The sequence below is a fragment of the Ptychodera flava genome, chromosome 13 (genome assembly GCF_041260155.1).
Source record: "Ptychodera flava strain L36383 chromosome 13, AS_Pfla_20210202, whole genome shotgun sequence".
Classification (NCBI taxonomy): domain Eukaryota; kingdom Metazoa; phylum Hemichordata; class Enteropneusta; family Ptychoderidae; genus Ptychodera; species Ptychodera flava.
The window spans coordinates 22,942,558-23,014,646 of NC_091940.1; the positions used below are offsets into that span (position 1 = coordinate 22,942,558).

Below are 72,089 nucleotides of genomic sequence, written 5' to 3' on the forward strand. Positions count from 1 at the left end.
GCGTTTCGAAGATTAGCATATATACTTACTATCTATTCGTTACATAAGAGAATTCCTTATGACGCTTGTGTCACCAGGTGTTGAATGCGTATATATTGGTGTAAAGGTCTTTGTCTTCAGTCTCGGTCGAAACTCCACGATGTCCACACGAGTTTTTTTTTTTATGTGTATATTCTCTAAATCTTGTAATGCAGTTTTATTGATCTTGTAAGTCCGTTGCCTTTTGACAATGCGTTGTAAGGGGCGAATTGTTTAAATAAAAGTGGTGAGTTTTTCGAGGGTACACAATACGCTCGTGGGGTGTGACGACCACCGCATACCGCATATTTACAACTGTTGGGAATACGTCGTCTCAATAGAGGTAAACAATTATCGCTGTTGTGTATCATTTAATTATCATTTCTCGAAGTTCAGTATAGATTGTCTGTGTTGACCTTGTGAGCAGAGGGAGCCCCCAACGACTGTGTTGAATTCGAAGGAGATGGAGCCCCCAGCGGCCGTGTTTACACTTTGCAGGAAAGGTCGGCAAGGAACGGAGTAAACTTTCAGAGGGACTAATCACCTAACAACGGTACCCGGCAACGATACTGTAATTCCTTCAACGAGAGCCAGGAAAGACTCAGCGATTTCGCCCATAAATCATATTTATGTAGGAAAAAGTCTCAAATTTTTCTTCCATATAGTTTCCAGTTAAAAACCTGCCATGTCGCTCGGCTCAGCTAAAACGATATTTACATACATGGGAAAATAGGTTGAGATTCTTGACAACGACATTGAATATTACAGTCGTGACTGCTTTCTGGATAGAAAGAGAGAAATTTTCATTTTTTAATGTTGCCTTTGCTTTACCACAATATGCAAATTTAAAATGGCGATTTGAAGCCGCTAATGTAGAATTTTCCATTGCTTATTTGTAGTTTTGAACAAATACCATATGCCACCTTACATTTTACTGCAGCTGCAATGTCGAACCTCAAATTTCACTACGCCATGAATAATACGAAACCAGTTCATGGGGGCGTGCTTCACATTGCCCCCTCAAGGTGTCACTACATAATTTTCACGTCACTATATACCCCACTCGCTGTTATACTGATGAAATCCTATTAGTTCTGTGGTAGCTGTCGAGCGCCGCTATAGATTTTCATCCCATGCAACAGATGGTACGGACATTTTGAAATAGCGATTAATGCTTTATCGACGGATTTTCTTTTCAAATTTGACCTTCGACCACCGAACAGCTGAAGCGCAAGACCTGAAGATCTGAGAGAAAGTAAGTCGAGCTGAATGATTCGTTTTTCAGAACATGAGTCACCTTTGCATGACTGACACGTAACTATTGTACCAGAGCGATCCTGGTATGATGTCGTAAAACGCCGAGAGCCATATTGTTGACGTTTATACACGTCGCTGGGTTTTTTTATCAGCTTTCCTGTCTGTGAGTATAACATTACAAATTTCTAACACTGAGCTCATTTTAGAATTGCACGGTGCGGGATATAGTACTGTTTCTGCTTCCGCGCTTTTTAAAATACATTTTCAAACAGTAAAGCGCCGGCGGTTGTAGGAATGAAATGGTGACAGCGATATTTGTAGTTCAATCTGTAGTTTTGCTATTTGCTGGGCTCAAAGTCAACGTTACACGGCAACGCCCTACATTGGAAATAAATATGGATCACCGAAATCGCATCTTTTAATGAATTTCTCTCGCATTTCTATCATTTGTATCAGATTTGAATAGTCATTATAAGCCTAGTAGATAAAAATGTAATTATCTATTATGTAAACTTCTCGTCGTTAAAATCATAATTCATTGTCTTGCGAGTGTATTGAAAAATACGTCGTCATTTTAGTTAATATGACAATGATTATGATAAATTACACATTCATGGTATATCAAACTCGATTCGTCCATCTCTGTGTTGTACACCTCTGTCGTTTTCACACAGCGACTCACGCGCTCTATCTGAACAACAAACCAGCACAGATGGCGATCGAATTTGTTCAGTGTAGATTTCAGCGACCTTTCACATTATTTACATTTGCGAGCGCTGTATGACACAGTTATTTATTCACTGCATTAAAAAAACCTAACCCATTTTGCACATAATTATAACCAGTTGACTCACAATATTCAAGGGTCAAAGTGGCTCGTTGATTATTTTCAAAAACCTCATAAGTTTGAATTTTCCTTATTTAGGCTGGTAGTCGAGTTCAGTAGCCACTTATACTTGTCAATCAAAACTTTCAAGTGTATTTACCTTTAAGTTAACATGACATGACGCTGAACGAACCCTAGATTGCCTCGACTGTGTATCTCGTAAAGAACGCGACTGATATAATATAGCAACATGTTTATGGAAATAGACATGTACAGTTTTCCGACGGTGCTCGGTTAAGACACTGTTCTTGGTCCCTTCCCCAAACCACTGTTAAAATACAATGGGGCCAAAATTGACAGTATTTTTTCCGGATAAAAAATTGTCTGTTAGTAAGGTAGAATGCACCTCGGGGACAGATATCCGGACTCTCACAACATTTACAATGTTGTTTTGGTCTAATATGTATTTGGGCTCATTTTGAAGGTGATTATGGAGTAAATAAATTTTCATCGGCTTGGTTTTGTGAAAATCGGGAATTTATTTTTCCCCATAGAGATAACACAGAGATGAAGGCCATTTTGAATTTCAAATATCGGTAAATATTGGGTCATTTGTTTCTCTAGTACCAACATTTGCAAGGTGACCCCGAAGTTTTAGTCTTGATTTTGAAAGAGAATCGTTGAAAGCTTGCATATTTTCATATTTCATATTCTGGTGTACCCTGCTAGATTATCATCAGTTATCTCATGACGGGTGAAAAAGGTGAAACCAACAACATAATGAAATTTAACGTCACAATGAAAACGCTCAGGCTATAACCAGTATCCAACCATGCAGTATTGTTTACTTTGGATGGGTGTCACGACAAAGTTTTCACTAAGATATTATATCTGACAGGGCAGAATTTGAAAGTACGGGGGGAGAACACGTGGGAGGCTGAGAGGGAAAGTGTCAGAGGCAATTGTACACTCTCTTGTGTGAAAAAAATTTTGAGAAATTAATGTGTGCAATGGTGCAGTCTGGTGCAATGTAAGAGGTGTTTTCAATTTGTATTTTTACTAAGTAAAACTGTTAGAACACCCCAAGGGGGAGAGCGACGTGGAGTGCCCCCCTCCTCTCGCATCGAAAATTTTGAGAAATTGATGTGTGAAATGGTGCAATGTGAGAGGTGTTTCAATTCATTTGCACCAAAATTTGCGTAACCCCCTTCTTTCTCTCCACATTTTGAGCAACCCCTTGTAGCTTTCAATTTTTTTGAGTGCCCCCCCCCTCACATTCCTCCGGCCCCCACCAATAATGACGGCTCCCTAAGCTTACGCACAATCTCAATCGCCTAGCCGAGTACCCCAGGATACTGTGTTAACCCACAAAATGGTAGCAATATGTTGATACCTACTATTACTTGCACTTTAATATATCACCATACAGATTTTCCTTTGGTCATTGCAGTTGTATTGTGAATGTTGTCGGCCGGTGAATTGACAACTTCTGCACCAGAGCGACGAAGAGCGGAAGACGTAGGTAGACTGACTCAAGGAAGATGGCGCCCCCAGCCGACGAAACAGAGGAACGGACACTTGTGGATGAGCTCAGAGAGAGACTTGTTGACGTAAAAGACGAAGAAGATTATGCTAAAAAGGGGAATAAGTACGAAACAACAAGTTTCAATAAAACTGTATTCGACTAATACTGAGACGTTATAGTTTAGATATGTTTAAAAGATATTTGTTCACAGTTTTTTGAAAGACTTGTCCGTTTTAGTAGGCCTTATCAATAATTTTATCGAATCCTGTAAATTTTCCCGACATCGATATCGCCTAAGATCTGTGTTTAGAGAAAAGAGTCATAGCAAGCAAAATATCCGTATTTTTAACTAAACAAGGATGTTTCTCAGCTTTTTGCCGTTGGAAGGAGCTGTTACACTACAAAAAGTAAAGTTGTTTGTGTGCCGTTCGGTCATGTACTCGTCAAATGATCAATGTTTTAAAACCAACATGCCTGTAAAATACGCATTTTGGCATAAGACTGCCCGGTAACTCATTACATATGCAGTTTTGACCATATCATGATAGCGGTGTTTTCGACATGGTCAAACACACTGTATCGATTCAACAAGTGAATAAACAACCTGTCGTGCATGTCTAACATCTAAGGATGCCGCATGTACAATTATGTGGTATTTAGAAGACGCCTTCACAGTCAAAATTTTAATATGAAAGAGACTGCTTGATGCTTCCGCAATTCTTTTCATGATTTCTTCTGTCATGTTTCGTCGAAGCCCTCTCATGATTTCTTCTACCATTTGTTTTCGAAGCCTCAGACGGTACCTGGTCGCCAAGAACTGGAACCTGAAAGACGCCGAGGCCATGATGAAGGCCACGATACTGTGGAGGAAAGAAAAGAAACCATGGAAACAGAATTGTAGTGAGTGCCTGGAACAGCTAGGTTACCACTCCTGGGTAAGAAATTCTAAACAGCAATAACAAACACCGCACAATAGTGCCAAACTGAATTAGGAATCTCTGTATGGCATCGAAAGAAGTTTATTTCAATGTTAAACTTGAAGAAACGCTGTGAAAATCATGATAAAACACGACTGTTTTATTTTTATATCACTAATATATGCATCCGTGCCTCATGTGGAGTTGCACATTATTATTCATAGATTTCAACTTCAGTCAAAGCTTTTTGTGATAGAACAAACAGTTATAAGAACAAGAATATCATTGGCTCGTATCATTCTCTCTCTCTCCTCTCTCTCTCTCTCTACTCTCTCTCTCTCTCTCTCTCTCTCTCTCTCAGCGGCAAGTCGGTTTTGACAAGCTGGGCAGACCTGTCATCTACGCCTGTTTCACCCAATCACCGGTGCGGAAATACACCGTGGAAGACAGTCTCAACCACATCATGTATCTTATGGAGAACGCCCTTGTTACCATGGCGCCCAACGTCTACCAATGGGTATGGGTCATTGATTGCACAGGTGAGTCATCTAGATATTTAACCAACATAGTCTGTTCGAACTTAGTTAGCCGTAACGCGTAGTGTATTTTCTGTCTTTTCTTCTGTTTGTGAAACCATTACATGTTCTGCTCTTCTCTCGAAATCGCGCGGAAATGTCCAGTGTTCAACTATGTCTACGCAGTACGTTTACCTGGAAAACCTCCGATGTTATTGCTTATTACTGAATTCTGTTCCGAACTCGAGTTTATTTGTCAATGACAACATCGCATATTTTGTACAATGTGGCTTAGTTTACATAGAGTAGACTTGGAGCCAACGATCTTTCATTTTCGCTGATTTACTGGTCAACAAGCACTCATATTGTTGAGTTTGCACAAACAGTAAGCTGCACCATACACTGAACACTCCAAGCGTCAATGTCCTGGTCAAACGCACTGTCATCCATGCACGTATTTTTCCCATGTACGCTTCATATTAGATCCGTCATAACTCTACCGTGGTGAGACGTACTTGACGTTTGATTCAATAACACAGGGAGTCGAGTTAATCATGCACTATGAATAAGTATCACGGCGGAAGACATTAATCAGTTTGGTTAAACATTCAAGTGGTTCGTATGTACAGTAGGGCGTTAGCAGATTAAATTGACACGTATCTCTTTTCTTTAAATGTACTAAACTTCAGAATGTCACGTACATGTAACTCTGTTTTAAGAGGCCATTTTGGTCGCTTTCCTGTGATACGAAAACCTCAAAGTCAACCGTGACCATGATCTTAAATGACGCAACGTTGATCACGCATGATTTTAGTGTCAAGTAAAACCTATCTGTAATGTATGCTCGTATCGTCAGTCGATTACTCTAAGTGAGAAATTGTTACTTCGTCTTTTTTGAATGTCAGTAGGGTTGTGAATTCAGGGGTTGAATCAGTTGTATTTTATCGACAAATTTCTCAGCGCGCTCCGATGTTCCTGATGTTCTCTGGTGGATGTGAGAAATTGTTACTTCGTCTTTTTTGAATGTCAGTAGGCTTGTGAATTCAGGGGTTGAATCAGTTGTATTTTATCGACAACTTTCTCAGCGCGCTCCGATGTTCCTGATGTTCTGAACAATACAGCTGATATCTCAATGCCAAAAACCCAGCCACTGTGTCCCTTTCATACAAACAACGGATCACCATGAGTTTCATATATTACGTGATGCAATATTTTTCCTATTTTCTCTTGAAGGCATGCCAACGTCGGCCTATACGAATCCAAAAGCTGGGTACACAGCATTTCAGACACTTTCCAACCACTATCCAGAGAGACTTGGGAAGATGATCATCTTCAACTACGACACAATCTTTGAAGGGATCTTCAAGACGCTGCGCTTCTTTCTCAACTCGAACACCATCGACAAGGTCCTCTTGCACCGGAACCCCGAGAAGATCGACTCCCTCTTTCGCGAGATGTTCGACGAGGAGCTGGTGCACTGGATACACGAGGAGAGCAATCTGAACAAGGAAGAGCCGCTGACCGATCTACAACAGTGCTTCTGGAAAATGCCGAACAATCCGGCCGATCACGACCCCCGGGGGTGTCGCACCTACATTCACAAGTACTTAGACACGTATTACAAGGACGCCACAGCAGTGGAGAGCCTGGTCTTGACTATTGTGCCGAAGACCAGGAAGCACAAACCTCATCCGAATATCTTGGACGATTTGAAGGAAAGGGCGGACGAAGCTGCTTTTGAGAAGGCTGAGCGAGAGCGAGTGTCCGAAATGGAAGAGGAGAAGCCGGATTGCGTCATACTGTGATCCGCGAAGCCATGTAAATACGCAAACGATATTGCATGGACGGGTAACAACGAGTGAGTTTAAGTTCGGTAGTAAACTCTAGTTGAATGCACTTCTAAATCAAAATAACCTCAGAAGGACAACTTTTATAACTTAAAAAACTTATATGTACTCAACATTTGTACTTATTCAACGAAAAATACATTCGTAAATTTGAACAAGAAGTGCTCAAGGTCAATTGGAAAGCCATTCAGTATAGGATACAGGCTCTATCATATCAGAATTATTCTGCGTTTTGGGCTTCCATAGATATAATTTTTACTCCGATCAGTTGTATTTATGCAGAGAAATCAGACATTTATATCATTACATTAGACTGAGTTCAGGGACAGCATTCCACTTTCAACCTTTTCAGTTCGCGCCTCGAAAATGAAAGACAAACTTTTTCCCAATCTTTCCTCAAGCAAATTTTTGACGATTCTCTTTCAAAATCAAGAACAAAGATAAGGGTTTACCATGCAAATTTTGGTTCTAGAGAAACATATTATCTAATATTTACCAATATTTGGAATTCAAAATGGCCGCCATCCCCGTGTAATCTCTATGGGGGGAAATACAATTCCCGATTTTCACAAAACTAAGGTGGTGAAAACTTTATTTATTCCATAAGCTTCAAAATGAGCCCTCAAAAGTGACAGGCCAAAATAATATTGTAGATATCTGAGAGTCCAAATATCTGTTTTCGAGGTGTATTCTCCATTATTGAAGGAGATGCGGCAGGACCGGAAGATTACTAATGCTCCAGGTTGGACCGCATTGTTTGGCAAAACAAAACCGATTACCTATGGTCTTCACCTGACTTTTTTGTGTAAAAGAAAGTTGAAAGCCTCAGAGAAGAAAAAATGCTCGCAAATTTTCAATATTAGGATCTCAGAAACCAGTGCACTGGTTACACAGTACGCCGCATTTTGATTTGTTCGATCCTGGCCATTGAAATAAATTCTAATTAATTAAGTTAAATTATCGTGTTCAACGGTTGTCTAATTATCTGTGCAACAAAAGGTCAGGGATTATAGCTTAGACAAACCCAACCCAGCTTGATTCAAATGCCATTTATCTTTTTCGATAAGTCTCTTTCGTTAAATATGACAAGAAAATGATGCAAATCGTATTTTATGTTTGTAGATAACTGTAATAATCAAACAAAGATCTTCGAATTCCCGGTTCATCAAGGATGGCCCTCTGCACTCTGGTGTTTTAAATTGTACTCTCACTTCCTTGGAATAACACCATTGAAACAAATATTCATGTATACCTCAGATATCAAGTAGAGCGAACAGCGCTGTATAAAATCGTCTTTACATGTAAGTGCAAATTTCAAAATACAGAATAATTTGGTGCTGTCACCTCCCTTTTGTTACATACTACGCACTTCCGTGAAATAATAAACTTTCACTACAGATTCCGTTGGTGAATACAAATTCAGAGAGAGAGAGAGAGAGAGAGAGAGAGAGAGAGAGAGAGAGAGAGAGAGAGAGAGCTTGCCCGGGTAAGTCTTTGCAGTCTCAAAGAAAATCTTGACATGCTTCTACTTACTAGTAAAAAACAACACAAAAATGACTTGCTTTGCATAAAGATTGCACTATTTTATTTTCCACTTTGCCATCATCAGCGATATCAAGGAGTCTGTCTAGTCCCGACGCCAGACATTTGACAGTATACACATAAGGGATGTATTTACAAGTCCAACATGCATTTCGAATTGAATTTAGGTGTTACGAACAGAACAAAGAGAAATTTCAACAGACGCTTTATGTAAAGGGAGATTTAAACATAAGCTTACTTGAAACATAGACCATGCTTGAAAAGAATAACTTTAGCACGTGCAAGCTACACCTAGACTGTAAGGTGGGAGCTGATCAAGGATCGATTTATGGCTCGAAGATTACACACTCAAGTATCGCTTTGGGTTCTTCAGAAAACGGTTCATTTTCTCGGAGACTTCATCCAGTTTGTCCCGGTCTGTCCTTTCGAGAAGATCTTCACCTACGATGAAGAAGTGTGGACAGCTGCCTTCTTCGACGTTTCTCTGCACTCGTTTGAATAAACCAGTGAAACACTGAACGATGTTACTTGGACGCCAGTATTCGGGATCTGGGTTTTTCTCTAACTCCCACAGAAAAGCTGTCTGAACAACACAAAAATGTAAAAAGCAACACATATTAGCTCTTCGATTCATTTAAGAGGGTCCGATCGCTACAATCTAGTATCCAAAAATCAATTTTAGGCCAACGACCAATTTTAGGTCAAAGAGTATTCTCCATTCATGACTTTTTATGGTTTTCTTTGAGTCTTCAATTAAATCTACACAGATGAATACATTCATTTATGAAATAGAGTGGCAAATGACTTGACCTTCAAATGATAGGAGTTGCTACCATCCCCGCCGGGACACAGATACTCTTCTCTTAGCTTCTTCAGAATGCGTTGACACTTTTTCCTACAACCTCCATCCTCATCGACATCAGTGAGTAATGCCCTCTCCATTGAAGCAGTTGACATGTGCCTGCATGGAAAAACCAACCAGATGAAAGGTTTCAGTGATTGTGTGTTCCTTCAAGCAGTAGGCATTTGTGCTCACATCATTACGTTGCGATTTTCATCTAAATTTTCTTGAAATATTCAGCGTCTCCAGGGAATATATTTGATTAGTAAGTTGTCATTTTTAAAGTGACTTACTCTAAGGGAGTCTGAAAGGACTCACTTATTAATTTACACTGGTTGAATTACAAAACACAATAGGTGCGGGGAGTGGTGAAGCAGGTTCTTTGATGGCAGTCACGAGTCTCAGACACCAGCAGTAGAAGTAAAGCATATAAAACACTTGAGGTTTTATTGCGTAGAAAAACGACAAACAACACTGGTACTCAGAACTCACAAAAGTAGAGCTCGAATTAAAAACTACAGTGCCCGTCAGGCGGGAAAAATGTAGCCAAAACAACATGAGAAAATTGCTAAAGATTACAGCGTCACTCTGATTGGTCCTAAAGTGACTACGTAATGTAACCTGATTGGTCCATTTAACTCAACTGTGATTGGTCCGCTCCAGGATCCGCATTCTGCATCAAGCTCGACGTGTATTGTCAATGCACATATTACATATAATATATAAAGAGTCACTCAGTCACGATAATAGGAGCACATATGATCAAAAAGTCAATTTATCATATTCATGGTCGGAGGGTAAGGTGGGAGGTACGAACTCTTTTCGAAACATCTTTCAGACAGAGAAAATATACCATTAACTCTCCAGGTACTTTTATTTCCCATGAGAATATACATGTGTGAGAAATCAAAATCCACCGATTTCCCCTCTGAAACAATACGTTGACGCTCACTCCATCACATGACTACTAAAAGTGTGACTTACCAATAGTAATCTTTCTTGGATACGAATGACAGGAAATCTCTTGCACTTCTGCGGCCTTCTTTTTTGGCGGCCACGAAGCGCCACCATGCGGCCAAGGAATACATGACGGCAGACCAGCTTCACTTTCTAAGCACACAGCTGCAGGTACGAGATCGACGTCGACCTCTCGGTTCCTCGTTTTAATTTTTATGGTGATAGCTGGACCATGCATTGGTGGGTCTGCAAACCTGACGGTACCTGACAACGAAATTTACAAACTTCATGTGCTTAACGATCTATAAACATTTCTTCGCACAAATAAGATTACATTATCCACAGTCTCCCTGTGCATCATCGCTATATGTACCCTGACAGAGAATCGTTTAAGGTAGAACGCACCTCGGGGACAGACATTCGGACTCTCAAAACTTTACAATTCTCTTCTGATATACCACATGTGGGGGTTCATTTTAAAGCTCTTGGTGAAAGAAAACTTTTCACCGGCTTAATTTTGCGAAATTCGAAAATTTTTATTTTTCTCCATAGAGTTAACACAGGGATGGCGGCCATTTTGAATTTCTAATATCGGTAAATCTTGGGTAATTTGTTTCTCTTGTACCAAAATTTGCACGGTGACCCCCTATTTTTATTCTTGATTTTGAAAGAGAATGATTGAAAGCTTCCTTGAGGAAAGTTGGAGCAAAAGGTTTAGTCTTTCACTTTCGAGGTGCATATTACCTTAAAGGAATGCAGTCGTCGGAACTGCGGTCAAAGGTCGTATAGGACAGGACCCATAAGTAGTAAAATAAAGGTGGTCAACTGTGATAAATAAGAATTTTTACACCCATTTATTCATTTATCTACATGAAGCGAAGGAAAAATAAACCATCCATGTAACTAAAGTATGACCCTGACCTATATATGAACTCACTCACGCGCAACAGCTGGCAGCTTGCGCAGCAGTGCATTGTCCTGAACTAAGCGGGAAATTCCCTTCTGAGTCAGATCCTGGACTTGCGCAATACAGTAGCTGGGACATGTAGAAACTTGTTCTGTCTGACCTAAATACACAACATGTATAAACATGTACGGGAAATTCCGTGTGAGTCATCACCATCAAACTAGCCTATATAAAGGACCCCCGTTGTCAGTCAGTCGCGGAGTCTAGCTGATGTTGAACACGAAGTTCCTATCGGTACGAACTAACTTTCATATCCATTCAATCCATAATATCGTAGATATCGCTCCAGCGGCGGACTAAATCCTTCTTGTTTTTGTATTTCTAGCGCCTGATGAAATATGTTCTGAATAAGTTCTGACCCCGGGGCCTCTGTTGTTGCGCCTTTTTCTTGTATTTGTGTAAGCAGCTGTTTATATTGAACATAATAATGTTTATATTTCTCTCGTCTCTTTGCTACACCCGTTTTTCCTTGTATTACATCAATAACGACGCCAGGTATAGGAGTTAAGGCTAACAGTACCGGAACTGTTGGAATTGCTGCTATTACAGCAGAGCTTACAAGAATTCCCTTAGTAATATTGAGAGCCATATCAATTCGACCCATCAATTTGTAACTTCGTCGATATGCAGCGCTAGTTCTTTCGATATAGTCGGCCAATTGTTCAACGCTTTCAACAACTGAGATGTGCATTTTTACTGTATATGTAAGGGATGATAAAAAATAATTGTAGTAATATAGAAATACAATATGGCAGAAGGAGGAGAAGATATACCACTCCAGGATATTAATGATGCAAATGTAAATGATGATGACGCTACTGCTGAAACAACTTTTTCCTATGATGATGATACCTTTGCAGAAGCCGGTCCTTCCCAGGCTGGCTCACGCGATAGCCCGCAGGTGGATCCTTCGACTAGACATAGAGTAGAACTTACAAAGCAAGAGGCTGAACGACTCTTAAACAAATATAGGATTACTAATCCGGATGCACGAAACGAATTTATTTTAAATCTAATATTGAAGGTGGTGAACTGTATTATAAAGAAATCAGAGTTACAACAGATAAAAGAAGTAGATTTTTAGAGAAATCTACGTTAAAAAGAGGGCAGGAGGTCTGAATTTATAAATAAAGTATACGGATGGAGTGGAGTCGAAAGCGCAGAGCTGAATATGTGTGTCGTGTGAAAAGCGATAAAATACCGCTGAGAAGATGACCCAGAAGACATGGGTGTATACAAAGATAAACTGACAGAGTTACGGCAAGATGCTTCTGGTAATGCAGATAAAATACAAGCTTTTGAAAATAAAATCGAACAATGGAACAATCTAAACCCAGAATATAGAGCTATTAATGATGAATTAAAGATTGCGAATATGCGTATTAGCGAGCTTAACAACGAAAAAGTTAAAATAAGGCTAGAGAAAAGAGAAGTTGAAAAACAGTTAAAGGATCCTGAAACGAGCACCCAAGGAAAAGGAAAAGCCGAAAAACTACTAGCTGAACTCATAACAAGAGAAGCTAAAGTTGACAATCGAATTGAATACGAACATGGTAAGATCAGTGAGGCACGTGAAAGTCTCGCTACTACTAGGTCTCTTCGTGATGTAATTTCCGATCCAGAATTGTCACTCAGGCTGAAGCTAACAGAGTTATTTAAACGAAATGGTATTACAATCGCTGCAATACTGACTGCCCTTGGAATGACAATATCAACAATTGCCCTGGCTGTGACTAGAGGAGGAGGAGGAGGGGGAGCAGGGGAGGAGGAGCAAACGCAGGAGGTTCAGGTCCGCCCAAAGTATATACAAAAGCGAAAGAAATTGTAAAGCAATTTGGCGAATGGTTAAAAACATTGGCCGCAAAAAGTGCTGCTGCAATACCAGGTTTAATCGGCTCCCTTGTCAGTTTTCTATTAAAAACAGCAGGATCGGTTGTCGGATTTGTTGGAGAACAGCTATGGATATTTTTAACTGGATTAACATTAGTCATTATAAATAAAATTATGTATTAATATATGACACCCCTACGGCATCGACATGTTTGGTGAAAAGAATATTGCAAAGTTTCTTTCTAAAAATAAAGACCTGTTTGGTTTCTCTGTCGAATTGGAATGGTGCAAACTTCGGCGGGTAAATCGCCATATCTTCGAGCAAATCCAGGTGTCCGACTCAAAGATGATAATCTGTATCATAACATATTAGCTTTCGTGAAGGAATGTCAAAAGACTAACTTCTTTAAGCGACTAGAATTCATAAACGTCTTTCAGGAGATTGACAATGATGAAATGGAAGTCCAACATCTACAAGAATATTGGGTTCTTCGATTGATTCGCGACACAGGCAATCGATTTATCTTTCAGGCAGACGGAAATATTTACGTAAAGATGTGATTTTTCCTTCTAAGTTACTATATACACGAAGTGAAACGTAAGATGTGATTTATTTCTTTTTTTCTTCTACTATATACATTACACGAAAAATGGGGTACGATAGAACATTATCACCGACTTTCACCAACCGAATACCGAATGGAACAAAGTCAGAAAGAACTCATCACGTGATTGCTCATAATCCAAGTGAGGCAGATCCAGGCCAGACACTTATCATACGATGTCCGAAGTTAGAAAGCGGAGTACTCTTAGTTCCAGATACTTTCGACCTGGTTTTTGATCTCGAAGTAATGGAGATGAATATAACCGAGTAGTACAAAATGTTGCAAAAAATTTGGTGGAGCGTATGAAACTCACATTGAGGGTCAGACACTTTCCGATTTGAGTAAATATAACTTTATTGAATGCTATCGTGATCTCTTCAAACATAAAAGGAGAGAACGAACATGACACTGTACGGAATTCAGAACGAAAATCTAAGAAAATTAAGAAGCGGTTCGACCGATGCAGATCAAAACGTCGTGGGCGATAAGTTACTTTTCGACACATATAAAACAAAATATGCTATTCGTCTCACTCATCCCCTCGTGACAGGCCATGGAGTTGCATATCCAAAAGCGTTAGGGAGTCATATTGAATGGGAAATTACGTTGGCACCCGCCCCCCAATTACTTGTCAGTAATCAGGTTGTTACAACCAATTATAAATTAAAAAACATTCAAATGGAATACGAAACAATTTCTGACCTCGATCTCGCGAGGTCAACTGCTGGTTATTACAACGGTGGAAAAAGTTACCTTTACGAGCATATACTTATTTTAGAACAATCCCATTCAAAGAATCGGACACGGTTATCAATGAAAATATAAATGTACCACGACGTAGCATTAGAGGTATCGCTATACTCTTCACTAAAAATCAGAATCAGACAGAACTGAACAGTGAACTTTTCTTTAACCCATCCATTGAATCTGTGTCTGTATCAATCGAAGGCATTGCAAATAAAGTGTACGCTCAGAAGATGATACCAAGACAATTTTGGCGAGAGGTGCGACGGTATTTTGCTGAAGATAAAGATTGGTGTGAAATTGATATAGATGAGGCCGATTATTTGAAGAATAAATTCTGTCTGTTTATCGATCTGCGTAGCTTTAAAGATATTGAGTTTCATGGAAATGGTTTAAAAGTAATGAACACAAAGGACGGAATACAGCTTGAGATCCTGAAGAAAGATGCCTCGTGGGGTGGCGATGACGCTCACAATGATAATATATTTGCCCACATTTATGTTATCAGTGATGCCCTGGTCTCTATTGAAAATAGTAGATTAATGTCTTTACAATTTTAAACCATGACCCGTCATTCCTATCGGCCATGTTTCTGCCAGCCATTCGCCCGTGTCTGGATTGTATAACTGCACACGTTTGATATCATTTGGCGCCATCATGATTTTACTACGCTTTTCACTACGGATTCTCCAGCCTTTTTCCGTACAAACTGTACAAACTGTGCCGGCTCGGGCTCCTTCCCAGTTTCAAATAGATCTTTATAATCTTCAAAGTTCAAATGTTTTCTAACACAAACATCTTTCACCCTTTATTTTTTTTCGTCTCGGAAACGGGAGTTCGAAAAGCATACACTTTCGAGCGTATGCCAACAAAATCAAGAATAGGTTCACCATTCAACTCATCTTTAAATTTACCTATCACTTTTTTATTAATCTTCGGAAAGTTGGGCCCACTCATCCCACTAGTATCATATATAGACTTCTCACCATTCTTTTCAACATCTTCTCGGACTATATCATTGAAAGTTACGTCCGGGTCCGGTATCGGTACACTGTAAACAAAACTGTCAGTATCCATGTAGGCTAATCGTATTCCAGGGAACTGGGTCCGAAAGTAATTGTAATGCGTCTCATACATTAGCAGCTTAGAAAGTTCCAGTACTGCGGCGCCGATGAAAACTGGTTTTACATATCTATGCTCATCCGTTTTCAGTTCCAGTAGGGCACTGTCGCAGGAATCGCCATCCTCTTCGGAAGTTATGAAAGTTATATGTTTCATCTTTGGATTATACTTCTGAATCTTTTTACGTCCACTATCCGTGCCGTTCCAGTCCGAAACAAATTTAAAGTCTCTGTACTTTCGAACATCTTCTATTGTCTTACCGAACATTGCATTATTCATCAGCTTATAGAAATTCTTTTCAAAATCTGTCCTCCCCTTTGTCCTCATTTTAGTGTTAAAGTCAATATATTTCGCGAGACATGCCCTCTCATCGAAAGCAAGCACCCGATAAATCTTTTTCAATCTCATTCCCATCCGAAGATAGAATTCCAGCAACTTGTAGTGTAAGACGTATCTCTCTCTATCCATCACACTTGTAATCAGTCGACCGCCCTGCCTCGGAAATTCATAGTGATGCGGCGCTAATGGCAAATCGCTGTGTTCTAGATGTAATTCGGGGGGATATTCTAAGTCTACTTCTAGAAAACTTGGTGGAAAGGTGGCGCCAGGTCCCCACGCCCCTGCTCCGCCATTCTAGCAGACCATTCTACCCACTCTTCCATCGTCATCCAATGAAGTCCGCCCGTAGGCATTGCCTGACTCATTGCCCAGCCGTAGAGATTGTTTGCATCGAGATATTTTATTTCGGTCACTGGTTTCTCCGGATCGTAATTCCCGTAAGCAGGATGATTTGTCTGTAAATAATGAATATTACACTGGCTGATGCCGCCTCGAATCCCCCTCTGTACGAACTCATCTGCTCAGCATCTTGAATGAGCCCAAATTTATTACCTGTGTAAAGTAACATAGCATCCCATGTCAAGCCGGGCGCCGACATGTAATGGGCCGGATCTAACTTATATGCTTCTAAACATGTGTCACGGAAATTTTCGAATATATTTGCAAGAAGTAGAACGTCAGTCTCACAATAGAATTCCATATAATCACGAATCGTCTTACACTCAACTTCGTTCCATACTCGCAAAGCATGTTCGTAATCGGACTCTGAAATCCCCTCTTCCGTCAATTCGCTATAAAATTCCCCCCTCTCCGGGAGCTCCTCCTCTCCCAGTCTGTCAACCGAGTCTAAATATTCGTAGGGGAAGAAACCTTTCGCCCTTTGAATGTCCGGGTACGAAAGTGGGGCCGCCGTCCACCCATCCTCCGGCACAGTTTTTGCCAACTTCGCCAATGACCCCATCATCAACTGAGCACTGTCCATAAACTTTATAGAAAAGTGGCGTCTCTTTATCTCCCTCTTCCCATCGACAACAATTGAGGCGTGAAAAATAAATGTTTTCGAGAGGCCCATAATTCCACCATTGCTCGTCTTAGCTATTATATTTGGCTCTTGTCCCCCTCCATCTATTTCATGTAATTCTTTCAAAATAAAAGAACCATCGTATCCCTTGAGGTTGTGAAAGTAGATAGGAATGGTTCTCGACGGCCGGCATCCTTCGCAATAGAAGGTCGCCTCCTCCTTCACTACTCGGTATCCTGCCGGCTCTCCACATGCAATACAGACTGGATCACATCCGTCGCGCCGTAATTAGAAGGATCCCTCATCGGTATTATTTTCCAATAATACGATTTCGAATAATACTCGGCCCGTTCTTTCATATCCTTTAGAAAGTCTGTAACACAGGAGAGACCTGTGAATGTTCTTTTACCATAAACAGTGGGTCGGCCGGGCCTCGTTCCGAAGGATTCGATCCTCCCCACCCCCGTTCCACCATAACATACGAAAGACAAATTGGAATGTGTCGGCCGGTCCCCTTCTCAATAATTGCCTCAGTATCTGCATAGACGACGTAGGGAGAAGGAACCTTCTTCCGATGTCCTTCGAATTGACATACTTCCTTAGGAAAACCTGGCTGGGCAGTGTCTGTTCCACAGTACACTGATGTATTTCTAATTCTTCTGTTGACTTAAAACCTCTCTTACAAACCGGGCAAATACACTTCCGTCTGCGCTCATTCTTTCGATTAGTACGAGAATTACGAAGGCGATTTTCCGCAGTAATTGGTACGAAGTGAGAACGGCCGCCGTCTTCGCCAACTATCAGTAAGATATATGCTATTTGATCCGTTCCGCCTTTGGCTCCGCCACTATATAACTGAGTTATGTTGGACGGGGGAGCGGGATCATTTTCGTAGATCTGAAATACTTGGAGTTTGATGCCTGGATTTTGCTGCTCGAAGCGCCTGAATACAGTCAGATCGGCGGGCGTAGGAAAGGGAATACCTTCCCAACAGTAGTCAGCCATAAATGGGGCGTACGTATTCCATTTTCTCCTTACCTGACCACATTTCTTTTCACGAAACTCGGGGTCGGTCAACTTTAAACTTGCTACGATGGCGTATTGAAAACAGTTCTCGCTGCCCGAAGGTAGCACCAGATCGCTCACACAATGCTTATTTTTTAACCATCCGGGAAGTTGGACTGCGCCAGCCCCGAGTAAAACTTCTACTAGAATTACTTCAAAATTAAGTATCTCCTCGAGAACGAGACCAGAACCCTCAACATTTTCAATTGTATCAAGCATAAGGTCGTAGCGATCTATTAATTGTTGCCCCACATCCGCCCCTCTTACATCTTTTGTGTATGTATCTTTTAATTTAACATACAATGTACGCGGTTGTGTATTACCAGTTTTCGGATCCGATAATTTGACTTCCATTTCGGTATAAACAGAGTACATCTTTCCCCCTTTGACCATACCTTCAATATCCACCAGCTCCCCGATATCCTTGACTCGCTTGACTTCAGGAAATTTTTTTTGTAAAACTGCTCCCTTGAATGCTGTATGTAATTGACTGGCCATCTTTATGATATATACTATCCTAAAAATTTTTAAAATGAAAAAATAATTATTCTATGATAGGTCATCAAAATCCACTATAATATTTTTGTCAGCATTTATTTGTTTATATATCTCACCTAATCTTTCTAAGTCGACTAGTTCTTCCGCATCTTGAATTTCTGGTTTATTAGGCGCAGCACAAAATAACTCTCAACAGTGAAAGAAAGAGCACGCTTATTTAAGCGCGGGTTTAAATGCTAAGAATTCTATCTTACTACCTTTCCGGATATTACGAGGTACAATAGCAGGATTTTCTGGACTGGCAATGGGCTCACTGTTTTAAAACCGCAGTCAATTCTTGAACCATATCAATACATGTAGCGAAATCGGAAGTGTTTCCTCCTCTTTTAAACCGAAATTTAAAATACGCCACTGGCTGCGCCCCGCTCCCTCGCTTCTGATACACTTTAGATGGATTGTAAAATCCGGTAGTATTCTTGGAGTGAGCGGCCAGGCTTAGAGCATAACTTTTAGCAGTAGATGCATCGAAACTTTCACCTAGGGTACGGAATATTATTAAATCGGTAAACTTTTGAAGACTCGGTTGCCAACGGACACACACCCCATCGCATGTAGCAGGATCTCTAGAACCGTACTTAGGTCCGATGGGGAAAACTACTTCTAGCTCACTGTCTACGTATATGAAAGGATCTACCAAAGATTCACCAAATATGAGTTTGCCGTCACTGATTTGAATATTCTCTTCTCCGGTTTCAAGTATTTTTATTGCAGTTGAAATAGAAAGGATTGTCATTGTCTTATCGTATATATCTTAATAAAAATAATTTAAAAAATTTTTTCTATGATATAGTATCCTAAAATGTCATACATATTCATAAATGGACCAACTGGAAGTGGTAAGAGTTACGATGCAATAAATTTGGATCCGTGTCACGTACCAGAATTTGACACTAGTTTTTCCAGCAACATTGCCGACTTTTATAATGGGCGTGTCGTTGTTTCGATTGCTGATTTTCAGAAACAGTTTATAGAACATACTCTTAATTTACAATATCAGGCTTGGGTGAGGGAGGAGTGGGAGGGGGAGGGGGGCTACCCTTCAGAACACTACATTATTTGTGACTCTTCCATAATTCAACATCTGACTTTTTCTCGAATCCGGGGCGTGGCAGCGGAAGAAAAAAAGATTGTTTCTAGAGCATTTGACCATTTACCCAGTTTCATTATCATATTCAAAGATATGCCTTGGGATTATTGCAGGCGGAATGTGTTGACTCGAGCCAGGTCGTACGAAATAGGCGCCTTAGAAGAACTAGAAGAGATTCACAACAAGTTCAAACAGACTTTCTTAGAAATTTGCCACGACTATAGGCTTCCATGTTTGGTAATTCGGAACGCTCTTACCCCCCTCGTTCTCAATAATATACTTAATCCAACAATTGATACCGAGACAGTCGGGCCAGTAGAATATCCACGAGCTTTTGACTTTGGAATTGCATGGAGCGGCGGCAGCCAGGGATTTTTAATAGACGGTTTCAAGGAGGAGGAACTTGAAAAAGCGTACTTCCCACCTGGTCAAGAACAACTAGAACAACCTCGAGTCTCACTAAAGAACCTACACAAACTTCTTAACGCTTGTGAATCTGTGTGTGCTTATAATGCTTCGTTTGACCTACGAGCACTTGACATTATGAAAAGGGGGGACTTTGAAGTTACTTGTCTATGGCTCATGTCAGTTGTGTACATTATACTTCAACCAGAACTTATCGATAAAGCTGAAAAAGGGGGACTCGAAAGAACGGACTGTGGTAACATGAGAAGTCGTTTTGAAGATCTTGCAAACTTAATATGTTCAGGAACTGAGATACCACCTCATCCACATACTGCCGAAAAAGATGCAGTAAGTGAACATTACTTACGACAGTACATGATAAATACTTGGCCAGGTGGGGGGTGGAAGTGGGGTGGTAAACTGACACTTTCGGCTTTCAAGAAATTAAGACTTTTTCCATGGTTCTTATTGAATAACTTTCGTAAATACTTACGTTAGTACTTGACAAGTACCAGCACAGGAACTTACGTAGTACTTGACAAGTACCATCACAGGAACTTACGAAGTTCTAATAACATTTTCCTCTGGCTCCCAACTATTGAAACTTTCTGGATAACCTTTCCATTTTATCAGATAATATTTCTTTCCTCTAATTTTTTTCGTCTTCAAAATTCGTTCTACTCTGTACAGCTCGTCGGCTCCCCGTTCCGAAAGGGCACTCTGAAGTTCATCGGAGTAGAAAGTGCCGAGTATTTCCTCTCCATTCAGATCTTTTATTTTGTAAACTGGTGGTGTTCCCAAGCCAGCTGCGTACACAACTTTTGAAACCACGAAAATCTCCTCTGTCCATTTGGTAAATATCCTTTCTTAAAAGTGGTCTTGTATTTTGTAATTCGGACACGTTCTCCCGGCTTGAATTCAGGGTTAACTCCCCGGCTGCCAACTCAGGACCGAATAGTGTATAAAATGCCTGCCAATCGTTCTCCTCTGTTACGTCCCTGGGTTTCATTTTGATACTTCCGTGTACGGTGTTATTGTAATTCTCAAGAAGGTGGGGTAGAATGGGGAGCCAGGAACGTGTCTGTTTATATGTAAAGTATTTCCACATCATCGTCTTGAGGGTCCGATTAAAACGTTCAACGACGCTAGCTTTTTTGTCACTGTAGGTGTGAAACCAGTGAATTCCCACCTCCTGGAGCCACCCCTGCATTTTTCGATTAGTAAATTCCCGTCCCTCATCTGTCTGAAGTTTGTCGGGCCTTCTCCCGGATTTCTTAATCACGTCTTGTAGCGCCTGTAACGTATCATCAGCTGTTTTGACTGTATCGGCCTGGCCCAGGCATATTACTGAGTACATCGATTACTGTTAGCATGTATCGAATGTTATGATTCTCTTTTGCGAATGGGGGAGGGAATTCCACGAGATCCGCTTGCCATTGAGAGTCTATCGATGTTACAAAAACGCGCCGGCCGCCCGTAGCACGAGTACGAGGTACCGGTTTATGTAGATTATAAGTTAGCTGAGTTTTTAACCAGTCCTGCACCTCTTTCTTAGTAACATTTAGTCCGCTGGCACGTGCTGCGTCATACAATTTTTGTACACCTCCAAAACCAGTTTTCGGGTTGTAATATAATTCTCTAAGAGTACCTTCGGGGGTGAAACCTTCAGCTTCCATAATTGCTATATTATACGAATAATTTTATGTCGTACGGATTCCGTAAACGAAATACTAGTTTACTGAATGGCCTACTTTTCAATTGCTTGATTAGGCCCACGGCTTCCCGTTCTGACACCTCCATTCCATATTCTTTTATAATAGTTTTGTTGTCTATCTTGTTCGGTGTGTAAAATAGTACTAACATCTGTATGTTTTCCCTAAATGGTTTACTAATACTAGTATATTGTTGAGTCAGAACCCAGACAGATAATCCGTCATGTCTTGCGCTGAAACCAAGTTGGACTAAAACGTTACTGCGCTTCTTCATATCTTTGGACGAGGCGCAGTCATCGAGGATTATTAAAGTGTTCGTTCCAGCCCATTCTTTATGCACGTAGGTTAATGTATCATCCACTGCATCGAGTCCGACTGGAAATATAAACACATTATCATCGGTGAAAATGAATCTTCTATTATACGCTTTATTATTCATGAATGTTGGGCAAATGAATATCACATATTCGAATTTCCTTAAGTACGGACCGGTGAGGAGGTCCAACATAAATTCTGTTTTGCCAGAATATGTCGGTCCAGTTATAATCATGTTGAATGGTGGGGTTACGTATATTGACATTTCCTCTGGATCTATATATTTAGTGACTTTATTCCAGTACCTACAATAGTAATGAATATTGCTAAAGATAACAAACCAATTTTACCATATTCGTGAATAGGGTCTGCGTCGGTGTGCAGATGCTGCCCGTTCCGGGGAGGGGTGGTCCCCGAGTCGTGTCATTGTGAGGTGGTGGTGTGACTCTCCGGGCTCGTCCTGCCACTTCACGGGATCCCCCCCCTCCTCCCCTCCTTCCATCTCATGTACAGCACTTTCTCGAACTTCCGTGTTTATATCACCGTTCACCCCGAAGGACATAGATTCTGTTGCGTATTGCAATTCATTATTATAACCTGAGATTGCCGGGCCCGAAAGAATGACCATCTCAGACGGTAAGAGAAGTAAATTTGGTGAGACTGCCATATCAAGTTTGACACCAGTATTCATTATTGTGTCTTGATATCGCCTATAACTAATTACTTTGTCTGTATTACGAATTTCATCTTCGAGGAGAACGCCGAATTCTTTTCTTACTTGCTCTGCACTGCCAGTATCACCTACTATGGTACTGCGAATATTTGCTTGTGCGCCGAGTATGCAATATACGTAGGCTTCAAGACTTTCGTTGAGGCGAGCGAGACCGGCCTTTGTCAATCCCGAGTCTCCCTTCAGAGGAATGAAACTATTATATTGTCCCTCCGATCCATCATTTCGGAAGAAATAGTAGTGTGGTCGGTCTTTGTCGGACAGTACATGTTTTTTCTTTCCAAAATGGTATGTGTATAGAAAACGCCTCCGTCGGCTGAGAGGAAAAAGTCCCGACCGTTGTATATCGCTTTTGGCTGTCTAACGGGCCCGCGATTAGTGTAATATTCATATCCATAACCAAGACCTTTATTTTGACCTTTTCGATATCGAAAGTCGGACTTCGTTGGACTTATATTTCCAAATTCTGTACATAGAAGTTCATATTGGACGAGATTGTACGGATTGTCGCCCGCTTTGAAGGTGGGGGTATCGTCTGGAAGTGCAACGCCCATTTCATGAAGAATACGACGTATTGTAAAATATACATGGAAACGGCAGAATGATCGTATTTGGGGCGGAAATTTCTTATCGAACGAGATGGGCGAATGATATACCGCAACCAGTAGTGCTGCACCATACGGCGAAATTTAATTGTTGGTCCCAGTATTTCATCTTTGGCCGCCCAGCCAGACATTACTTTCTTTCGCTGATCGATGAGTGATTACGTTATCTTTAAATATATCCCTTGGATGAAAAGTAAATTTATCTGTCGGCGTTACATATATTTCTAAGTCCATGAGAATAGGTTTTATTCCCCCGTTCGGTTTGGAAGGAATATCAGAATGCTGTACTGTTGGTATGCTCGTCTTATTCAATTGAAAAGCAACTGGGAATAGGTCTGTACTCATTATTTGTGTTTCTATATACATATAGATTTAAATGGAGGAGAATTTTCCCGGAATCCCTGTCGGAATCGTTGTTAGGGTACTAACATTCCAGACTATGTTAATACTTTATTCGGATTCAGGTTTAAACGAATTTTTTATTTTTACTAAGAATAGATAACATACTGCAAACAATGGAGAATTTAATAAAGTCATCGGCAGCGGCAAATACGACAGCGGCCTATCGGAACGGCTCCCCTATCGGAACGGAAGGCCAACCGCAGCGTCGGACAATAATCGATCCATAATAGAGACAAAACGTGAAAAAATACTCTGTGTCATCGCAAGTGGTCAAAGTAAGTTATTTTTTGGTAAGGAGATTTCAGTTGTTGACGTAGAAAAATGGGGAGATGAAACGGTGAATAAAGCCTTCAAAATGTACGAAGCGAAATACAGTTCTCTTATAAGTGATACCATCACTCAAAGTTTCATAGATCTAGGAGCCCGCGCAATTAGTCAGGTAGTTCCAATCGATGATCGAGATAACTATGCCACTGATCTTAAAAAGGATTTTATTCTAAACAGTGAAATAAAACGATTATCAGGACGGATAGGGTACACGTGGGGGCCCCTGATTGCTCTAATTTCCACCAGTTTAATTACGGGTAAACATTTAAATTTTTAAAAAATCGGGTTTAATATAGTACCCGAAATAAATGGATTCAACTTCACCGACTCAGCAAACGGAAACGGGGCCCACACCGGAACGGAACGACTCCGTCAGGGACGATCCTAACACCAACACCGGCACCTCCGACACAGCGCAACATAGAGAAAGTGACGTTACCGACGAAGCATCCAGGGAGAGTTGCTGCAGGGAAGAAATTAGCGGAATGGAACAGGCAAAACAGGGAGAAGAAACTAAAAGCAATGGAGGGGAATGATAGTGATGCGGTAGCAGACCTACCGCCTACAATGAAAGAACAGTGTGATAGCTCACGCTGGTATAATAAATGTTATCTTGTTTTAGGAATTGTGGGAGTTTCATTGACTGCATTAGGGCTATATTGGGGGCGTGCTCGGCATATTTGTCCCGTTAATCGATCGAGTCCAGATCGGAAAGATCCTCCCCAAAATAAGAAAGCGGAAAAAACAGAGCCAGTAGCGGCTCCGGGGGCCAGCTCCTCTACATTGTATGAGATGGATTAACTCCCCATATTTTTATTTTATTTTTATTTTATATACTAGTCAGCAATCATGGATATTAAAACAGTTGTAAACACAATGTACGATGGTATTGTAATCGCAGGACTTGCGATGGGATATCTTATGATCTCCAGCAAATTTCTGAAAATAGAGGTTGGCGATCCAAGTCGACCAAATTTGACTCGATTGGCAAAATTAGGCGGTGCGACTGCTGCCGCGGTTGCGACCAAAGATCTCCTGAACAGAAAAATATTATTCCTGCAGAACCTTATACTTCGTAATAATAATATCATCGAACATTTATACTTAGTAATATATACATACAACGTACAACGATGATCATTTGGATTGAAAGTCAAACAGGTGAACCTGTTACTGTTAATTTTTACCCTTGTATTGACACGACACAGTTACGAACATAAGACTGCTAGAGTGTGGACTATATAATTCATGGCATAACATAACATCAACAAATAATGTACTAAAATATCAAGAAGGTGACCTACCAAAGAAGACTAAATCAATACGTCCAGGTAACTACAATATCGATACGTTAAACAAAGCAATCGGGTTGAAGCAAAAAATTAATTTTGAAAAACATCTGCCGACAAACCACGCTCTTCTAACTTTGGCTAAAGATGTTAAAGTTTATTTCAATGCTACAGGTAGCTTTGCCAACGTAGTTGGTTTTTCAGATAAACCTGAGGACAACCCAGTTATAAAAAGTACTATGAGTCCGAAGAAAGTGGATTTCTTAACAGTCACTAAATATATAGTTCATTCAGATGTAGTCGATGTTACTGGAAATTATGTTTCATTTGGTTCGGGTGAATACATACAGGGGAAAGTATCGAACTGTTTACAAATACTTCCCATCCGGGATACGAGAGAAATAAGTGAAAAGGTTACTTACGATTTTAAAAACGGAGCAATTTCTATGCCATTGAGAAAAGGGGGAGATTACATGAATTCAATTCGTATCTGGATAACGGATCAGGATGGGAACATGATCGATTTCAATAACTGGCCAATTAGCTTTTGTATTGAATTATTGTAGTCGTTCCGAAGCGGGCCCCAACCGGTGTAACATAAACCATCCCACGACCAATCCTCCAGCAATATATATCATTTCATATTTCTTTTGCTCAGGACTGGGTTGATAATAATCTGAGAATTGAACTGCTTCGCCTTCGGAACGACCTGATGCATAGTTGGCTTGCGCCGCTGCTTCTTCAAGGATTTCTGCATCTGTATCTCTTAACTCAGCTGCAGCATGTGCGTCCTTTGCTTGATTTTCTCTTTCCCAGTCAGCCTGTAGTAATCTTTTTTCTGACCAGACGTTGCGATCATGTTCAAATTTTTCTAATGCTTTATCATGTCGGACTTTCTCTTCAATAAGAGCCTCACCATTCCCAGAAAGCTTTTGCCCGAAATATTTCCTCCTGTGAATGCCGTTGCATTTAATACAGCACCGAGAACTGTCATTCCTATAGCTGAAGCCATGGTTGTGTATATTACAAGGTATTATTTTATTTTCACTGTATTAGGTCCCTACGGAGTATGTCTGATCCAAGTGGCTTCGGTCTAGGTACAATTCGTATGCAAAATCTTGAGCTTGAAGATCTGAGTGATGTTAAAGTTAACAATAATACTAAGATGGCTGCTAATCATAATAAGGATTACGTCCTTCGTTATAAAGACCGCGAAAAATATTCGTTTTAGCCAATGCCGCGGCGCCACCCCACGAACATGCTGTAGAATTTTCCGAACTTAAAGACATTGATGAAACTGTAATTGACGCCACAAAGGCTTCGAATGATCCTACTCCTTTTGCTCTGACATGGGATTCGGCTAGTCAGAAATTCATGCCTTATAATGTGCCGCGTAACATCTTAGATATATTGGATAGTGAAATTGCAGGAGGTGTTGCTGAACCACCAGGAACTCCGAATGTGATTTATTTTGATAGCAATGTAAACAAATATAAATTGTTAGATTTTCGTAGTTGGCTTACTCCTACGAATCCATACATTGCACTTCTTGGTATACCAATTCATCTTAAAATTAGTCCTCTTAATACAATAATGAAGGCAGATAATACACTAAGAAGGTGGATAAACGAGGGGAGAATTATTGCTCGTATACAGCTAGCGGAGTTCCAGTTAGATTATTTTGGGACACAACTTTAAAGAAACTGGGTCTAAAAGTGTCGGTGATGAGGCAGCTGAATTAACTTTACAGACTGTAAATCAACAGATGACTGATAATATGAAAATACTTCAACATGGTACAGTTCTCATTAGATGTGTAAAGTTAGCTACTGGAGATGAATTTGACGATTTGGTTGGATATTATGCTATGAAAACAGATAACAGAACAACTTGTGATATTATCATAAGTATTGATAAAGATCGCAATGAAATGAGTATTGAATGTTTTGTTGGTGGGAATAGAATAGAGAACGACTTAGGAACTACATTTGTACGTAGAGATAAAAGAGTGAACACTTTAGATATCAGTACCATTCATCTGAAACGTCTCATATTATTTGAAGTAATGGTCTTCCGTCACATTTTAAGTTCAGAGGAAATTACTAAAATTTTATCTATCAGGTGAACAAGTTCGCACCGATAGGAACTCCGAGTTCAAAAAACCTACCGGAAATTCAGACCTCAGTCATGCAGTAGGAAAAATTCACATCAGCTAGACTCCGCGACTGACTGACAACGGGGGGTAAAAAAAAGCTCCTTTATATAGGCTAGTTTGATGGTGATGACTCACACGGAATTTCCCGTACACCTTCGGAACGTGTTTATACATGTTGTGTATTTAGGTCAGACAGAACAAGTTTCTACATGTCCCAGCTACTGTATTGCGCAAGTCCAGGACCTGACTCAGCAGGGAATTTCCCCGCTTAGTTCAGGACAATGCACTGCTGCGCAAGCTGCCAGCTGTTGCGCGTGCGTGAGTTCATATATAGGTCAGGGTCATACTTTAGTTACATGGATGGTTAATTTTTCCTTCGCTCCATGTAGATAAATGAATAAAATGGGGTGTAAAAATTCTTATTTATCACAGTTGACCACCTTTATTTTACTACTCCCATACAACCGATGTAAACACTGTATCTAAGGTACATGGTGATTGATGAAAGTTAAAACATGTCTGTCATAATCTACATCGTATAATTTAAATGTTGTAGCTATGACGATGAGGTGCATCTAGATATCGTCCACGAAATACGTTGTTGTAAACAAGAAACTCGCACAAGCGCAGTTCCGACGACTGTTTCCTTTAATAAAGACGGGCGAAAAAAGGCAGCATTGCGACCCAGGCGAGCTGAAAGACTGAACTGTAGCACAAAATTTTAGTAAATCATGGCATTCTCTTTCGAACTAAAAATATAAAAAATCGGTGGTAATAATGAACCAGATATGAACTGAAAATGCTCACGTGTTTCATTATATATCGCAGTTATGTGTAAATTTGAACCTTTGCACATGTTTGCAACATAATGAATAATATTCACCATAGATTAATTCTAAATCTAAGTGTATATCCCAAATCAGGAAAGTTCATTAAAAATGTTAAATGACTTTCAATAATGTCGTATCATAGTATCTTTAATGTACAAAGCAATTCGTCAACTTTGGTCAAGTCAAGACAGATAAATATCCTTAATATTATGAAGGTTGATTAAATTTGCAAATAGGGAATTGGCTGAAGTAAACAATTTAATGACTTTCAATAATGTTGTTTTATAGTATCTTCAATATATGTAGCAAGATTCATCAACTTCGGTCGAGTCAATTCAGATATATATCCCTAATTAGTGAAGTTCATTAAATATGTAAATAAGGAATTGGCTGAAGTAAAAATGCTTAATGACTTTCAACACTATTATATCATAGTATATTTAAGCAAGTTTCATCAATTTTGGTCAAGTCAATTCAAATAGATATCCCTAATTTCAAAAGTTCATTAAATATGCAAATTAAGAGTTTGATGAAGTCAAAATGCTTAATGACTTTCAATAATGTTAAATCATAGTATCTTCAACATACATACCAAGTTTTTTCCAATTTTGATCTAGTCAAATCAGATATGTATCCCTAATTAGGAAAATTCATTAAATATGCAAATTATACATTATCTTTTATGTCACCCTTTAATATCGATATCTTTCACAGCTGATATATCTGGTGTGATCAACATTTGTAGCAAATCTCATCAAATTGTGCGCAGTCTTTGTCAATATATACCCGTTTTTTCTTAAATCATTAATTATGCAAATGAGCAAAAGTAAGCACACCCACCAAAAACTAATCAGTTCCTGCCATTTGCAAACTGAATCTATGTACCAGAGTTGATTCTGATCTGATGAGCCGTTCTTGAGATATCGAGCAGACAGACAGACAGACAGACACACACACACACACACACACACACAGACAGACAGACAGACATCGCTGCGACATATGCTCACGTGTGTGTACACGTGAGCAAAAAATAGTGTCAATGACACTGTGCTAGTACACACATGACATTTCATTCTTACAGGTTGATTACTAAGAAAATTCCATTGTAAGTCCAAATTAATCTTATACCCCAACAATATGAAATGCTCAATCTCATAATGACTTTTACATAGCTGACAGAAAACAACCCTAGGATCAAGACTATCATGCTTTAAAACAATCCAACAAATACTTTAGGAGAAAATGATTTTCTGACAAAAAATGGGAAAAATTGCCCCAAAAATACAAATATGAAAATTTCACCACAATTTGAACAAATCTGACAAAGGCAAACCCTGGCAAACATACAAGTTTTCAAGGCAATGGGATGAGCACTTTCAGAAAATATGATTTTTTGACCAAAAATGGGAAAATCGCCCAAAAAATACAACTTTCAACACTTCACCACAATTTGAAGAAATGTATCTTAAGTCACTATAAAGAGCCAGCATACCAAGTTTCAACCAAATCTGGTCAGTGGTTACAGAGTTTTAGCAATTTGCAGGATTTTTCCTTTTTTAAAAACCAAATATGACAATGATCAAATGAGTAGTTCCTGAGTTATTTATTTTTGACCATTTGACCATTTTCGCCCTTTTTTCTACCTCATTTGCATATCCATGAGAATAAGAAGTTCATTTTAACAACGGCACATCCAGACCATATATGGCATCACTACACCAAAAATCAGCTTAATTCGTGTAGCGGTTTGTGAGTTTTGGCGTTGGACGGACAGACATCCCCACATACATACCTACAGACAGACAGACAGCTCACATACAGACTTTTTTCAACCATATAACCTCTCAATTGCCATATATGTATGGCAAATGGGAGCTAAAAATTGGTACATGTACTAGAGAAGCAAATCACCCAGGACTATAAACCTAAATTTGAAATTAAATTATTACCGCCATCCCTGTGGTAACTCCAAACATTTCCGATCTAAACAAAAAAATGAGCCCTTGAAAACTTCACTATTCCAAGGAAATTTGAGCCAGAACAAGAGGTTGACACAATATATGTCTTGTAAAATTATGAGCTTCCGAATATCTGTACTCAATTAAGAAGCGTTCCGCCTGAGAGTTCTAGATTATCCTGATGTTTATGGGGATTCAACGCGTACGTCACTCGTAGCACTTAAACTCCGTGAGCTGTACCTTTTTCATATCGTTCTATTTGTGAAATACTAGATAATATGCTCATTTCAAAAATCGTGTTCTGGTGTTAAACTAGCACTTGCCAACAAACTATGTGTAAAGAGAAAAATAATATAACATCGCCAAAAATGTTAGCGTATATCATTTTAAATCAGGCAGGTTCCGATATTAACACAGACCACAGTGGTGATCGGATTGTCAACTGACCTCGTAGTCCACGGGCTTCGATGGCCTCACCAACGAGACACTGGAACTCTCGTTTCACTCTCCAAGGTATTATTAGTCCAGCATCGTCGAGTGGTATCCGGTAAGATTAATCCCAATCGTCATCTGTTGGTTTGTCCACGAGACAATATCCTCGTGGAGGATGTTCGAGCTGTCGGCCATCAATAAAAGGCGGTGGTCGTGCAGGACGCCATCGGTACGATCTTTGGATATTCAAACGCACCATAAAGTCAAACTCGTCAGGTTTGGAGACTTTCAATCCTTGGTAGTAGCTACCAGAACGGATCAATTCCTCAGTGAACCTGGGATCACGTGTGTCGACGTAATCCATGATAGTTTCTAATGTGGGAAGTACTTCTCGTAAAGTCGCTGTCATCTCAGCCCTCTTCAGCTGTACCTTTTGGTCGTAAAACCGATTCAGATCGGTCGATTCCAAAGACGAACAAGTCAGAGTTGTTTGGAATAGGGCTGGCACACGGTGCCCCACTGTCATATACGGATGGTGACGCGACGAGTGACGGTTTCGACTCGAGAAGTCCTGTCGATCAACACCCGGATTTTGCGATAATGACGAGGGCTGCCACCCATTAGGATACAGCAATGGTCTAGATGTCCAGAAACTCATGTTCCTAGAGGTAACTTGGTCTATTCAGATTCAATCGTTCGTAAAATTGTCTTCGTACCTTGTAACCTGTCGTCCATGCACGTGATGGACTGCTCTAAAAATTCTGACGTTCCAAATTTCGCGGCAATTTTGGGTGACTCTGGCCGGGAAGAGGAAATTCCCCGAAATATGCAAATAATATAGTGCACGAGGCCTGGGCGTGAACTCGTGTGAACCTTAAATCATGGCGAATGTTTTCTTGTTAAAAGAACAAAGATAATATCAGGATATTTTACATCGATTGTTTGAATATTCATAAGTGTATTGACTTACAAAACACAAACTCTTGAATATTGCATCCCGTGGTGTCATAAGTAACTAAGGTCAGGGTTCAAAGTATTCATTATAGGCCTACATTCGTTTAAATCTAGCTATCATAGCTTCACTTCCGCTTGAAACGTAACATGTCATGCATGACATCATGTATCAAAGTGCAAAATCGACCATTGTGCTATTTTCTGGCTTTATTTCTTCGATTATAATATGTCATTTGCTCAATATTGCTGACGTATGGAATTGCAGTTACTGAGGGGGCAATTACAAAAATAAATCTGGAATGTACACGTGCATGTATACCCATGCTAGGGCCCCATCATCATGTAAGCTCAGTGCATCTCTCTCTCTCTCTCTCTCTCTCTCTCTCTCTCTGCGGCAAGTCATTTTGGATAAGCTACAGCCCGTTGCTGTTTCACTTCCCGTTTCGATGTCTGGTATGCACACATGGTGTGCACAGAAGTACTCATGGTGTTTTTATCTTACATAAGGGACTGGACACAAATTACAGGGGGGGTGGGCCGGTGTTTTTTGGGGGTGGGTCGCCATTTTTCGCGCAAGCATTTTTGAAGGGTCATAAAATTTTGTGCAAGCCTATGGGGGAGGGTCACCTTTTTTCATGCATCAAAGCTGAAATTGCATGTGCACGTTATGGAATACTGAAAAAAGAAAAATACCTCCTGGCACTTTCATTTTCTGCCATTACCATTTTCGGCGCGCCCTCGGGCGCAAATTTCAGGTATAATAAACAATGTATTGATGATCCAAGCAGCCACATTGATTTAAGTTGTCATGATTTCTACTTATTCAACACTATTGTGCATAACTGTACCCTATAATGACTCTTTCAATAACAATTTAGGAGATTACTTATTTGACATCATTCTCTCATTGACAATACATTGGGTATAGGTCGGTGTCAAACGTTCATGTCGCTGTATGTACATTTTTTAATTTTTGAGGACATTGACAGAATACAAACTGTTCAGAATAGTGCATAGTGTCATCAATAACAACTGGAAGCTTCAGGTCGAACAACTTTTGAATAACAATTTAGGATCAGATAACCTATGAGTTATTTGTAGTTTCCTCATAGCCTACAATGTATAGTGAATCAACATTTTGGTGAAATTCCAAAATCAAATTCTTGCACAACCATTGACTTGAAACCACTCTAGTCTAATCATGAATATTAATACTAATAATTAGGTGTACATAAATGCACAGGTTTACCAAGTTTTGTATTGGAAAAAAATTATTCATAGTTTCAACATAGACTGCCATGTATAGTGAATGGACATTTCAGTGAAATTCCAAAATCAAATTTCTTGCACACCATTGACTTGAAACTACTCTAGTCTAATCATGAACATTAATACCAATAATCAAGTGTACATAAATGCACAGATTTTCCTATTTTTGTATTGGAAAAAAATTTACTCATAGTTTCATCATAGACTGCCATGTATAGTAAATCGACATTTAAGTGATATGCCAAAATCAAATTTCTTGCACAACCATTGACTTGAAACCACTCTAGTCTAATCATGAATATTAATACTAATAATTAGGTGTACATAAATGCACAGGTTTACCAAGTTTTGTATTGGAAAAAAATTATTCATAGTTTCATCATAGACTGCCATGTATAGTGAATGGACATTTAGTGAAATTCCAAAATCAAATTTCTTGCACACCCATTGTCTTGAAACTACTCTAGTCTAATCATGAACATTAATACCAATAATCAAGTGTACATAAATGCACAGATTTTCCTATTTTTGTATTGGAAAAAAATTATTCACAGTTTCATCATAGACTGCCATGTATAGTAAATCGACATTTAAGTGATATGCCAAAATCAAATTTCTTGCACAACCATTGACTTGAAACCACTCTAGTCTAATCATGAACATTAGTACCAATAATTGAGTGTACATAGATGCACAGATTTACCTATTTTTGTATTGGAAAAAAATTATTTATAGGGTTTCACCATAGACTGCCATGTATAGTGAATCAACATTTCGGTGAAATTCCAAATCAAATTTCTTGCACACACATGGACTTGTAACCACTCTAGTCTAATCAAGAACATAAATATCAATAATCAAGCATACATAAATACACAGATTTGCCAAGTTTTGTATTTAAAAAAATTATTCATAGTTTCTTCATAGACTACAATGTATAATGGATCCACATTTCACTGAGCGAAATTCCAAAAACAAAGTTATTGTACACAGATGCATGTGTTACCACCCTCTTCTAATCAAGCAAATTATGTCAATTATTCAGGGTCATATATACACAAATAGTCATATTTTTAATTCTGAAAATTTTTTTTACAGTTTTGTCATAGACTCCCATGTATAGTGGATCAACATTTTATGCGAAATTCCAAAAACAAAGTTATTGTACACAGATGCACATTTTACCACCCTCTTCTAATCAAGCACAATTATGTCAATTATTCAGGGTCCATATATGCACAAATAGTGCAAATTTTTAATTCTGAAAATCTTTTGACAGTTTTGTCATAGACTCCCATGTATAGTTTTGTCATAGACTCCCATGTATAGTGAATCACCATTTTGACAGAAATTCCAAAATCAAATATCTTGTTCACATGTGCACTTGTAAACAACCCATGCTAATCAAGTATATCTATATCAGTTATTAAACATCTGTATATGAACAGATATATAGCTAGTTTTATACTGGAAAATACACGTTCGTAGTTTTCTTATAGTCGACTACATGTATAGTGAATCAACATTATCGATAAAATCTAAAAATTACATTTTTGTACAGGCATGCACTTTTACCTGCCCTTCAAGCAAAGTACATTTCACATGAATAACACACATATGATTTGATATTTTTTGGACAACGCGTTATATCGGCCACATTTTGCTTTCCTTTCGGGAGGGCGACTTAAAAAGTATAGCAAGTCAGAAGGGGGTCTGTAACACATTGCGGGGTTTTTTTGGGGGTATTGAGTAACAGGGGAGGGTCACTTATTTTCATGCACGGATAAGGGGGAGGGTCACTAATTTTTGTGCATGAACTTTTGAAGGGTCACTATTTTTTACGCAGCGGTTTTTCGAAAAACACCGGCCCACCCCCCCCCCCTGTAATTTATGTCCAGTCCCTAAACAACAAGGTCTCTTAAGGATGTACGATCGGAAAAATATAACCGTACTGCGCCGATTTCCGCGCAGAAATGTATCCATAGTTACCACGCGCGCATAGTGACGTTCCGAACGTTTTTCCGTTGTATAAAATGTCGTCTGCAGGTAAAGGAAAATCGCGCCGAGAAAATGTTCAGCGTGCCCTCAAAATACGCTGGAAGGTACGAGAATTCAGCAAAGAGATAAAAAATGCAACATGACCGTAGCCTGTACAGTTTAAGTCAGAAATGTGACGTCTGATTCGCTATACAGAGAGTAGACCTACCGGAGAATGGAAGAATGGCCGTCGCATTGTCGATTTGAGAGTACTAGCCGAAAATCTTGACACTTGTGTCAGTTGCGGGCTTGCCTTTACGATTGTCATCGTGTACTGGGGAAACGCCAAGTTCACGGCCTCGGCTCCTGGCTCCACGTAGTGTGTGACAACTTAGCCTGCAGCGAAGTCAACCTAATCCCCATCGATAAGCGTCACGGCAATAAATATTACGTGATTTTTTGTATGCTGTATTAATATATAGACTCTAAAAAGTAGAAGAACCTAAAAGTCTTGGCTTTGTTCTGTCATTACCCTCTCATTAAAGTTTACAGGTAGGCTTGAATCATGACCATGCCTGGACAAGGCCACTGCACAGGTAGCCACTGCACTGCAGGTCAGCAGCATTTGAAGAGCGCCCTCGTGCGACGAACCCGGGAGAGCATGGTTTATCGCCAGAACCTGTGAATCCTAGTTAGATTTTGCAAAATTGTGAAAAATCGAGCTCGGTGACCTACTAAACAAAATGTGGTTTTGAAAAATTCACAAAAAGAGCTATTATTTAGCAAAGTTTGAGAAAATTGACATTAGTAGAAACTATCAATAATTAATAAATTACCCTCTCCGAGTCCTAAAATTTGGGGCATATTTGTTGCAATTTTGGTTAAAAAATAAATATCGTGACTTTTTAACTCAATTTTAATGTAAGTAAAATCTTCAAAGTAGCTTAGATTTATAATTTCTTTATTCTTTTACAGTGTAAATGTGGAAAATGCAATCATGACATAAATATGAAAATGATGACCTGTTTTATTGATTTTTAGTGATTTTGTGAAAAACCGTGAATTTTTAATGTCATTTTGTAAAAAAACAAGCGCGGTGACCCCATCTTTTTTCCCAGTTTGGACTATTCACATACGTAGGTATTCAAAAATCCCCATTTGAAAAAATTGACATTACTTTTACTTTTTCCGATCGTACATCCTTAAAAGTTATTGATTTCTCATCCAGTTTCATCAGGCTAATTAAAGTCAGCGGATGTGTTTTGTGTTTCTCTAGAAGACTGTTGATGTGATCGGTATTGACTAAAATTAAAAGACTGGTGAATGCATAAAACTATAAATATACTGAATGAACAATCCTTGTTTATTGATCACATGACACAATGAACCGAAGACGAAGGTCAGTTAAACGAAGTGTTGCTTTAATAAAAATAGATAACAGTAATGACTACTGTTAGTCACTTGTTTTATATTCTCTTGTTGCATCATAGGGGCCTCGATCTTTGACGATGTGATGATGATGATGATTAAATATTTATAAAAGTGAAGAAAAATAAAAATATATTTGTACTCATAAATTTGTTGTTGTTGTTATTATTATTAATATTGTTGTTGTTGTTGTTGTTGATAGTATGTGCAGAAAGAACAAAGTATGCGCTGCAAAATTCAATACAGCCTAATTATACACATGTGCTACAAGTGTCACAGTCTTAAATTTCTCACATCGAACGTATATTTTCTACCTAGTACCGAGTGACACAAACAGGGTTTTATGATATTGATTTATGCTGTAATATCTCCCATGTCAGCATTTTACACGTCAGCATCTTTAATTTAAGAAAGTGACGTGATTGTACACATGTACAACGCGTGATGTTTCAAGGTGACAATCCAGGTGGCAATAAAAGTGCCGACAATGACTGTAAGTTTGCAGAGTCAACATATCATGAAGAGTCAGCATTTCTTGTATCACGAGATGGTGTGTCAATAGAATACAATGTGTATTACCGTTTGAGTAAAGGTAGATTACGTAAGAGAGTAAGCTTAAAATTGTGATAAATGAGAAATGACATTCATTCAGGGAGAGACGATGAGAGACGATGAGGAGACGATGATGAGAGAGTTTAAGTTGTAACTCGGGCTGAGTTCCCGTGCAGTAAATAAAGCCATCAATCTCAATTCTACCAGCGTGTTCGTCTTCAATTACACAAAGTATTACGGTCCCGTGGTACCTCTGATATCTAGTAAGGACTGGACAATATACGAATACTGTTCGCAACAGACAGCTTGAGGCTATTCCCCAGTAAGACACAGAGTGAAGTAGGAATAGAGTTGCGACACAAATACAGCGTAATTATACACATGCGCTGCAAAATTCAGTACAGCCTAACTCTACACAAGGGATGTCTCATTTTCACACACTTTTTTGGTCATCGCCAAAAATGCAGCTTGCAAGCATTGAGAGTGGTAAAATTCGACGTAGGGTCAAGCACATTATTCCTTCTCAATCATACTCAAACATTTTTACCTCTAACCGATGAAAAGTCGACAAATCAGCAGGTTTTTCAGCGTATCTTGTCGTCTTTTACATTCCAGATTTAAAAGACCCCGCGTTAGATTCAGTCATATGGGTGCATTTCAAATCGAACCAATAGCAGAGCCTGTACGGAAAGAATGGGTCCAGCGTGAAAACCGGAAGTAAACATAAGTTTCTCACGTCTTTGGAAAGAACTTTCCCATGGACGCTTCATATTAGATTAATACAGGAATAACGGGCGACGCGCTGACCATTGACGTTTATTTATGGGCAAGGGCGAGAGGAAAGTCAAACATTAATGGGCGGGGCTTTCCGAGCCCGTTAATTTTTGGCTTTCCTCCAGCCCGCGCCATAAATAAACGTTACTGGTCAGCGCGGAATCTGTTATTTAATTATATTATCAAAGAACCCCAAAACCGTCAAAATTTACAAAATTTCCCACGCGAACGACAACGGGCCCAACAACTTGTCAGTGATTAGTGCGCTGCAAACATTTTGCAAATCCGGAGATTTTTTGAAAAAAGTGTCTAAACTTGGCCCACAAGTGCTCCATTTTATTTTGTGATTGATTATGATCTTTGTACAAATCACAGTTTTCGTTTTAGCTGTAAAGTTACTATGTTTACGATATTATTCATATTCACGGGCATGTAAACAAACCATTACTGTGTATTTGTGGGCAGTCACGTGGTTCAGCTCGACCAATTAAAATGCGATGGACAGGGCATGGTAATATAAGTGGCATTTTAACACTACCATGGTGAGACGCACTTGACCTTTTATTCAATCACCCAGGGAGTCGTGTTAATCATGCATTATGAATAAATATTGCGGCGGAAGACATTGATTCAAGTGGTTCGTATGTACAGTAGGTAGGGCGTTTACAGATTAGATTGACACGTATTAGTCCGTGGGCTAGAGGGGGTCTACGTGCACCCCCCCCCACAGGATAACAAACCTGTATTTTTCAGAAGCCTTGGGATCCCTAAAATACGAAATGGAATTTACAGAGAAAAAATATAGGGAGCAATAGCTGTTATGGTCATGTTTTGAAGGGTACCGCAAAATCACGATTTTCCAAGCCAAATGCATTTTCGTCAAATCTGTCTTCTTGTAAGTCATGTGCTGAGCTCATTTTTTAACATAACCTCACTTGTTTGGCATCATTAGAAAGGGAATTTATTCTTCTTTAAGATGACATATTGTACTATGCAATATCTTCTACAGTTTTTGTCAAATATAACCAAAACTTACCCCTTACCCCAAAATTTAACATTGCAAATTACAGTAAATCTCAAATTCTACCAATTTTTTAGCTAGGCATAATAAAAAATGCAATGCTTTGTCTAAAATCTGATTTATTTGATACAGGGACATGTCAGAAATATGAAATAGACTTTTAACAGAAAAAATATTGGGAATCTACAGCTGTAACAGTCATATTTTGAAGGGTACCGCAAAATAACAGTGTTGCAGATTTGCATGCATTTTTGTTAAAACTGTCTTCCTATAAGTTATCTGCTGAGCTTGTTTTTGAATATAACCTGGCTTGTTAGGTATCATTAGAAAGATAATTCACTAATCTTTAGAATGACATATTGTAACATGCAATATATTCTATAGTTTTCATGATATATAACAAAACTTACCTCTCACCCCAAAGTTTACATTGAAAATTTCTGTCATAGCTAGAACCAAATTCTACAAATTTTTAGTTTGACACAAAAAATCTGGCCGTTTTTGCTATAAAATCTATTTTATTTGGTACAGGGACATGTCAGAAATATGAAATAGACTTTTAACAGAAGAAATATTGGGAATCTACAGCTGTAACAGTCATATTTTAAGGGTACTGCAAAATCACAGTATTGCAGATTTGCATGCATTTTTGTTAAATTTTTCTTCTTATAAGTTATCTGCTGAGCTTGTTTTCAATATGACCTGGTTTGTTAGGTATCATTAGAAAGATAATTTACTAATCTTCAGAATGACATATTGTAACATGCAAGATCTTCTATAGTTTTCATGATAAGTAACCAAAACCTACCCCTTACCCCAAAGTTTACATTGAAAATTTCAGTCATAGCTAAAACCAAATTCTACAATTTTTTAGCTAGACACAAAAAAGTCTGGCCGTTTTTGCTATTAAATCTGTTTTATTTGGTACAGGGACATGTAAGAAATATGAAATAGACTTTTAACAGAAAAAATATTAGGACTCTACTACTGAAACAGTCATATTTTGACGGGTACCGCAAAATATCAGTGTTGCAGATTTGCATGCATTTTGTTAAATTTTTCTTCTTATAAGTTATCTGCTGAGCTTGTTTTTGAATATAACCTGGCTTGTTAGGTATCATTAGAAAGATAATTTACTAATTTTTAAAATGACATATTGTAACATGTAATATCTTGCATAGTTTTCATGAAATATGACCAAAACGTACCCATACCCAACGTACCCCATACCCCAAAATTTACATTGAAAATTTCTGTCATAGCTAAAATCAAATTCTACCATTTTCTTTACCTAGACATATAGGCCTAAAATCAGGCATTTATTTGTATGAAATCTATTTCATTTTGTAATGGGTCATGTCAAAAATATAAAATAGACTTTTAACAGAAAAAAGATTGGAATTCTGTAGTTGTAACAGTCAGATTTTGAAGGGTACAGCAAAATCTCAGTATTCCTGACTTGCGTGCATTTTTGTTGAATCTATCGTCTTTTAAGTCATCTGCTGAGCTTTTTATAGAATATAATGTAAGTTGTTAGGTATCATTAGTAAGATTATTTACTAGTCTTTAAAATGACATATTGTAACATGCAATATCTTGTACAGATTTTTATGAAATATGACCAAAACTTACCCAATACCCCAAAATTTACATCGAAAACTACTGTCATAGCTAATATCAAATTCAAGCAATTTTTTACGCAGACATAAAAAATTAGGCAATTTTTTGTATGAAATCTGTTTAATTTGTACTTGGCCATATCAGAAATATGAAATGAACTTTTAACAGAAAAAGTATTGGGATTCTATAGCTGTAACAGCTGTATTTTTAAGGGTACAGCACAATCTCAGTATTTCTGATTCGTATGCGTTTTTGTTAAATCTGTCATCTTATAAGTAGTCTACTGAGCTTGTTATTGATTATAGCCGGGTTTGTTTAGTATCATTGGAAAGGTAATTAACTGGTATTTACAATGAAATATTGTAACAGGCAATATCTTGTATAGTTTTCATGGAATATGACCAAAACGTACCCCATACCCCAAGGTTTATATTGAAAGTACTGTCATAGATAACGTGATCAATTTCCGTGAATTTTTAGCTAGACATGATAAAAATAGCTCTGTTTTGGTATTCAATCTGTTATATATGGTACTGGGTCATGTCAGAAATGTGAAATAGACTTTTAACAGAAAAAATATTTGGACTGTATAGTTGTATCAACCATATTTTGAAGAGAAATGCAAAATCGCAGTACCGCAAACTGGCACCTTTTTTGTTAAATTCTTCTTCTTGTAAGTCATCTGCTGAACTTATTTTTTAAAACAACCTGGCTTGTGAGGTATCATTAGTGGGGCAATTTATTCTTCTTTAAGATGACATATTGTAATATACAATGTCTTTCATAGTTTTCCTGGAATATGGTCAAACTTTACCCCATACCCAAAAAGTTCAAATCGCAAATACGGCTTATCTTAAATCTACCATTTTTTGCTGCACATAATACAAAAGGCAATTTAAATTTAAAATCTGATTTATTTGTTACAAAAGTATGTCACAAGTATAAAATTACCTTTTTAACGGGAAGATGATACAATTTAGTAGCCACTTGGATCATTTTTGGAGGGGGAACCCATATATTGCAAATGTATGTGTTTCGGCAAATTTGCCCTGATACCTGGGTACCCTTCCAAATATGATCCAAAAGGCTACAAAATCATATTATGTTCCTGTTAAAAGTTAATTCCATATTTGTAACATACTTTTCTAACAAAAACACAGATTTCGTAGATTGCATACAAGCATTGCCTTTTGTATATAAAGTTAATAAATTGTAAAAAAAGGTCGAGTTTCAGATTTGCAGTAATTTGCTGTGTAAACCTTGGGGTATGGGGTAAGCTTTGGTCCTATTTCATGAAACCTAAACAAAACATTGCATATTACAATATGTCATTTTAAAGACCAGTAAATTACCTTTCCATTAATACCTAAGAAGCCAGGTTATGTCAAAAATCAAGCTCAGCAGATGACTTATAAGAAGACAGATTTAACAAAAAAGCAAGCGAGTTTTCAATACTGTGATTTTGCGAGACCCTTCAAAATATGACTGTTACAGCTGTAGATTCCCAATATTTTTTCTGTTAAAAGTCTATTTGATATTTCTGACATGTCCCTGTACCAAATAAAATAGATTTAATAGCAAAAACGGCCAGATTTTTTGTGTCAAGCTAAAAAAATTGTAGAATTTGGTTTTAGCTTTGACTGCAATTTTCAATGTAAACTTTGGGGTAAGGGGTAAGTTTTGGTTATATATCATGAAAACTATAGAAGATATTGCATGTTACAATACGTCATTTTAAAAATTAGTGAATTATCTTTCTAATGATACCTAACAAGCCAGGTTATATTCAAAAACAAGCTCAGCAGATAACTTATAAGAAGAAAAATTTAACAAAAATGCATGCAAATCTGCAACACCGTGATTTGCGGTACCATTCAAAATATGACTGTTACAGTAGTAGATTCCCAATATTTTTTCTGTTAAAAGTCTATTTCATATTTCTGACATGTCCCTGTACCAAATAAAACAGATTTAATAGCAAAAAGGGCCAGATTTTTTGTGTCAAGCTAAAAAAATTGTAGAATTTGGTTTTAGCTATGACAGAAATTTTCAATGTAAACTTTGGGGTAAGGGGTAAGTTTTGGTTACATATCATGAAAACTATAGAATATATTGCATGTTACAATATATCATTCTAAAGATTAGTGAATTATCTTTCTAATGATACCTAACAAGCCAGGTTATATTGAAAAACAAGCTCAGCAGATAACTTATAGGAAGACAGTTTTAACAAAAATGCATGCAAATCTGCAACACTGTTATTTTGCGGTACCCTTCAAAATATGACTGTTACAGCTGTAGATTCCCAATATTTTTCTGTTAAAAGTCTATTTCATATTCTGACATGTCCCTGTATCAAATAAAACAGATTTTAGTGTCTTTTGACTTTCAATTGTCATATCACAGTATCTTTGATGTATACAGCAAGTTTCACACTACAATCAAGTTAATTCAGATATATATCCCTAATTAGGAAAGTTCATTAAATATGCAAATTCGGAATTGGCTGAAGTAAAACTGCTAAATGACTTTCAATAATGTTGTATCATAGTATCTTTAATGTATATAGCAAGTTTCATCAATTTTGGTCCAGTCACTTCAGATATATATCCCTAATTAGCAAAGTTCATTAAATAAGCAAATTCGGAATTGGCTGCAGTAAAAATGCTTAATGACTTTCAAGAATGTTGTATCATAGTAGCTTCAATACATGTAGCAAGTTTCATCAACTTTAGTCCAGTCAATTCAAATATATATCCCTTATTAGCAAAGTTCATTAAATATGCAAATTAGGAATTGGCTGAAGAGAAAATGCTAAATGACTTTCAATAATATTGTATCATAGTATCTTCAATACATGTAGCAAGTTTGGTCAATTTTGATCGAGTCAATTCAGATATATATCCCTAATTAGGAAAGTTCATTAAATATGCAAATTAGCAATTATCTTTCATGTCACCCCTTAATGATTCCCACTGCTGATATATCTTGGTGTGATCAACATTTGTAGCAAATCTCATCAAATTGTGTGCAGTGGTTTTTAATGTATATCCGTTTTTTCTAAAATCATTAATTATGCAAATGAGCAAAACGTATGCAAGCCACACCCACCAAAAACTAATCAGTTCTTGCCATATGCTAACTAAATCTATGTACCAGATTTGATTCTGATTTGATCAGCCGTTTTTGAGATATCGGACCAACAGACAGACAGACACACAGACAGACAGACAGACAGACACACAGACAGACAGACAGACAGACAGACGGACAGACAGACAGACAGACAGACATCGCTGCGACATATGCTCACATGTGTGAACACGTGGAGCAAAAAAGGACATTTTAAAAGTACTCTGACTCAGAGTTTCATATAGAAGGCCTACGTGATGCCATATTTTTCCTATTTTCTCTTGAAGGCATGATAAAGGCATTTTGTTTCGTTTTTAATGACATTTTCACAAAAATACCACCTTTTCATAGAAATTAATACGATTTAAGGGATCACTATAATCGACGTGTTTTTGTTTTGTTCGATGAAAACAATACTTTAATTTTTACAGTATTCTATCATTTTGTAAAATTTAAGCTGTGAAAATTTCGATTTCATTAAACTTTCGTTATAATTACTCTCATCCAATTATCCCAATTTAGTTCCAATTGTTTTCTAAAAGCGCCTGTGCCCAGTCTCTAACGTCATCAATGGGCCTATTTCTCGTGGCACAAAAAGCTGACTCTCCAAAGGATCTCCATTATTTTCTTTATTCTTAATTCTATTCTTATTCCTAGTAAGTGGATTTACTAATATCATAACAGAGAAAATTGAAGAAGTATACTTCATAAAATGCTGTCGCGTTGACGGTTGATTGTCACGGCCTGGCGGGCAAGCAACTATACTGCGTACGCCCGAGCTGACGACAAAATTAAAGCTTACATTGAAGATTAACTATAGGCTGTTCTGTACTTCTTGTACACCAAGAATTGTCCGTTCCCCGCCCTGCATCAGTGACACTTCCAACGCTTTGTGTGTCCAATTTGTAGTATATGTCCGCTCAACATATCTGAAACGTCACGCTGAGAGCGTCATACATCCTGAAACGGTGCAATAACTGTTGAAGGTATTCGATTCTATTTATGGTTGCCAATCACAGATTTTCATCACATATCAGACGGGCAAGCAAACAAAAGGTGCGCCATCGATAAAAGAATAATGCTGTTGAATTCGAATTATTGCGAGTAAAGATGACCGACAACATCTTTCATCATGTAGCCTAGGGATGCATGGAAATTAATGTGTGGTGACCGATTTGATGAGACTAAAGAAGATATTGTTCTACATTATGTTTACTTTGTAAGAAAGTATTTTATTTCGATAATTTGACGTTCCTTTAGCCAGCATATTTACGTAAAACCGCATAGCGTGTTCCGTTTAAAGATCAACAGTGAAAAGTTGCAAACGTGACAGAGAAAATACATACTTGGAAATATTCGATCATAGAAAACGGTAGCTGAAGAAAGAAAAAAACTACAAGCGCACTTTTAGTTGGTTCGAAAGTTTGAAATTGTCAGCGCAACTGTTCGTCAAGAATGAGCGTTGCTTCGACATATTCAGAATGAAAGTTTTAATCGACTACACAACACGGATAAAGAAATCTTGAAAATCGTGCAAACAATTCGAAAAAACTCTAGCATTTTCAAAGGCTTTCATTAGAAAAGCACAATAACATGTCGATTATAATAACAGCGAATTTTTTCTAAAATGTTCAGTTTAGATTAATAGTCCGGCAGCCAGTGGGGTAAACCTTGCTTTGTGGTCTTAAGTTTTTTTCTTGGTGGATTTCGTTTGTCAAGACCACCACAAAAAGAAATATAATTACTGGCCCTCTGTCAGCATTGAGCAATTTGAGAAAATTAGCATAATCAAAATGGCCGCCAGCTTATTGCACTTTATATGAGAAAGAAGACTAAATGGCTTTTTACATACTGTAACTTTGTTTTTCTCGTTTAATCACCAAGCAGTTGCTGACGGAAAACTGGAACATAAATATTGGCATATATTATTTGAATGACATGCTAATTTGCATAATTTCAAGATGGCGGCTAGCTGTAAACATGTCCGGCAGTCAGCTGCCAGTGGGGTAAACCTTGCTTTGTGGTCTTAAGATTTTTTCTGGTGGATTTCGTTTGCCAAGACCACCACAAAAAGAAGTATAACTACTGGCCCTCTGTCAGCATTGAGCAATTTGAATAAATTAGCATAATCAAAATGGCTGCCAGCTTATTATTGCACTTTGTATGAGAAAGAAGACTCAAATGGCTTTATACATACTGTAACTTTGTTTGTGTACTTTTTTGTTGTAATCACCAAGCAGTTGCTAACGGCAAACTGGAACATAAATGTTGGCATATATTATTTGAATGACATGCTAATTTGCATAATTTCAAGATGGCGGCCAGCTGTAAACAATTCTTTGTTAAGCGTAACTCTACATTATTATCATTTACTGTACTTTGTGCAGTTATTTTAACACAGTAGCTTTTACATCACTGTTTTAATAGTTGCACGTACATAAACTTCTTTTTCTGTTGCAAATTTAATGTTGATAATCAGACATGTAAGCAGCCGACTAGTTTAGCCTTCGCCCATTGTCGAGTACTTGTCTGTTTACTTGCAAAAAGATTGAAACTGATGACGACAGTGTTCTGGTAATTGTGTTTCACTCTGCCAAGAGCCTCTGTTATGTTTCTATGTAAGTTAGTGATCTTTATGCCTGTGCTGAAACCAACCTGAGTTGTGATTTTCTAACCGAAACAATGATTAAGTAAGGTGGGAACATTTTCCTAGCTCGACTATCAATGCATTTTATGTACATTTAAGAAAAAACGTTGTGATTTACACTACTTTCGAGGTGACATCACATTGAATCCATGATTAGTCACACTTTGTGTATCAGAAAAAGACTATGGGTTTGGAGTATAATGACTTATAGAAGATATTTCCAAAGTTACTCGGGTTCTCTAAAGGTAAAAAGGGGAAGGCGGCTCAACACACCATACTATTTTTGAGGATGTTCAGTTTTTTCGTATTTTACTCTTAATATGTGTATGTTTTGGGTGTTAATTTATTTTTGGATGTACTATGACGATTCGTCGTTCGGTCTGTAGTGTCAAAATCATTTGTGATCCATTTAAAGTGTATTTCGAAACTCTTAAATGTGAGTTCTCTTCAGTCTCTAAATATTGTTATCCTTATTGTGTTCGTGTATGACCTCTAGAATTACATTTGTTCATTTAGTAACGAAACTATTATTGATATATTTGGATCTGAATCCAATCCAGTGTGAGATTGCATTGTCTGTGTATGGCCTGTTTTCCTTTGGATGTTGTTGAACTCTCTTGTTCTTTACTTATGTGTTTATTTGTTTGTTTTTTTTCTCTTTTTCATTGATCCTTTGCGTTGATTTTGGCTCTTACTACAAGTAATTCATCTTTTAAGTTTTGTTTCTCTTGTATGCTATTATTGGTTTTTCAGGGAACAAAAACTGAAGACGTTCATTGCTTTCAATTATTTTCCATTTCATTGTTAGTGCTTTTATATCGTTTGTTCTAATTTGTGGACTGTATTTGGTTGCGTATGTATATTAGTTTTGTTATTATTGATTTTCCCTAGTTTGAGGTACGATTCGCACTTTGTGTGTCCAGCTTCCTTTTTCTGATTGTGCGATTTCTGTGGTCTTACAACCTTGTTTTTGTTTTGTTTCTGTTTTTTGTTAAAATTCAACTTTCTTGTCAAAGTCTTGGTTATTAGTATATGTTGTTACACAGGCATATCTCAGCAATTTACCTTAATTAAACCAGTAAAAATACCTTTTTGGGTCGCACGAGTTTCTGGCTAGATATTGAAATGGTCCGTTATTTTGGTGTGAGTTTTTGTGTCGAGAATTCTCCCTTTATTGTATCGTTGACTTTGTAAATCATTAATGACACTTTGAGGAGAATACTCTATTGTAAATTTGAAAGTTCAGTGTAACTTATTGATGTTAGCCATAAATTCACATTCAGCTCAGTTTCTGTTCTCGTATAGATCATGAAAACATCATCTCTGAATCGTTTCCAAAAGGAAAGTCTGCTTCTGTGTAGTTTAATGACCTCAGTTTCAAGGTTATAGAATGTTGTATCAGCGATTTCCGGCGAAACTGGTGAACCCAGGCTACAACCACAAATCTGTCTTAGACGTTTCTGTTAAATTCAACCGTGTTATGTTGCAGAATTATCGTTAGTAATTCTTTAGTGGAACGCTTCGATCTTTTCTTTATATTTTACAGCTGTACTGAATCAAGTGCGTTTTGTGACAGCTTGCTTCAGTTTGTGGAGTATTTGTGTACATCGAGATTACATCCAGAGTGACTAGTAATGCATTATGTTGTATTGTTATCTTGCTTAGTTTGTTGGTAAAGTCCGTTGTGTCTTTAATGTACATTGGCTGGTTTTGTACAATCAGTTTTAAGAAATAGTCTATCTTATGTATTCCGATATTTTGTGTGTTGGGCTAGAGCAGCCATAAATAATTTGGACCGTGACGACAAATGAATTTTGCTGATGCTGGTGACTTTTTTGAATTTTTGGAGTGATACTGCGTTGGTGTGCACATTATGTGTATTCAAGGGATCATGATATTTGAACGTATCATTTGTCTATTGTTTATTTTAGTACATGTCCGTGTAGCTTTCTGGTTGTGTTGTCTCTGTCATTTATATGCACTTTTGTATCGTAATCTCTTTTGGCTTAAAAGTCTGTGACTTTCTTCAATGTAATCTGTTTAATTTGATATTGCTATTCGATGTCCCCTTTCTTTATCTAATGGTTTTATGGTATGTTATGGTTCAATTTGATAGTGTTTTAATGGCATTTTTTCTGCCTATGATATGTTAGATTTGGTTGTATTGAAATGAATTTCGGAATTTTCCAGGGATAGATTTTAAGCCTCTATTCAATGTTATTTCAGGAGTTAATAGTTTAACACAATTGGAATTAATTTGGGATAACTGGATGAGGACGTAATGTCGATTTAATCTTCAAATGCAATCTAATCTGCTTTTCTTTTATATTACACACTTGCTTTTATGAGTAATTTGCGATACTGCAACATTCAGCTATATGGCACCGAACACTTTCAGAAATTTGCAAAATATGAAAATCCAATTATCCCAAATTAGTTCCAATCGTGCTGTTCATATTCCGAGAGATATTTAATACATTTAGAGTTCTTAGGGATTTGTATTTGGTACACCTGTTTGCGTCTTATTTTTTGTTTGTTTTTTCTTTAATTAATTATTTTCTTTTGCTTTCAATGTCAGAGAAGATTTCCTCAATCTGTTAAATTTTCCCTGTGTGTATTTTGAATTGAGGCCTGGCCGTCCTATTTCAATGGTAGTTCTTTGGCTGAAAAATTTGGTGGCCCTGAAAAAGTGCCCTTTTGTTTGGTATGGGGATGTAGTTTTTTGTACGTAACAACTTATATTTTGAGTTTATGTGTAAGTTGTTATTTGACTTCTTCTTCGAAACGTCCGAGGAGCTTCTTTGCTTGTTGTATTTGGTCTCTTTCTGTTAGAGATTGTATTCCTTGTAAGACTGTTGTGGTATTTTCGTTTGCCAGTTATTAGACCGGTATTATTTGTGTTCGGGCACGTGTATAATGTTGGGAGAGCTGTATGAAACACGGAGCCTACTTTTACCTCGTTGTAGACTTTTTGATTCGCCATAGTGTCCCAACACTGTGTCCAACATTATAGAATACAAAGATATTTAACATATTAAGAGCAACATAGGAAAACACTGAATATCCGCAAAAATAGTATGGTGTGTGGAGCTGCCTTCCCCTTTGCCGCACCAATTCATTTAGCATTCATTGTAGCATTGTTTATAATCTACTTTGATACAGTTCAAGCTTTCCTATAAAATATGGTTTATGTGTTAATTTATGCAAATTAGTATTTAAATTTATTCATATATGATTACTAACCTTTTTTAGTTGAAGCACTAATAGAAATGTGCTTTTACTAGCAGACTTTAACAATATAAAGCCTACTTCTACTGCTTCCAATGGTAATTTGTGATAATTTTGTGTTAATTTATGCAAATTAGTATTTACATTTATTCATCTATGATTACTAACCCTTTTTTAGTTGAAGCACTAATAGAAATGTGCTTTTACTAGCAGACTTTAACAATATAAAGCCTACTTCTACTGCTTCCAATGGTAATTTGTGATAATTTGGCGGCCATTTTGTTTATGCTAATTATCTAAAATTGCTCAATACTGACAGAGATCCAGTAACTATTTTTTTCACTTTGGTTATCTTGACTAGCAAAATCCGGTTTAAAAAAAACTTAAGACCCTAAAACAAGGTTCAGGACAAAAAGTGGATTTGGCTGCCGGACTATAATCTACAGAATGAAATAGAAGTTGATCGACCAGGTACGCGGAAAGCACGATACGAAACACAGTTCACACGCCGAACTGCAGGAATTATTACTGATAAACAAAACTGTGTTCTAATCATGCAAACACCATACATTGTGACAAGAAATTACGAATCGGATTTTAAAGGAGAAGATTGTCAAGCCTTACTCAAAAGCATCGTAGTTGCAATACAAATGTCAATGGACCAACTCTCTAAGTGAAAAAGCCTAGTAACTACAAAGCTTGACTGTCACATCAAATTTTAGATAAAGGACCATGTAGAACAATTAGCGGCTAAATATTGCTTTGGGTTCTGTAAGAAACTTCGCATTCTTCTGGCCACATCGTGGAGTTTACCTCGGTCTGCCTTCTGGAGGAGATTTACCTCTTGGATGAAGAAATGCGGACAGCTGCCTGTTTCCACATAATGAAGAACTCTTTGGAACAAGTCGTTGAAACGTTGGACGATGTTACTAGAATTCCAGTCTTGAGGGTACGGTGTTTCTCCTAATTCCCAAAGGAGGGCGGTCTAGAACAATTAAGGTAAAATACATGAAGACAAACTGAGTAAGGGAAAAATACTTCGATCTTGAGGGATGATTTCAAGTGTAAATATCTGCTAGGCGAAAATTAGCTGTAGCCTTGCTACCGTTGTATGCACTGCACTTAAAAGTGTCTACAGTCTATTCTACTCAAGCAATAATGTCAAATTTTGGAAAGCGAAAAAGAAATTGCTTGTCGCTAATCTGAGCACCCTCTCAAAAGATCTAACGGCGGCATCAACAATTTAGAGAGAACTAGTTATGCAACTAAATTTAGAGAGAGCTAGGACTCACGATCAAAGGATGGCAAGTTAGAGCCCCGGCATGGCTGTGGTGTTGTGTCCTTGAGCAAGGCACTTTATTCCTCATTGCTTCTCCCCACCCAGGAGTGATGGGTACCTGGTAGGACACAGGTTGTTATGTGTGCTTTTAGCTCTGCTGCGCTTATTGGCTGCACATGTGAGCTGTTGTTTACTCCCCAGGGAGTTGAGTGGTATCATATTAGGTCCAGTGACCAGGGGTAATAATAATTGTAAAAGCGCCTTGATCACATGTACTTGTGGATATGTGCGCTATATAAGAACCCAATACAGGTGCCGCCAACTAAGCTGTTCGTGCAAAAAGGTGTTCGTGCGACGTTTTTCAGCGGGCGGGCAAATTTCAAAACTAATCAGCGGGCGGGGAGAAAAAATCTATATTTACTGTGGGCGGGGAAGAAATTTCACTATTTTCAGTGGGCGGGGAGAAAATTTTTGACAGTGGGCACCGGAAGATACGTAGAGGGAGGGGAAAGCGGCGTGGTTGATAGAACTTGAGGGGAGATTTAGCACCTAACTTAGAGGGGAGCAATGTTCCAAGCTATACTGCCAGCTGCTCCCATGGTTTGCGTTGATCTGGGTTGCCTAGTAGGCATCTAGTTGGCAATGGGAAATTTCAGTAGTGGGGAGAGGGCAGAGGGGAGCCTAAAATGTTGTGGGGAGTGGGGAGCGGGCAGACTATAGATACTGGAGGGCAGCGGGCATCAAAATTCAGTGGGAGGGCATATTTTCCGTGTATGCCAGAGGGAGGGCAGTTACGAACAGCTCTACTTTCCCCTCCAAATTTTGGATCAAGGTCAAAAATACGAAAAATCGGTATATCAGACTTCAAAACATGTTTTGTGATGATTTTGCGAAATTCATGAAATTTACCAGTTGGCGGCACCTGCCAATATTATTATTATTATCATAGTTTTGTAACTAAGGCTATATTTAGCGGTGTCCGTGGGGACTTATAGGTTTGGTCATGTCCGTGCGTACGTCCGTCCGTCCGTCCGTCCGTTCATGCAGATATCTCAGAGATGCCTGGAGTGATTTCATTCAAACTTGGTACAACAAGGATTACTTAATATGTCATACATATGCATGTCGATTTGTTTTGTGATACGATCAAATATTGCCGTCATGAGGCCATTTTGTTACGATTTTTCATGTACGGAGCCATAACTCAGACATGTTTAAACCAATTTTAGTCAAAGTTGGTACAAGGACATTGACCTATGTCATACATATGCACGTCAATTTGTTTCACGATATGATCCAATATAGCCGCATTGCGGCCAATTTGTCACAATTTTTCATGTCCTTAGCCATAACTCAGGCACTCTCAACCGATTTTATTCAAAGTTGGTACAAGGACATTGACCTATGTCACACACTACATACATATGCACATTGATTTGTTTTGTGATACGATCCAATATGGCCGCCATGCGGCCATTTTGTTACGATTTTTTCATGTACGGAGCCATAACTCAGACATGTTTCAACCGATTTTATTCAAAGTTGGTACAAGGACATTGACCTATATCATACATATGCACGTCAATTTGTTTCACGATATGATCCAATATTGCCGCATGGCGGCTATTTTGTCAAATTTTTTTCATGTCCTTAGCCATAGTGATATATCCACAAATACTACGTCAAATTTGATTAAACTTGGTACAGATGTTGATCTCATAGTGTTGTAAATACAATTCAATGACACTTAGCAGTATCATTTAAATTAATTGCTAGTTTGCATTTACATAATGAATTTTTTGTTTTTAGGGTAAATATCCAGCAGCACTGCATCAAACTTTATGAAATATGGTATCTGTGATAATCTGTCAGTGTTAGGATAGGATGCAATAATGTTTGGCAGCATCCTGTCGATTAATTACTAATTGACTCATTTAATGACCTTTTGTAATTAGGATGGTGGCCTAGATTGGTTTTACGTTTTCATCACTATGGAACTCATTCTTGGCCATTGAGCCCCATCTGTATCGCAGTATTTTTACCACAGACCTAATTAATGAAGATGACTCAATCCTCTCTGAGAACTTGTAATTATAGTACCCATTAACAAGTGGGGACTTGTTTATATGTAAACCTGACTCACAAACTCAGAACTTACCTTCAAATGATAGGAGTTGATACCATCACCGTCGGGGCACAGAAAATCTTCTCGTAGCTTCTTAAGAATGCATAGACACTTTTTCCTACATCCTCCGTCCTCATCGACATCAGAGAGCAACGCCCTCTCCATGGCAGCAGTTGACATGTGCCTGGATAAACCAATGAGATGAAAGGTTTCAGTGGTTGAGTGTTCCTTCGAGCACTACGCATATGTGCTCACATCATTACATTGCGATTTTCAACTACATTTTCTGGTGATATTCAGCGCCTCGAGGGTGCATATACAGTGAGAATCGAAATTCTGATTTTTGCCAATGAATGGGGAGTCTTGCTGATTCTCGCCAAAAAACGGCGAGTCTTGATGATTCTCGCCAGTGAATTTCAATTCTCACTGTACTTGGTGAGAATTTCCATTCTCACCGGTGAGAATTTGTTCTCACACTTGATTCTCGCCAAGGAGTGCATTTCTCACCAATCTCCAGTGGAGATAAAAATTTTCTCACTGACAGCGATGAGAATAAGAACAGATTCTCACTGATTGCGAGAAAGCGTCATTTTCTCGCTCTAGTCTCGCAATTTTTCCCTATAGTGATAGTATATGTCAGTTCATGGATCATGGAGAGAGAGAGAGAGAGAGAGAGAGAGAGAGAGAGAGAGAGAGAGAGAGAGAGAGAGAGAGAATGTATGCATTTTGTTTGCCATGTGAATGCATACGAATTGGAATCTGTGGATGCACACGTAAATACTTAATAGTTTGAAATTCAGTAGTTCATGCAAAACCTAACAGAGTGGTACGTCAGTTATTTACTTATACTGGCTGAAATTACAAAACATCAGATAGTAGCACATATGATCACAGAGGGTAAAGTGGGAGGTACGAACCCTTTTCGAACTGTTTTTATACAAGGAAATGCCATTAACTCTCCTGGGACTTTTATTATCCTGTTAGAATATACATGAGTTTGAAAAAATTGAAAGTCCGCCTATTTCCTCTCTGAAACAATACGTGAACGCTCACTCAATAACATGACTACTTGTGTAACCTACCAATAGTAATCTTTCTTGGGTACGAAGTAACAGGAAATATTCCGCACTTTTTCCTGCATGTATGACGGCCACCAAGCGCCACCATGCGGCCAAGGTATACATGACGGCAGACCTGCTCCCCTTTCTGGTATAGCTGCAGGTGCAAGATCAACGTAGACCACTCGGTTCCAAGTTTTAATGACTATAGTGATGGCTGGACCATGTGTTGGTGGGTCTGCAAACAAGACGGTACCTGACAACGACATACACATACTCCATGAGCTTAACGATCTAAAAACATATTCACGCGCAAATGCGTACTCCTGCTAAAGAATCGTTCATGAACTTGAAGATTAGCGAAAATAGCAGCATTGCAACTAAATTGTGTTCTAAGCCAGCTGAAAGACTTGAACTTTGCTCATTTTTTTTCAGTAAATCATGGCATAAAAATCAGTGGTAACATGCAAAACTAGTACTAGAGAACCAAATCACTCAGGATGATTTTCGTAAACTTGAAGTTCAAAATTACCACCAATCCTATGTTGACTCCAAGGGGAAATACAATTTCCAATGTTAACAAAAATCAGCCCTTGAAAACTTCAATTACTCCAAAGAAATATGAGCGCTTAGGGACTGGTCAGTTTCTTCGGCCTGGGGGGCGGTGGATTCATGGGGGGTCACCCTGTTTTTGACTTTGGTGATAGGGGGTCACCATGTTTTTGAAATGCCCAATAGGGAGTCAGTGTGTTCTTGAATTTCTACGTGGCTCATACTTGCGAAAAATACATCGCGCCAGCCACAAATTTCGTCATTCAGTTGTATTGGGCGCGTATCTCTAATAATAAAAAGATATATTTTTCAGAGCCGCGTCCTAGTACAAAACTTTACTAGAAAGCATATGCAAGCAAAAGCGAAGTTCCAGAGACCAGAGCAGCGGAAGAAAAGAGAATGTGTGACGAAGATTGGTACAGAATGAAAGAGTGCTTGGGATTTTAATATGCAGAACAACAGAATACAACTAAAAGCAAGGCAGTCCAGGGAATTACAGTACACAGATTACAAATGCCTACATGTACGGTAAAAACGCAACAGATACATACGGGGGCGACAACGCACGGAAATGTATATCAGACGAGAGGAGACATCGGACCTAGGCCGTTCGAACTTGAAAACCGAGGCCACATGCATTTTCATTTGATTAAAAGCAATTAACGCTTCATCTGTTAAGAGGTTTTACCACTGACTAAAACAATGTCCATTGCTATGTCGCTGTTTTCACAAGATACTGACCGTTTGATCTTGGAAAGTTGAGTTGCTTTTATGTGCAGCCAACGCATGCCGGTGCGGTGACAGACAGTTCACTTAGCCCTGCGTACAGGTCTGTGTGTTCCCGGCGTTATACGGCCTCCACCACAGCCCTGCAACGGTCTATGGAGATAACTGGCGACCGTTTTTTTGTTGCGGTCCGGATCCGGACCGCAACGAAAAAACGGTCTTTTTGGCCGAAATTCTGCTCTATCGGGGCAAAATCCTTTCCATGCCTACCTTTACCTCCTAACCGACCCCAGAAATGATGCGATTAACTTCTCCTAACGTCCAAAACCGCTCGTTTTCTGAAACGTAACGTACTCGAAAAGTTGTTTACCCATAGAGGTCGCCATTTTGAATCTCGCCAGTTACCTCTATGGACCGTTGCAGGGCTGTGGTGGAGGCCGTATAACGCCGGGAACACACAGACCTGTACGCAGGGCTAACAGTTCACTATGCTATGCCTAGCTCTGCATGGCAGGGCTGTGTGTTACCGGCGTTAAACGGCCACTCAGAAATACGGCGGGCAGTTTCTCCGCCGAAAACAGCCGATTTTGAATCCAAAACTTGCATTGATCTTCGTTTTCGAGCACACCCACCTCGCCTAGGTACACGATGTGCCAAGCCGCGCTTGTAAACTTACGCAAAGCCTAATTTTCTCTCTCTATGCGAGGGAAGCGTTCGTATCCGCCGCCATTGTTAATCTCATTCAACCCATGAGCACTCGGGTGAAAGCGTGAGTCTAAACCATATGGAAGGCTAAACCAAATGGAAGGCGTATGACGTAACAGTATAGCGCCACGTACGGCGAGTATTTAGAGAAAAATAAAAAGCAAAAAGCAACAAAAAACAAAGCGAAAGAAAGCTAGAATTATTAAAAGCTGAACGCAATATGATAGTTGTGCAATGCAAAATAAAAAATAAATAAATAAACAAACAAGAAATGCCCGTGGAACCCGTCAGAGCTGAGCGATGACGTCATAAGCGTGTCGCAATGCATTCTGGGTAATGAAGGTAAAATTTGTGTATAGCATGTTCTATGGTAGTAATACCGGAAATAGAGAAAGAAAGAAAGAAGGAAAGTGAGCAAACACTAAGAGTTCCAGAGCTTGTCTCTGGAACTAAATATATAGACTATATATAGACATATATGTATCTGAGATACCTGAATGTTTAAAATTTTTCGAAGGGCGCATTTCTTTAAAATATCAAACAATATTTTTTCAGCATGCCCTTTAGCTGCATGACTTTCATATATCAGATATATATATCAGAGATATCTGGATGTTGAATATTTTTCCGCGCGCCCTTCGGGCGCAGTAAATTAATATATCAGAGATATATGTCAGATATATCTTGATGTCTGTAAATTGAAAGTCTGTTTTGCAAAGTGTACTAATCATTATGAAATCTGCAGTTCATATGAAAAGCATGACAGGTTCCTGATACTTTTCTGTTTCCTCTATGAGAATTGAGTATTAGAAAGCAACATGCACTAATATTTCACAATCACATTTTTCTTACAACAGTTCTGGACATCTGGTTATGCATAAAAAGAGTGGAGTACATTCACAGCTCATTCAAAATACTGTATTCAAACTTTAGAATCAACACTTTTAAGTTTCTATCTTACAACTGACATGACAACAATTTCATTAAAACACAGAATGACTGAATGTTTAAATTATACCCCCAAAATTTTATATATAATATATATATATATATATATTGATATATATATTGATATATATAAATGAAATAATTCAGTATATATATACATGTACATATACATATACATATATACATATATATGTATATACATATACATATATACATATATACAAATATATACATACGTATGTATATATGTATATGTATATGTATATGTATAATATATATATATAATATATATATATATATATATATATATATATATATATATATATATACTGAATTATTCAATTTATATTCCACCTTTTGTTTTACCTTTGTCACGCGCAGGGGTCACCCTGTTTTCGAAAGTTGGAATAGGGGGTCAGCCACTTTTTGACGTCGGCAAAAAGTAATCCACCACCCCCCCACCCCCACCCCGAAGGCCGAAGAAACTGACCAGTCCCTTAAAACTGGTTGACAAATATGTCTTGTAAAACTTTGAGAGTCTGAATATCTGTACTCAAGGCGCTTTCCACAATAGTGAGTTCTAAACTATCCTGCTGTAAATGTGGATTCAAAATCACTCGCAGTACTAAAACACCATGACCATTTTTTGAATTTTGTTCTATTTGTGAAATACTACTAAATATTGTCATTTCAAAAATCGTGTCAATGTTAAAAGTGTTAGACGAGTACTTGTCAATCAAGCATGTGTAATGACAACTGTTACTGATGACAGCTCAATATAGTGCGGGCTACCGTACCACTAACACGATTGAAACTAATTCGGGATAATTGGATGGTGTAGCAATTTCAGTTTAATCTGCAACTGTAAGCTCATCTGCTTTTCTTTTAAGTTGTACACTTGTTTTATGAGTACTTTGTAATATTGCAACATTCAGCTATAGGGCACCTAACCCTTTTGATAAATTTAAAAATATGAAAATATGACCCAAATATTATCCCAAATTAGTTCCAATCGTGTTCACTTGAATTAAACTATCAATAGTACACTAATATAGTACACAATAGTACACGATGCGTTGTGCTTACACAGCTAATAGTTGATATGTCAGCACACTTCAGACATATAAGAATAAGGAATTTACTTCTTTATAGAGAAAAAGAATGAAATATCACTAAATGTTGGGGACTGGTCAGTGATTATTGTTTTGCCGATGTCAAAAAGTGGTTGACACCCCCTATTCCAACTTTTGAAAACGGGATAACCCCTATTCGCAAACCATTAATATTCAAGAAAGGACAGCAGTAAAAACCTTGATGGTTGTGTAGACTTGCCAGCCATCCAATTATATCTCCTGAGAAGCTATTGAAAGCTACTTTAAATTTTATCAGTTGTATGTAGTGCCTGAGAGGACCTTTTCTTTTAACATTGAAACCATAAAAGCACAGGTGATAATGACAAAAACTGCCTTTTGTTAACTTATCATTTTAATCATGAAAAAACACCTTTTCACTGAAAACCTGTGACTCAACGGGAAATAGTTGCATCAATGAGAACGAAAAATATCTTGTCATTTTTGGCTTTCTAAAATATGTCACCGTGTCAAATGTATTGTGAAATATTAGTGCATGTTGCTTTCTTATATTGAATTCTAATAGAGAGAACAGAAAAGAGTCAGGAATCTGTCATGCTTTTCATATGACCTGCAGATTTCATAATTATTCGTACACTTTGCAAAACAGACTTTCAATTTGCAAACATCCAGATAGCTCTGATATCTATTTCTGATATATTAGAGTTATGCGCCAAAATGGCACGTCGAAAACTGACTGAATAATGTAATTTATGGCTAGTATGATGCTTTGCGAGACAAACTTCCATGTTCCAATATGCTAGCTGTGGGACCATAGCTGTGGTGTTTTCGGACGGGATTTCTGCCTTTCACGTGCTAGTTTTGACTTTTACGTTATTAAGCCCGCCGGCAAGGGTAATAACGTAAAAGTCAAAACCAGCGCGTAAAAGGCAGACATCCCGTCTGAAAACACCACAGCTATGGACCCAAACCTACCAATATGCAAACATCTCTGATATGTATATCTGATATATTAAAGCTACACGTCCCAAGGGCGCGATGAAAAATGCAACTAAATGATGAAATTCGTGGCTGGTACGATGCATTTTAGGCAAGTATGCCACTGTATTGTAATTAAAAACACGGATTGTGAACTGACTTTGTAGTCCAAGGGCTTCGGTGGCCTCACCAACGAGACGCTGGAACTCTTGTTTCACTCTCCAAGGTGTCAGTCGTCCAGCATCGTCGAGTGGTATCAGGTAAGATTCATCCCAAACGTCACCTACTGGTTTGTCCAGGAAGCAATATCCCCGTGGAGGATGGTCGATATGTTGACCATTAACATGGTATGGTTTTTTGATATTCAAAGGCACCATAAAGTCAAACTCGTCAGGTTTGGAGACTTTCAATCCTTCGTAGTAGCTGCCAGAAGGGATCAATTCGTTGGTGAACCTGGGATCGCGTTTGCTGACGTAATCCATGATATTTCTTAATATTGGAAGTATTTCTTGTAAAGTCTCTGTCATCTCATTCCCCTTCAGCTGCACCTTTTGGTCGTAAAACCGATTCAGGTCGGTCGATTCCAAAGACGAACAAGCCAGAGTTGTCATATATGGATAATGACTGTGATGACGCGACGAGTGAATGTTTTGACTCGAGAAGTTCTGTCGAACAACGCCCGTATTCTCCGATAATAACGAGGGCTGCCACCCATTAGGATACAGCAATGATAATAACGAGGGCTGCCACCCATTAGGATACAGCAATGGTAATAACGAGGGCTGCCACCCATTAGGATACAGCAATGATAATAACGAGGGCTGCCACCCATTAGGATACAGCAATGGTGTAGATGTCCATAATGTCATGTTCATAGGTAAATTTGTCTGTTCAGATTCAAATCGTCCGTACAATTGTCTTCGTACCTTGTAACCTGTCGTCCAAGCACGTGACGGATTGCTCTAAAAATGTCGACGTTCCAAATTTCGCCGCAGTTTTGGGTGACTCCGATTAGGAAGAGGGAATTCCCCGAAATATGCAAATACACCACAAACAACTTTCCTATAGCCGTATAACTTTCTATAGGGGTGATATCATTTTTTGAAGAGCGCCGCCATCGGCTCATGCGGACAGGTTTTGTTTGTCTTGGAATCACGCTCGATTCTGAATCAACCGCTGGCTGAAATCGTTCTGCACATGCGCAAATCGCAAGACAGAAAGACAACCTTGTAACCAGTGAAAACCCCGGTGAAATTCTGTCATTCTTTCGTAAGTTACATCACAGTCCCTCGTTGGCTATTCAGCTCTTGGACTATTCGCCCCATAGACGAGTGTACATAAGCGAGAAACAACCCAAGTCTGGAAACAGAATGGCTATTTAAACCACGCCATGTCACATTCCGTGTCCGATTTCACTGTGAAAATTAGCAAATTCATCTATCTATTACAAATTTTGACCTAGTGTTATTGGATTATGGATTGGTATGATTGCGATTATGTAACCGTCGATCGTTCCCTTAGCCCTTATCATTCTCAAAATTCATACCCGGTACTTAATTTGCTTCAAAAACGCTCGTTTTGTGTGATTATCGGCCGAATTCGACGGACACATCGTCACAACATAAGCGGCAGTTTAAGCGTGAGCAACATTCCGGGCACCTCTTGGGTACCTCCACTTTACTGACGTTGGCGCCGCCTACCCATGAGGGATGACTGGAATGTTGCTCACGCTTATGTTTTGGCGAGGTGTCTCTCGAACTCGGCCGAAAATCACACGAAATGAGCATTTTGTAAGCAGATGAAGTATCAGGTATGAATTTTCGTGTGATTTTCGGCCGAGTTCAGAAGACAACTCACCAAGACATAAGGCATGAGCAACGTTCCAGTCACCCCTCATGGGTACGCGGCGCTCACGTCAGTAAAGTGGAGGTGGCCAACGTCCACTGTGAGGTGACCGGAATGTTGCTCACGCTTATGTTTTAGCGATGTGTCCGTCGAATTCGGCCGAAAATCACACGAAACGAGCGTTTGTGAAGCAAATTAAGTACCAGGTTTGAATTTTGAGAATGATAGGGAACGGTCGACGGTTACATGATAGATGAACTTGCTACTTTTCACGGTAAATCGAACGTCGAAGATGACATGGTGGCACAATCCCTATACGAAATAGCCATTTCATTTCCAGACTTGGGTTGTTTCTCGCTTTATGTACACTCGTCTATGGGGTGAATAGTCCCAGAGCTGAATAGCTCTCGAGCGACTGTGGTTATTTCATAGACCCTCGAGGGTCTATGGTTATTTTCAGCTTTTAACGGTTAGTTAGCGATAAATTGGGGAGTGAAGTGGCATTGTTTTTGGGGCGCAATGGTTTTGGGCGACGTGATTTTTGGGGCGAAGAGGTTTTGGTACGAGGTTGTTTTGGTGCGAAGTGGTTTTGGTGCGAAATGGTATGGGACGAGATGGTATGGTGCGAAGTAGTTTTGGTGCGAAGTGTCTGGGAACCTTTCATTTCCAGACTTGGTTGTTTCTCGCTTATGTACACTCGTCTATGGGGCGAATAGTCCAAGAGCTGAATAGCCCACGAGGGACTGTGGTTACATATCTTTGAAAGTCGCTCTCAAAAATTGTGATTTCCGAAGTTTTCTGGGCATTTTTTCTGTCCTTTTTAGAGGACCTTGAAAAGATGAATGAGATTTTTCATGTGGAAAACGCCAATTAGTTCCCGCAGACGAAGTCCGGCAGGGACTTGTAGATTGGGTCCCGTCCGTCCCTCCGTCTGTCCGTCCGGAGCCGTTTCTCAGACACTGCTGAACCAATTTTGTTCAAACTTGGCACAAAGGCATAGCACTATGACCTACAGATGCACATCGATTTATTTTGCGATACGATTCAATATGGCCGCAAGGTGGCCATATTTTTGCGATTTTTCATATCTTTGAACCATAACTCAGACATCCTTGAACAGATTCTGTTCAAACTTGGCACAAAGGCATAACACTATGGCCTACATATGCATGTCGAATTATATTGCGATACAATCCAATATGGGCGTGAGAGGCGGCCATTTTGTTTGCGATTTTTCGTGTCTTTGAACCATAACTCAGACAGCCTTGAACCGATTCTGTTCAAACTTGGCACAAAGGCATAACACTCTGGCCTACATATGCATGTCGAATTATATTGCGATACAATCCATATGGCGTGAGGCGGCCATTTTGTTTGCGATTTTTCATGTCTTTGAACCATAACTCAGACATCCTTGAACCGATTCTGTTCAAACTTGGCACAAAGGCATAACACTATGGCATACATATGCATGTCAAATTTTATTTGCGATTTTTCGTGTCTTTGAACCATTTATAGCTCAAACATCCTTTAACCGATTCAACTTGGCACAAAGGCATAACACTATGGCCTACATATGCATGTCGCATTATTTTGTGATACGATCCAATATGGCTGAAGGCGGCCATTTTTTTGCAATTTTTTCATGTCTCTGAACCATAACTCAAATATCCTTGAACTGATTTTGTCCAAACATGGCACAAAGGCAAAGCACTATGGCATACATATGCATGTATCAATTAACCTTGCGATAGGAGCCAATATGGCTGCAGAACTGCCATTTTGTTGGAATTTTGCATGTCTTTGAAGCTTAATTCAAAGGTCATTACACCGATTTTGTCCAAACTTGGCACAAAGACATATACATGTCAATGTACTATGTGACATGTTCCAATATGGTTGTTTTTCCCCAATATCGCTGCCAGATGGTCATTTTTGGATTTCTTCATGTCTTTGAGGCTTAATCATATGCAAATATTCCTTATCCAATGTTGTTGAGACTTGGTACAAAGATAAAGTACTATGGCATGCATATGCATGTCTACTAATTTTGTGCTATGATCCATATGGTCAATAGACAGCCATTTGATTTCAATTTTGGTGTGATTTTTTTATGTCTTTGAAACATAAACATAGGTCACTTTCCTTCGATGGACTGATTTTGTAAACACGAAAATTGTCTTATTCAGTTTGCTTTCCATTATCAATCTTACATACTTACAATGTGTTCCTCAACGTTTTGCTTCATTTCCAATATTTGTTTTCTGAATCTCTCATTCTCCTACGATAAAGAAAAAAGTCGTAATCAGCAATATTTTGAAAACAACAGTGGATGAAAAAACAGAGGATATCGACTTGAAACTATGCAAACGATACATACTCTGAGGAAATTATATACAGTTTTATAATCGTTTTCAATTGTCCAAAAACTTTCTCGAATAGCCGTGAGACAGAAACATACGTGATATGGCTGCATTCTTGTGCACATTAATTTGTTTCATTATATGATCCGAAATGGCTGATTACAACAACATACCCGATCCCATACCATTTCTAAAATTCCACCAAACCATGTGTATAGTATGTGCCATCATGACACTAGAGGCAGTGAGGGCATCGTTATGTGTGATGTAATCAAAAGTTCCTTCAATGGTCATTACCGGCAGAGATTGGTCAATTTTATTGAACGTTCCTCGGATTGCTTTACTACGCAAGTCACAGGCCTGATGCACCTGTTGCATCAATGTCATTCCACAGCTACCTAGACCACAGCTACCTAGACACCAAAGATTATAACAAAATGGACAAGCGGGGACTGCGTTATTAACGATGACTTGTTTTCCCAGTGCCCTGAATAAATCACCTAACATTTCCACCCACAACCAAGTCAGGAACGCGATTGTAAATGTATGGAATGGGTTTTTATGCATAGCCTATTTTCCGTCCTTTAACAAATATGATTGGCTTGTTTGACCTAGAAAATGGAGGAGGTGGGCGGTGATAGACCCTCTGAGGAGAAGCATATCTCCATGCTGACACGTCTATGCCGTGTGGCACACAAGACCTAAAAAAGCCTGCAAATGTCCACTTATATGCCAATGAACTCATGAAGGTGTGCCAGTGCCACCAAAGAGTTGATCACGTCCGTCCAGGCCTTTCCGATCACGTCCGTCCAGGCCTTTCCGACCCCCCCCCCCCCCATGGCAGTACGTACGTACGCGTACGGCAAATCGTCGGCATACGACCAAAAATCACCTCTCAAAAGTGTATGTTTCACGCTGCACAATTCGATGACCCTCTGCAGGAAAGTAGTTATCCGACTGCTGCAGTCTTTTTGTTGAGGCTTTCCGTTTGTTCTCTATTGCCTTTAGGGTGACCCTTTTATTTTATTTTTTTGTTTCTCATCTCCAGAGGAATGCTCGGGCAGGGCGGGCGGTCGAAATAAAAAATCAAGAACCAAAAAAAATCTGTATTTGTTTCAGTTCAATGTTCTGTCGATTCAGTCACTGCAATTTCTTGTCTTTCACTTCAGTGTTCTGTGCTCTCTGTCCTTTCAGCCTGAGTCGCTGCAATCTCACAATTTGATGATTGTGGAGCTGTTGATTACGGTATGATCGCTTCAGAGGCGGGGCAAATAAAAACAAAATTTTTTTATTATCATGTTCGTTGGAGCTGAAATTTACGATCGGTCGGGAGATGAGAAACACAAAAATAAAAAATGTCGCCCTTATCAATGGGACGAAGCGAAATGTTTTGCCGTCGCTAGCCCTTGTTGGCACACAGTCCATGTAGCCGACAATGAGATGCAAATTATATGCGGTAAAGGTCTCCTCGACTAACTTTCAGCTGGTTGCTCACTTTCTACTATTTTTATAGTATTTTATACAAAGGCACAGACTTATTCTACCTTCAACTTAAAACTGATAGTGATTTTGTAGCTCATTCTTTACTATTTTTCATAGTTTTTGGTAGCCGGTAACAGACACTTCGTGTTCGTGTCGCCATTGTTTACGTAAGTGATTTTGAAATTCGCTGGATATTGCGGTCTGGTCAGGTCAGGTCGTAAGCCATGTGCCCATGAGCACCAAATTTACCGAGCAGCCTCGGCGAAAAGTTATACGGCCAGAGGGCTCTATGGGGAAAGTATACACGAGACTGGGCGTGGACTTGTGTGGACCTCAGAATCATGGTGAAGGTTTTCTTGTAAAAGAACAGACGAAATGCCAACATATTACATATCGATTGTTTTGATATTCGTAATCTTGACTTGCAAAAAAACAACTTTAACATTTGTATCCCGTGATGTCATAATTTACTTTTTATTTTTATTTTTATTTGGCTTTATTTAATGAGGGTAGCCTGGTATACTCTAGAGAGAGTTTACCTCCCCAGTGCCCTCGACATTACAACAAATATATACAAAACCACAAAAACAATTTTCAAGAGTGAAAATACAAATAACCACATATAACTGCCACAAACAAGAAAAATTAAAATTCTGCCCAATACTGTTTTAAATAATTGCTTTCAAGAGACAAGTGTCTCAGAAGATTTGACTTCTGTTTTAAACTTATTTTATTCCATAGCTCCCTGTTTTTAAAAACATTCAATTTGGCTCTAGGGATATCAAGCTTATTTTGGGAGCTAGCTCTGGTCACACGGTTATGACACTGATTGACATATTGGAACATTTCCGTCATATACAATGGGGCTATACCTTTCAAGGATTTAAAAACTAAACATATTTTTGTATAAAATTCTATCAGGCAAAGGCATAATATGTAACGATCTAAAAAGTCCTTTGGTCGGATAATTATACTTAGTGCCCATCATAACACGCACAGCGCGTTTCTGTAATTTGAATAACTTGTTTATATTTGCACTAGTTCCCCATGCACTACAACAATAGTCCAAATATGCATTATAATATGTTCGTCTATTACTTAATCGTAAATACCGTATTATACGTCTAAGTAGAGCTATACGTGAATTGACCCTTTGTCAGGGTTCAAAGATTTTGTAGCAGCACAAACTAATACTCAAAACTTAGGCGTACACAGACTTGACTGATGTGGCATATCTCGTTTATTGCTCTGCTTTACATACACCAACACCATAAGATCTAGTAAATAAGTCATCGTTGATGACACAGTCCCCACTTGTTAATGGGTACTTTGATTACAGGTCCTCAGAGAGGATAGAGTCGTCTTCATCAGGCCTGTGATAAAACACTTTGATACAGATGGTACTCAAGGCTAAGAATGAGTTCCATGGTGATGAAAACATAAAACCAATGTAGGCCACTATCCTAAAGGTCATTAAAGGGTCAACTGGGAATTAGTTGACAGGATGTTGCAAAACATTTTTTCATACTACCCTAACACGTCATGTCTGAGTTATGGCTCAGTACATGAGAAAATCGTAACAAAATCGCCGCCACGCAGTGATATTTGATCTTACTGTTTAAAATATCAACAAGTATATGTATGACATAAGTCAATGTCCAGGTACAAACTTTGAATAAAATCAGTTGAGACTTGCCAGAGTTATGGCTCTCGACATGAAAAAAACCATAACAAAATTGCCACCATGTGGCCATATTGGACCATATGGAGAAACAAATCAACGTACATATGTATAATATAAGTCAATGTCCTTCTACCAACTTTGAATAAATTCGCTTGATACATGTCTGAGTTATGGTTTAGGACATGGAAAATCGTAAAAAAATGGCCACACGGTGGCCATATTGGATCGTATCACAAAACAAATCAATGTGCATATGTATGACATACAATGTAGGTCAATGTCCTTGTACAAACTTTGAATAAAATCAGTTGAGATATGCCTGAGTTATGGCTCTGTACATGAAAAAATCGTAACAAAATGGCCACCTGGCGGCCATATTGGATCGTATCACAAAACAAATTGACGTGCATATCTATGACATTAGTCAATGTCCTTGTACCAACTTTGAATAAAATCGTTTGAAACATGCCTGAGTTATGGCTCTGTACATGAAAAAAATCGAAATAAAATGGCCGCCTGGCGGCCATATTGAATTGTATCACAAAACAAATCAACGTGAATATGCATGACATAGGTCAATGTCCTTATACAAAGTTTGAATAAAATCGGTTGAGATATGCCTGAGTTATGGCTCTGTACATGAAAAAATCGTAACAAAATGGCCGCCTGGCGGCCATATTGAATCGTATCACAAAACAAATTGACGTGCATATCTATGACATTGGTCTAAGTCCTTGTACCAACTTTGAATAAAATCGGTTGAAACATGTCTGAGTTATGGCTCTGTACATGAAAAAATCGTAATAAAATGGCCGCCTGGCGGCCATATTGGATCGTATCACAAAACAAATTGACGTGCATCTGTATGACATATGAAGTAATCCTTGTACCAAGTTTGAATGAAATCGCTCCAGGCATCTCTGAGATATCTGCGTGAACGGACGGACGCACGCACGCACGCACGGACGCACGGACGCACGGACATAACCAAACCTATAAGTCCCCCGGACGGTGTCCGTGGGGACTAATAAAAACACGAACAAACTACTAGTCTAAACACGGTGTACTCAACGTACAGAATATAACATTACTGTGCATGATGTCTCAACTTTCATAGCGCCATTGTCACAAATGAGCGCATCGTCTGTCCGATCTCTGTCCGATAGTATGGGCATTGCTTGGCCCTGCGTACAGGTCTGTGTGTTCCCGGCGTTATACGGCCTCCACCACAGCCTTGCAACGGTCTATGGAGATAACTGGGGACTCTGCAGCGAGATTCAACATGGCGATCTCCATGGGTAAACAACTTGTCGAGTACGATATGCTTCACAAAACGAGCGGTTTGGGACATTAGGAGAAGTTAATCGCATCTTTTCTGGGGTCGGTTAGGAGGTAAAGGTAGGCAGGGAAAGGATTTTGCCCCGATAGAGCAGAATTTCGGCCAAAAAGACCGTGTTTTCGTTGCGGTCCGGATCCGGACCGCAGAGTCCCCAGTTATCTCCATAGACCGTTGCAGGGCTGTGGTGGAGGCCGTATAACGCCGGGAACACACAGACCTGTACGCAGGGCCAGGCATTGCTATAGTCCGCTTGCAGTGATAGTGAAATAGAATGAGCGTAAAGTTGGCGTCATACTCATCCTCACCCTCAGTCTCAGAAGTCACGCGAAAATGAGGATGAGGATGACGCTACCGCGTCAGCTTCACCGGCGTCAGATGTAAGTCTTACAATTAATATAAATCTGGAATGTGTGAATGTATAAGCATAGGGGAAAGAAATCAGTCCCCTGGGGTGGGGAGGGAGGGTTTTTCGTGCAACGGTTTACCTTATTTTATTTTATTAATTTTGACCGTTATATTTCAAATAAAGAGTTCAACTCCAAACCGTCTGACTGCTTTCTTTATTACTACGAGTAATTTTATTAATTTTGACTGTGGTATTTCAAATAAAGATTTCGACTCCACACCGTCTGACTGCTTTATATATTACCGACAAGTCCTTATCTCCTCTCCAACTTGTGTATACACCACTGTAATTGCTCCGAAAACATTGCCAACTTGCTAATCCGCTGTCCGTATCAGCGGATTAATTGATTGAGTCAACACCACAGCCGTCCCACACGCATTAAAGGCGGAGCCTCCCTTTAAAAGGACGCCAAGGTATGGCGGCGTTCACTGTGTAAGTGGACACCAAACAGGCAACACGCGGGCACACGCTCCAGAAAATGCCACTTTTTAGTTTTCCCCGGCCGCAAAAACACAGACAGACTGCCAAGCAGTCAGCGCGAAGTTGCTGCCGATCGAACTCTGTGGTTGTATTCAAAGTTTAACGCGACTGGAAGACAATTTTTTAGGAAATTCGAGCGTTTGTGGTGGGGAATCAATGACCGTTGGCGATTTGAACCGACCGTCAATCAAAAGCTTGCATAAACTCTGTTTGCAGGATTAGCAAAAGGTGACAAAAGGTTGAGATCAGTTTGTGTAATTAATGTTATAGAAATCAAACATTATACTGGCCATGTGTTTGACTGGGAGGAGAACTCCGCTAATGCGAGAACCTGGGATTGAAAAGTGCGGCTTAAAAAAATCACTACGACACTACGTGTGTGACGGCTGTGATGTTGACTCAATCAATTAATCCGCTGATACGGACAGCGGATTAGCAAGTTGGCAATGTTTTCGGAGCAATTACAGTGGTGTATACACAAGTTGGAGAGGAGATAAGGACTTGTCGGTAATATGTAAAGCAGTCAGGCGGTGTGGAGTCAAAATCTTTATTTGAAATACCAAAGTCAAAATTAATAAAATTACTTGTAGTAATAAAGAAAGGAGTCAGTCGGTTTGGAGTTGACCTCTTTATATGAAATATCACTGTCAAAATTAATAAATTCAAGTAAAGGAAACCGTTGCACAAAAACCTATCGCTCCCCACCCTTCCCCCACCCCAGGGGACTGATTTCTGTGCCCTGTGGTATAAGCTTACCCATGCTCAGCCCGGACCCATCACCATGTGAACTCATTGCAACAGTATAGCCCTGTGAAACTAAACTATTGATACTTTGCTGCTAACTTTATGTCAATCATGACGAACAATTGACACTCACGAGATGACCAACTGCAGCATGTTGAAATGAAATAGTAATCATGCCGAGTCATTCGGAGAAAATATCAGTAGAGACCAGAGAAAGCAATACAAATGTAATGAGCTATGTTTATGGTATTTTGAGAAACAAAGTGACTCATAAAAATATCGGAGTGAGCATTCGGAAGATTCTTTTATTCTTCCAGGCTTTACAACACTGTAAACTGCAAATAAATAAATGAATATTATGTTAACAAATTCAAGTTGCCGCAAGAAGGTGAATAGTTCTGTGGCTACTTTTGCAGAAACATCACATATTTTGCTCACATGTTCACAAACGTGAGCATATGTCGCAGCGATGTCTGTCTGTGTGTCTGTGTGTCTGTCTGACTGTCTGTCTATGTGTCTGACAGTCTGTGTGTGTGTCTGTCTGTCCGTCTGTGTGCTCGATATCTCAAAAAGGCTCATCAGATCACAATCAAATTTGGTGCATAGATCTAGTGTGCAAATGGCAAGAACTGATTAGTTTTTGGTGGGTGTGGCTTGCTTACTTTTTGCTCATTTGCATAAGTCATGATTTTAGAAAAATCGGATATACATCGAGAACGACTGCACACAATTTAATGAGATTTGCTACAAATGTTGATCACACCAAGATATATCAGCCGTGAAAGACATTAAGGGGTGACATGAAAGATAATTGCTTATTTACAGGTTTTATGAACTTTTCTAATTAGGGATATATTATCTCAATTGACTCCATCAAAATTGACGAAACTTGGTATGCATATTGAAGATACTTTAATTAAATATTTTTGATAGCCATTAAGCATTTTCACTTCAGCCAATTTCCAATTTGCATATTCAATGAACTTTCCTAATTGGCGATATATAACTAAATTGACAGGACCAAAATTGATGAAACTTGCTATGTACATTAAAGGTACTATGATATAACATTATTGAAAGTCATTAAAGAGTTTTACTTCAGCCAATTCCTTATTTGCATATTTAATGAACTTTCCTAATTACATATATATATATATATATCTGAATTGACTATACCGAAGTTCATGAAACTTGCTACGTACATTGAAGATACTATGATATAACATTACTGAAAGTCATTAAAGAGTTTTACTTCAGCCAATTCCTTATTTGCATATTTAATGAACTTTCCTGATTACAGATATATATCTGAATTGATATGACCAAAGTTCATGAAACTTGCTACGTACATGAAAGATACTATGATACAACATTATTGAAAGTCATTAAGGATTTTTACTTCAGCCAATTTATAATTTGCATATTTAATGAAATTTCCTAATTAGGGATATTTATCTGTATTGACTGGACCAAAGTTGATGAAACTTGCTATGTGCATTAAAGATACTGTGATTCAACATTATTGAAAGTCATTTAACATTTTTACTTCAGCAAAGTCCTAATTTGCATATTTTATAAGAACATTTCAGTTATTTCCTAATTTGCACATTTAATAAATTGTCCTAATTAGAGATATATACTTGAATTTACTTGATCAAAGTTGGCAAAATATGCTATGTACATTGATGATTATACCAGGTTATAACAATATTGAAAGTCATTTTGCATTTTTATGTCAGCTAATTTATAATTTGCATATCCAATGAGCTTTCACAGTTTGGCATATATAGCTGAAGGACTTGACCAAAGGGAATTACACTTGCTACATAAAGTGGTGATGCAATGACAGCATTCAAAGAAATGAATTATTTTTATTTCAGCTAATTACATATTTGTATACTTAATGACCTTTAGAATTAATCTGTGGTGACTATTGTCCATTATGTTGATCATAACACTTTAAATGAAGTTGCAAACATGTGACAAAGGTTCAAATTTACACATAACTGCATTATATAATGAAACACGTGAGCATTTTCAGTTCATATCTGGTGTTTCGATATAATAAAGCACATTGTTCATCAATATTATCACTGTAATGCCGGATCTTGCTCTGTTGATGTCTGCTCCGATTCAAATCCGTGATTCATAGTTTTGTTGCAAAGTTACATTTTCTTTATGAAATGAAACGCTAATATCAGATATGCCCCGCCGTCAAAATAAAAAGTCATGCCAACACAGCTGTATAGTATCGCGAAAAGGATGAAAATTGTTATTCGTGATCGCGCAGCTAAAGCGTGAAGCGCCCTCTTTCGACGAGTGGCTTCAATCTCCATGGTCACGAAGTGACAACAGTGCCGCTTTTAAACCGTCATTGATGAGTTACGTAACAGGGACATCACCGTCCATTGGGAAAGTGTAGTGGACGTGTAATGTTATAACGGAGACCCGTTTAAAACGACACGTTGCCTCAGAGGAAAACCATCCAGGAAAATGTGATCGTCACTTGACAGAGGTAAGGCGAAATGCTCTTGTTACGATGCTGATGAACTTCTATCCGAAAGTAGTGTATGAAATGCGAAAAAGTTTTCCTCCGCTTTTGTTGTGAGGTTTAACCCATTTAGACAAGTTTATTGTTTGTGTGTGACCGGTAGATCTGTTTGCCGATGACAGCAATATAAACATATCGAATTACTTTACATCTCGAGATCTGCTCCGAGGAAGAATTTGTAATTTCAACTGTACTTGTTTTATGATGTCTTAAAAACATCAATTAACCTTCAATTTTGGCGTTTCTCGATCGTAGCCGAGATTGTTTGGTGTACCTGCTAAATAAATTCTTCCACAAATTAGACACATTCTAACGGAAGAAGAAAGAATTTCTCTGCACACTAATTAAAAAACTAGCTACCTATCTAGAATTCATAAGTTTGAGT

At 38.6% G+C, this 72,089-nt stretch overlaps 3 protein-coding genes across 4 annotated transcripts in view; 2 read left to right on the plus strand and 1 right to left on the minus strand.

Moving 5' to 3' along the window:
* Positions 1 to 1,087: 1,087 nt before the first annotated feature.
* On the plus strand, positions 1,088 to 8,304 carry LOC139147859 (phosphatidylinositol transfer protein 3-like). Its single transcript, XM_070719072.1, has 5 exons — positions 1,088 to 1,273; positions 3,552 to 3,749; positions 4,417 to 4,561; positions 4,905 to 5,082; positions 6,292 to 8,304. The coding sequence occupies exons 2-5, from the start codon at positions 3,643 to 3,645 to the stop codon at positions 6,861 to 6,863; spliced, it is 1,002 nt and encodes a 333-aa protein (XP_070575173.1). The 5' UTR covers positions 1,088 to 1,273; positions 3,552 to 3,642; the 3' UTR covers positions 6,864 to 8,304.
* Positions 8,305 to 8,554: 250 nt separating this feature from the next.
* Positions 8,555 to 59,814, minus strand: LOC139147860 (cyclic GMP-AMP synthase-like receptor 1). Of its 2 annotated transcripts, none has more exons than XM_070719073.1 (4): positions 58,971 to 59,814; positions 53,835 to 54,066; positions 52,786 to 52,936; positions 8,555 to 9,030 (listed from the first exon to the last, which is right to left on the minus strand). In XM_070719073.1, exons 1-4 carry the CDS (start codon positions 59,683 to 59,685, stop codon positions 8,788 to 8,790), a joined length of 1,341 nt encoding a protein of 446 aa, XP_070575174.1. In that variant the 5' UTR covers positions 59,686 to 59,814; the 3' UTR covers positions 8,555 to 8,787. The 2 variants fall into 2 exon arrangements, with proteins under 2 accessions (XP_070575174.1, XP_070575175.1); XM_070719074.1 differs by lacking the exon at positions 8,555 to 9,030 and adding an exon at positions 46,603 to 50,333.
* Positions 59,815 to 71,524: 11,710 nt separating this feature from the next.
* The window catches only part of LOC139147861 (uncharacterized), an 18,782-nt gene continuing 18,217 nt past the window's right edge, over positions 71,525 to 72,089 (plus strand). Inside the window, exon 1 of the mRNA XM_070719075.1 lies at positions 71,525 to 71,668. The gene's annotated coding sequence lies outside the window, so the exon portion shown is untranslated. The remainder of the gene's footprint in view (positions 71,669 to 72,089) is intronic.

What these genes read in the sequence shown, in the direction of transcription:
- LOC139147859 (XM_070719072.1), top strand. Translation starts at nt 3,643, where the DNA reads ATGGCGCCCCCAGCCGACGAAACAGAGGAACGGACACTTGTGGATGAG. An exon ending in TATGCTAAAAAGGGGAATAA is followed by an intron (nt 3,750 to 4,416) that starts GTACGAAACAAC and finishes TTGTTTTCGAAG; the next exon opens with CCTCAGACGGTACCTGGTCG. An exon ending in ATGGGTCATTGATTGCACAG is followed by an intron (nt 5,083 to 6,291) that starts GTGAGTCATCTA and finishes TTTCTCTTGAAG; the next exon opens with GCATGCCAACGTCGGCCTAT.
- LOC139147860 (XM_070719074.1), bottom strand. Translation starts at nt 59,685, where the DNA reads ATGAACATGACATTATGGACATCTACACCATTGCTGTATCCTAATGGG. An exon ending in CGAAGCCCTTGGACTACAAA is followed by an intron (nt 54,067 to 58,970) that starts GTCAGTTCACAA and finishes TGTCGTTGTCAG; the next exon opens with GTACCGTCTTGTTTGCAGAC. An exon ending in CCCAAGAAAGATTACTATTG is followed by an intron (nt 52,937 to 53,834) that starts GTAGGTTACACA and finishes TGGTTTATCCAG; the next exon opens with GCACATGTCAACTGCTGCCA.